Raw genomic sequence first — 72089 nt, 5'->3', positions numbered from 1 at the left:
TATTTATACACACACACACCAGAATGTTATTCAGTCTTTAAAAAGGAAGGTAGGAAATTCTGCAATATGTGACAACATGGATGAACCTTGAGGACATCAGATAAAGTGAAATAAGCCGTCACAGGACACATACTGCATGATTCTGCTTACATGAGGTATCTAAAACAGTTGAACTCATAGAAACAGGGAGTAGAATGGTGCTTGCCAGGGGTTAGGGGGAGAGGAAAATGAGTAGTTGCTATTCAACAGGTATAAAGTTTCAGTTATGCAAGAAGAAGAAGTTCTAGAGATCTGCTGTAACACTGTGCGTGTTGTTAACAAATACTCTGTCTTGCACTTAAACATTTTTTGAGAGTAGATCTCATGTTAAATGTCCTTACTACAGTTTAAACAATAATAATAAAATGAAATGAAAAATACAATGAAATTTCACACTATAGGATTATAAAAAAATTTTTTGCTGAGGAAGATTGGCCCTAAGCTAACACCTGTGCCAATCTTCCTCCATTTTGTACATGGGACACCGCCAAGCATGGCTTGACCAGCAGTGTGTAGATCCACACGAGGGATCTGAACACGCGAACCCCGGGCTGCCGAAGCAAAGCGTGTGAACTTAACCACTAAGCCACCGGGATGGCCCCTATAAGAAAATTTTTTTAAGCACAGAAAATAACAAGTGTTGGTAACAATGTGGAGATTTTAGACACCTTGTGTACACTGGTGGGAATATAAAATGATATGGCTGCCGTGGAAAGAGTTTGATGGTTCCTCAAAAAGTTAAACATAGAATTACCCCATGATTCAACAATTCCACTGCTGAGTATGTACTCAAAAGGATTAAAAGAAGGGACTCAGATACTTATACACCACTGTTCATTGTAGCATTATTCACAATAGCCAAAAGGTGGAACAACCCAAATGTCCATCAATAGATGAATGGATAAACAAAATGCGGTATACACATATATATATACAGTGGAATATTATACAGCCTTAAAGAGGAATGAAATTCTGATACACACTACAACATCAATGAACCTTGAAAATATTATGCTAAGTGAAATAAGCCAGACACAAAATGACAACTCCATTTACATGAGGTACCTAGAATAGGCCAATTCGTAGGGACGGAAAGTACATAGATGTTACTAGATGTTGGGAGGGGAGAATGAGGAGTCATTTTATAATGAGTATAGTTTCTGTTTGAGATGATAAAAAAAAAGTTCTGGAAACAGATAGTGGTGATGGATGCACAACACTGTGAGTGTACTTAAAGCCTTTGAACTGCATACTTGAAAATGGCTAAAAGGATAAATTGTGTATATATTTTATCACAATAAAAAACTTCTAAAAACACAGGACCACTGGATTACATTTGAAATTCACGTAGTTTTTTAGCGTATGTCCCATGCAACATTTGAGACATATTTCATGTACTAAAAAAATTATTTGTTGTTCTTTGGATATTCAAATACACCTCCGCATCCTGTATTTTATCTGGCAACCCTGACAAGGGATGCTCAAAGTCATAATTCAGGTAGGGACAAAGAAATGAAGAGGATTCCAGAGAAGTTTTAGGATTAAAACTGATAGGGCTTAGGAATGGTGACCAAATGGAATGACCATGTGCTGAAGAGGGAGGAAGTGAACAGCACTGAGGCTTCTGCTTTCTAACTCGGAGAGAGGCACCGTTAATGGAGACAAAGAGCCACCATGACCATTCGGTTCATTCATATGTTCAGCTACCTGTAAGCTTTGCCGACATTGTTGTAGGGGCTGTCCAGACCTCAGTGAGTACATAAGGACCTCACAGTCCATGGGGCCTATGGACAAGTAGGGAGACAGTGGCAATGGGTTATGACGAGTTCCATGATGGGGGGAGTACCTGCTGCCAGGAGCATAAGCCAGCCGGGATCAGATGGCAGCTCACTGGAATCTGGAATGGGGGAGGAGCATCCCCAGGAGCTCTTGGAAGAGAACTGGGGACAGTCCTGGCCTCCTGGACTGTCACTTGGAGTGGCCCTGCAGCCATGAGGAATCTTACTTTTTTATTGCCTTCCAAAGATTAGTGTCCTTCTAAGGAGGGACGTCACAGCTCCCAACCACAACAGAACTGCCAGCAGATTCAGATATAATCTTGCAAAGTGGAATGACTACCATCTGCCCTGCTGCCTTCCTGGAACAACGATTTTAAAGAGAAAATATGAAATAGATTGTTAGGGTCCTTCCCAGCCACAGGTTTCCCAGGATGCAACCTGCGGCAGCCAGTGGGGCCTGGAAAAGGGGCAGCTTCTAAATCGGGTTGATGACTTGGCTTCACTTCTGAACTCGATAAACTGGGCTCCCTGCTGCCTCGTATACCCTGTGCGTCCGTAAATTATCACTTCATTAGACACATCGTAGAACCACTAAAATTACATCTGCAAAACGCTCCATTAAAGGACTGGGGTTGGCTCAGGAGGAATGAGTCATCAAGATTAAAGAAAGTCGTTTCTAAAATCCCAGAATTTCTTGGGAAATTCCCTGAGGCTCCTCGGCAGGAAATTAAATTGCCCTGTTAGCCGGCTGGATTCCTTGTAACTTTCTGAGCCTAGAGACACAGCCTCTTCTCACCTCCTTTCGATCTTTGCACTCGGTGGGTAGAGTGAATTTCCTGTCCAGTTTGGTGGAGATTTAGAGATGTCTGGGAGGAAGTCAGCCAACGTCGAGGGTGGGGCAAGGTAACCTGAATATATGCTGCCTCTTCCTTTCAATCCCAGGGAGTGGAACCTTCCCTTACTATCATGTGGGAAGAGGAGGCGGGCCCAGGAACAGCAAGATGGATGAGCAAAAGGGGCTGCAGACCAGGGATTTTTAGGGCAGTGACACTATTCTATATGATGCTATAATGGTAGATATATGTCATTCTACTTTTGTCTAAACCCATAGAATGTACACCAAGAATGAACCGTAATGTAAACTCTGGACTTGAGTTAACAATAATGTATCAATATTGACTCATCACCTGTAACAAATGTATGACACTAATACAAGATGTTAATAATAGGAGAAACTGGGTGGGGAGGGAGGAGTATTTGGGAACTATACCGTACTTTCTGCTCAATTTTTCTGTAAACCTAAAACTGCTCAAGAAAACAAAGTCTACTAATTTTTTTAAAAAAGGGGAGGGGGGGTGCAGAGTCCTCCCAGGGTAGGAGTCGGGTAGAACAGGCAGGCCAGGATTGGATTAACTCATAAATGGGTGAGGTCCGAGCAAGCAGGACCATAAGCACTTAGAGGGGAGGGACTATGTTATTAATCTGTGTGTGTGCAGCACCTCAGAATGTTTGCTGTAGGAATCCAGGAACGAAACATTTATTCAAGGCAGTTATCAACAGGTAAGTGAATTAGAAACACCAAGGCATCTTTCTCAAAATACATAAGCCTATTTGTCCCTCTGCTTAGCCCATAAGATTTGGAATACACACCCTTGTGAGCACACACCCACACATGCACACGCAGCTGCCTCACCCCACCCATCCCCTGGGTCAAGAGCTACTGTTTTTTAGAGATCTCCTCACCGTTCACGCACGTAGTCATAGGTTAAATGTATTGCCTTTTGTTGCCTGAGGGACACCTAGCCTAAGAAAGAGCCAATCTTTGCCAAATTAATTTTGTACATAACAAAGCCCTGTGTACAAGCAGAGAATGGGGCTGCCCCCCAGCAGCACAAGAAAGAAATTCTCTGCTTCTCTTCCCACTGCTTCTCTCTACTTGGATGGAAGCCTTTCTTCAAGTACTTTCTGGACTTCCTTAAGGACTCCAGGAGGCCTCTGTCAAAACAGCTGAACCACTCTTACGCGCTCCTCACAGTACCCAAGTGTGATACATTTGCCTGATGATCTAGCTGGCACCTTACTCCTCGGGAGGAGGGGAGAGGGTAAGAAGCCAGCCTGGATTATAAGAGGAGGCTGGCAGTGGAAGAATGAGCATAGCTTCATGCGCTGGAAGGTCAGTCTAGAAGGGCATTGAAGGCCTGGGGTAAGCTTTGGATTGAAGGAATCACAGAAAAGTTGGCACTTAAGCTCACTTTTAAGGATAAATAGGAATTTGCATGCAGGCAGAGAAGGCAAGAAGGAATTAAAATCAGAGTTTGACTGTTTCAGAGATTGCTGAGAGTTGGCCAAAATCTGACAAGAGATAGGGAGTTTTAAGTTACTCATGCATAGTTATGCATAGTTACTCATATGCACTAGCTTTGGAGGAAGGCTTGGCCTCAGAGCTGAGCAGCTTCCCAGTGAGTTCCATCCCTGGACTCTCCGGGCATTTCTGACCCAGCGCCCACTCTAGGTAGGTCAACTTAGCCTTTCTTCCTTCTCTTGTTCGTTCCTCCCTCCTTTCTTCCTTTCTTCTTTCTTTTCTTCCTTTCATTCATTTTCTTTCTTTCTTTCATCTTTCTGTCATTCTTAGAAATAGCAAGAACATGTTCTAGCAGTCCAATTTCTTAGCTCGTCTAAGAGGGAAAGCAGGATGAGTTCACTCCATGGGAGCTCAGACAAGATTTCCCTACACCTGGAAACAGCACAGCGTGTCCCACGTAGAAGCCTGTGATACCAGCTGAGCAAAGTATTAACTTTATGAATTTCATAGTGCTTCCCAAACTTTAGTGTGCATACAAATAACCTAGGGATCTTGTTAAATTGCAGGTTCTGATTCAGTAAAGCTGGGCTGGGTCCTGAAATTCTGCATTTCTAACAAACTCTGAGATGTTGCTGATGCTGCTGATTGATAGGATCCACTGTTTGAGTAGCAAAGGATACACCACATCAGTGTACAGGGGAGCAAATTCTTCCCCTCACTGGTGGAGTGAATGAAAGAATATTCAGCTATTACCAGTCTGCCCATGGCTACTTCCTGGTACCAATTTCTGGGATCTGAAGGGACGTGTTGTGGTCTGACTGGTTCGTTAGGAACATATTCGTATACACTTCATCCCTACCCCCAGATACTAGGCATCATCTCACACTAGGTTTCAATAAGGGTCTTTCAACTGAACTATGCATGTACAAGGCAAGATGGGAAGACTGAATGGGAGAGCTGAGAAGTGGAGGGCAATCTGTGCACACACAGGCCAACTCAACCAGATTCTCAGCATCCCAATGTGGGAAAGACTGGCCAGCTGATTGCCTAACCTTTCTTCTTCTCCTCCAGGACCCACAGCAAGAATACATTTATCGATCTCCCTCAAAGTTCTGGCGAGTGAATTGTGGACAATAGTGTTATATGCCACTTCCAAGATTGGCCCATAAAACGGTCCCAAGTGTGATTGCTGACTCTCTGCTCTGCCATCAGAGTGTCCAAGAAAGGGCTCCAAGGCCCTGGAGAAAGGCAGAGTCACAAAAGAGAGGGACCATGGGCCCTGAATCATGTGGAAGGTTGCCCAGTGAACACCCAGTAGAACTTCAAGCACAAGAAAAATGAATCTGTATGGTTCTAAGACCTTGAAACTTGAGGACTTAAGCATGTATCAATCAGGTCCATTCAGTCAGGGAACAGAAACAACTCTACGTCTTTCAACAGAGGGAATTTGGTATAAGGAATTGGTTACACAAAAGATAAAAGAGCTTAGAAGCCAGACGTGAAACGGGGAGGCCACCCTGTGATTAGCAACAGCTGGATGCTGCTCCATCCCTAGGCTTGGCTGGACAGATGGAGAAGACGGCTTTGTCAGAACTGGATACTGGAACTGTCTGGCTGGAGCTGGAACCCCTGTGGGAGCTGCCTATCAGTGGTGCGATGAAAGTGAGAGGCAATCTTGCAGAAGGTAGGGCTCAGAGAAGACAGCCACGGCTGGAAGTGCCACCCAAGGCAGATTAGGAGAGGCAGAATTATCTTGGCTTCTGCTCAACTCTCCCAGTGCATCCTATTGGCCTCACCACCTATAATCCAATCGACTAGGGAGTTTGTGAAATGTAGTTCTCTATGATACCTAAAAGGGCAGGGGGAAGGCAGAGGACAGATCTGAGAGCAAATAATGAATAGGTCAGCTGTGTTACCATCCTTACTATATGTGGCATGCTTACAAATGGTCCCCATGGAGTGCCCCAGGGCTCAGTGGTGCCACAAAGATTGTTCAACCTTTGCTTGACTATTTCCTCAATGTGCCTTTGCCTGCCTTTGTCTTGTGTCCCTCCTGTGCCAAGAAAGACAAGCCTGTAGACTGCCCACACACGCTAAGTCTCCAGAGTACAGGCAAGAATGACAACTGGCCACAAGAAGATATAAAGAAAGCTTTAACCTAAGCTTCACCACTTAAGTCTGTTAGCCTCCGCAAGTTCTTTAAGCATCAGATGACCCACCAGTAGGATGGAAATTAATAAATACTCTCATCTTATTGTAAGAAAGAAATGGGATACTTTATATAAAGAGCTTGATACATACTCTATGCTCAGCATATAATAACTACTATTATTCATCATTCACACACCCACTTAATGCCTATCACGTGCCAAAGTCTATTATAGGGTAAATGCTACAAATAAAGTGGCGAGCAAAAGACCAAATCCCTATCCTCCTAAAGCTTGTATTTCAGTGAATGTTAATACCTTCTTCTGTCTCATGAAAAAAATGAGTTTAGATTTTTCTAGCAGGTACTTTTCAGCTCCAAAATTTATCATTTCTACGGAGAGGCACAGTTTCCCTCAGATAAAGCATAGCAATCAACATTTATAATTGTCTAACATTAGACATAAATTAATCTAGGAGTTTCCTATCAGTGGAGATGGACCACGTTAATGTAAACAGCACTTGCCAAGAAACTGTAGCCAAGATTTTTCATCCGATGAGAGGATTGCATCAGATGGCTTCAAAAATCCCTCCTAGATTTCTGATAAATATAAGCTAGACTTAAAGGTTTTTAGATCTGTCTTACCTTGTAAACATTTGTTAAATGAATGATTGGTAGTGCTTTGATTCTTGGGCCAATGATTCTGTTATTGGCGCCTGAGGCTTATGACCGCACTCATGCTGTGTACCTCCTGTGTGTAGTTGTTGTTCCATCTGTCTGTCATCCACACTCGATTCTGCCCTCCCTAAAGACTGGGGCTGCTTTTTAAATCTCTGCTAACCAGGACTGCACACAACCAAAAGCAAACACTAAGTGAACGTGTGTTGGAGGGAGACAGGGGCAATATACAAGCAAATGAATGAATTCTTTGATCTACAGTTTTATGATTTATGAACATATCAACTGCACATCTCTTGTCAGAGATTTTTTAAAAGTCAAGATATAAGTGATAAAGACTCATCAGCAGAATAGCAGAAGGGGTTCTAGGGTGCCTATTGGTCCCCGACCAATTGTTAACACTCCAGAGAGGACACTTTCTTTCTTAAACCAGTCAGATTAGAATAGAAACCTAAGTTCAGATCCCCTTGATAAGTGCTAAGAGGTGACCATTCAAACTTGCCAGAACTTATCCTCTAGGCCAGGGGTCAGCAAACTTCTTCCGTAAAAGGCCGGATAGTAACTATTTCCAGCTTTGCAGGCCAGATGTCCCTGTTGCAAGTCCTCGACCCTGCTGTGGAGCAAAAGCAGCCGCAGACAATACATAAGCAAACCCGTGTGACTGCGGCCCAATAAACTGTACTTACGGACACCACAATTTGAATTTCACATCATTTTCACGTCATCAAATATTATTGTCCTTTTGATTCTTAAGGGAGTGAAGCACAGGGGACTTGAAAGGCAGTGAAACTATTCTGTGTGATCCTGTAGTGGTGGCTGCACGTCATTATGCACTTGTTAAACTGTTAGAATGTGCGACAGAAAGAATGAACCCCAAAGCAAACTTTAGTGAAGAATAATGTATTCATATTGGTTTATTAATATTGCTGGATTTTAACAACTGTACCACACTAATACAATATGTGAATAGAGGAAACTGTGCCAGGGGCAAGGGAATGGGGGAGGTGGGTACAGGGAATTCTATGTACTATCTGTTCAATTATTCTGTAAATCCACAACTCCACTAAAAAAAGTGTAAAAAAATATATCTCACACATGAAGATTTCTTTTGAAACCAGTTAGTGAGGCCCCAAGTAGCACAGTCATTGAATTGGGCCCAACAGTGATGGGAACGGCCTGGCAGGTGGTGTTAGGGCCTCTCACTCACCCTTGTCTTCACTGCGACGAGAGTCAGGGGCACCTTCTGCAGGGACTTGAGATCAGAAATCCCCCGATTTTTACAGTACTGTGGAATAACTTTCTGTGTTCATTTCTGAGATTAATCCTTACACGAGGGAAAGGAAAAAAAACAGGAGTAGGTGGGGCTGGCCCTGTGGTTAAGTTCCCATGCTCCACTTTCCTGGCCCAGGGTTTTGCCTGTTCGGATCCTGGGGACGGACATGGCACCGCTCATCAGACCATGCTGAGGCGGTGTCCCACATGGCACAACCAGAAGGACCCACAACTAAAAATATACAACTATGTACTGGGGGAGCTTTGGGGAGAAGAAGGAGGAAAAAGAAAATTGGCAATAGATGTTAGCTCAGGTGCCAATCTTTAAAAAAAAATAAAACAGGAGTAGGAAGGGAAGAAGGGAAGAAAAAGAAGAGAATATCCAGATTAAGCTCTGCTCAGCCTGCTCTTCTGAATCTCTGCTCAACATTCTCTAACTCAGGGGCCCCGGGAAGCAGACAGACACTCGCTTCCTTGTCCCCTCCTTGTGATCAGACTAGACAATGACTAGAAGGTGAACAGGGACTTGTAAATTCAGACAAATATGAACAAACCATTGTGTTCTGAGAAGGATGAAAAGAATTCAAGACTTGAGTTGGAGTGGTTTCCTTAGTTAGTGTTTAATCGGCACTTACCATGTATCTGGCACTGTGCTGGGTGAGGATGAAAAGAAGAGTGAGCAGAATTGTGTGTCCCTGTCTTCAGGGAACTTATGATGTGAGATTTTTAGACACAAGGAGGCCATCTTTATTCTCTCTCTTGGAACAAAGAAAATTATTTGCTCCCTCTGCTCTTTAGTGCATCAAGATCCACACAATTCCTATGGAAACTCCCTCACCTCAAGCTCCTAGCTGTCTCTCCAGGACAAGCACCCACGCCTGAGCTCTCCAATAGAGCAGCCACTAGCCACATGAGGCCATTGGGCACTGAAAATACGGCTAGTACAATGGAGTAACTGAATGTTTCAATTTTATTTGGTTTTAATTAATTTCAACTTAATAGCTGATATTCAATTCAGTTGTTAGGAAATGTTTAAAGCATGTTTGAAACAACTTGAGTATGTGAATTGACTTTTTCAACTGTAACTTTTATAAAATCTCAATACAGATCAAGTGTTCCCCGTGAAAATTTTACATCCGAATTGAGATGTGCGCTAAGTATAAATGCACACTGGAAGTCAAACACTCAGTATGAACAAACCGTTAAATAGTTCATTAATAACTCAAAGATTGCTTACATGTTCAATTGTCATATTTTCAATATATCAGGACAAATAAAGTATATTATTTAAATTAATTTCACTTTTACCTTTTCAATGTGACTATAAGAAAATTTACAATTCCCTACGTGGCTTGTATTATATTTCTATTGGACAGCACTGCTCTAAAATGACCACAGTTTCCTAACTGGTCTTCAACCTCCAGTGGCTCTAAGCTTTGCTCCTTTATCCCTTTGTGCCAGAAAGTCCCTTCTCAAAGTCTACTTTTCACATGGCAATTTTCCATTTAATCCCTCCCTTTTACCTGTCATATCAAATTATAACCTCTGAATTTGTAGTCAAGACTCCCCAGGCATGTCTCGGCTCCATGCAGCCCACACCTCCCCACAGCCTATTCCTCTGTAATCTCATATTTATTTCCTATCATGCTGCCTATGTTCTAGCCAAACAAATGTTTTGCCAAGTCCATTTTAGTGTTTTATTCTTTTATTCCTTTCCCCAACATTTCTTTCTTCTAATTCCATCATTTCTCTTCTCTAATCCACAGCTTCCATCTTCTTCAAGGTATGTATCAAAATCTAACTCTTCCAGAAATGTTTTCCATAATAACATCAATGCTGACCCCTTTTCCTCAAATCCCAAATTACTTGGGCCTTTAGGTCCTGCATAGCATGATGCCCTTGTCAACGTGTCTGAGTGCTGGGCCATAGTTCTTGTGCAAGCCACCCTGTGTTCATGACTTGTGTCCCCAGCTAGCCAACAGGTTCCCGCAGAACAGCTGCAATGCCTGCTCAGTTTATATCCCCCAACACCTCCTGCAGTGATTAATAAATACTTACGAAAGAACAGCCGATACTATAATAAATCTTAATGAAAGAGGCGTATAGACAGAGAATAGGGTTTTCATGTGTTGATACTTCTTCCTACAGATGTGTCTTATGTGGTCTGAGACCACTTCTGGCATGTCACCTTTCATGTGATTTGTGGAAGAGACACACCTTCGTCAAAGGCTTCATTTGCCCAAAGCGTTTTACAATAAAGGCCCCTTGGTTTTAAAGCAGACATTTGTACAGGCAGAGCTGTTAGCCTTCTATCTAAAAGATTACTTACCATTTCTCCACATCAAGAGCAACCCTTTACCAGATAGCCTTAGTGCTCTCTCAAAATCATTAGTTCTCACTATTGGGACTGTTTGTAATTTGCTTTTTAGTCGACATATTGAGCAAATACAGTCTTAGAAGAAAAGTTCCCTACAAATTTTAGTCCAAAACCATTCTTCCCAACCTCTAATACACAGGCAGTGAAAAGAGGCTTAAAAAACGAGGACGAAATAAAAATATTTTCAGATAAAAGTTAGCTGAGAGCATTTGTCACCAGTACACCGGCATTACGAAGAACATGAAAGGGTGTTCTCAGGCTGAAGGAAATGCTACTAAATGGAAACTTGCTTCTACAGAAAGAGAAGAAGAACATGAGAAATTGTGGGGCGGCCGGCCCGGTGGCGCAGTGGTTAAGTTTGCACATTCCGCTTGGGCGGCCCGGGGTTTGCTGGTTCGGATCCCGGGTGTGGACACGGCACCGCTTGGCAAGCTATGCTGTGGTAGGCGTCCCACATATAAAGTAGAGGAAGTTGGGCATGGATGCTAGCTCAGAGCCAGTCTTCCTCAGCAAAAAGAGGAGGATTGGCAGCAGTTAGCTCAGGGCTAATCTTCCTCAAAAAAAAAAAAAAAATTGTAGGTAAATATAAAATACTATTTTTTTATTCTTGTAATTTCCTTAAAACTCAACTATTAAAAGTGACAATAATAACATTGTAAGGAGACATTTATAATATGTATATAACTAAAAATCATGACAGCAATACAACAAAGGATAGGCAGAGTAGGTAAATGGAACAACACAGTTGTAAAAACTATTATATTTGTGCAGTAGAAAGAGTCAGGTATGAAGTGGAAAGTTGGAATGTGAAGGGTAAGGTATAAAGAGAGAGGTCGAAAATGTGAAGGGGTACAGTGTTGACTTAAACAGCTTTTGATAAGTTCAGGATATATTGCCATGCCAGAACAGCCACAAAAAATGAAATGAAGTAAATCAAATTAGGTATAGCTAAGAAGCCAGTAAAGAAAATTAAATGGAATATTAAAAAATATTCAATTATCCCAAAAGAAGAAAGGAGCAACAGAAGAGCAAAAAACAGAAGAGACAAATAGATAACAAATAACAAGCTGGAAGACATTAAACTATCAATAATTACATTAAATGTTGGTGAAATAAGGGGCCGGCTCTGTGGCTGAGTGGTTAAGTTCTCGCGCTCTGCTTCGGCGGCCTGGGGTTCGCCAGTTCAGATCCTGGGCATGGACCTACACACCACTCATCAAGCAATACTGTGGCAGCATCCCACATAGAAGAACTGGAATGATTTACAACTAGCATATACAACTATGTACTGGGGCTTTAGGGAGGAAAAAAAAAGAGGAAGATTTACAACAGTGGTTAGCTCAGGGCTAATCTTCCTCACACGCACACACAAAATGTAAATGAAATAAACACCCCAATAAAAAGAGACCAACTGTTAGACAAGATTAAAAAAAAAAAACAAAGCACAACTCAACTGTATGAATTTTGTAAGAAACTCACTTTAAACATAAAGGCATAAGTAGGTTGAAAATAAAAGGATGGAAAAAATAGAACATGCAACCGGTGTGGCTGTCTTACTATCAGACAAAATAGACTGCAAGGCAAAAAGTTTTGCAAGAAATGAAGAGGGACGTTTCATAATGATACTAGGGTCAGTTCCTCAGGAAGACATACCAATTGTAAATTGCATAAATGTACATGCATGTAATAGAAGAGCTTCAAAATATAGAAAGTAAAAACTGACCAAACCTAATGGAGGAAATAGACAAATCCATAGTCATAGCTGGAGATTTCAGCATCCTTCCCTCAGTAACTATAGAACAAGCAGACAAGAATCAGCAGGAATACAGAAGATCTGAAAAACCCTAGTAACCCACTAGAATTAATTGAGAGCCACAGAACTCTTCACCCAACAACTGGGAGAGTACGCATTCTTTCCAAATGCACTCCAAATTCACCAAATTAGACACATTCTGGGCCATAACACTTCCCCATGGCTCTCAGACTCCTGCCCCGTCTAGTGAGAATCACTAGATTTTCTGCAGTAGCCATGGGCATCTGAGAAATTTCACTGACGTCTGGCAAGCATTGCCAGATCCACTGACAAAAAGAGTTCCAGCCACCAATCCATGCACGCATTCACCCAACCATTCATTCATCCAGTGCACGTGTATTGAGAGATAGGTGTGGACCCAGCACTTTGTTAGACACTCTGCAGGGGACAGAACAAAATGATTGCCTACTTCAGCTTTGAACAAGCAACAATCTAAACGAGAAAATTTTGAAAAATGCAGGGGAAAAACAGATGGTATGTATGCAAATAACATAGGAAATCAGAGTAAAGAAAATATCATTTCAGGTTAGGGTTAGGGGACATGAACTGTTGTATCAGAGAGGTCTGAGTTTGAATCCCAATTCCACCACTTGCTGGTGTCATCTTAGGCAATTTACTTAAGGTTTCTGAATCTTAGTCTCCTTGTCTGTATAAGAGATACAAGACCTCATTGGGTTGTCAAAATTACATGAAATAAACCCTGTAAAACATTTAGCACAGGCCCTGGCACAGAGTAAGCTCAATAAATGTTAGCTATTTTTTAAAATCCTAATTTCATCACTTACCAACTTGGAAAAATTAGAAAGGTATCTAACAGTACAATGGAGAGTTGTTCAGCAGTGTGACCCTAGAAAATTTACAACCAGTCTATAAATGAGTTTCCTCATCTGTGAAAGGGGGGAAATATCATATAGCTCAAGGTAGAAAGCACTTACTAAGTGCTCAATAAATAACTATCATCCCTGACCCTTGAGAGAGGAAGTAGGATCATGAGCTGTACCTTCAAGCAAGAATACAGTTTGACTTTGCGGAGTGGAGTGAAGAGAGCATACCAGTTTCTAAGATGTTTTGTATGAAAGTGTTCAGCAATGTTGAAAACTTAGTAAGCATTCATCATATTTTAGAGTATGTGTTTGTATGTGCACACGTGTATGTACAAGTTTTAAAGAAAACAAAAGAATACAGGAAACAGAAAGGCAAAAAAATGAGATAAACAGATTCCTAAAAATAAGTCCAATTTTACTCAAAAAGCCACACAAAATACAAACTATAATTAGGAATCAATTTGGAAAGAAAAAAAGCCACAGGTCCAATCACCAAATAAGTGCAACTTTTAGCAACTCTGAGATGCCACTTTTCTTAATATATCATTTGTTAGTCACGATTTCCTAATCCGTTTAGAGGATCCTGTTCTTATGTGCAAATACAGGGTCCCAGCCTCCCACAAAGCCTTACCCAGTATCTGGAGCTCCGCAGGTTGTGTCTCCTTCATGCTTACGAAGATGCCCCGTCCAGCTACTATATGAATCTTCTATTTGCCCATCTTCTGCCCTGGCTGTGCTCTGGTGCTGTTGGCTTCAGAGGCCCTGGTGCCTTAGAAGCTGCATGAAGGTACGTATCGCTACCTCCAGGGTTCACCAATGAGCCCCTCAGCTGGACACTGCCTCTGCCTCCAGGTGTCACGGCTGCTGACAAATTGAAATGCTTGAAGTGTACATTAGTTTGCTAGAGCTGCCATAACAAAGTACCATAGACTGGCTGGTTTGAACAACAGAAATTTATTTTCTCACGGTTCTGGAGCCTAGAAATCTAAATTCAAGGTGTTGGTGGCATTTCATCTGAGACCTCTCTGCTTAGCTTGGAGATGGCTGTCTTCTCACCATATCTTCACATGGTCTTCCCTCCGTGTGTGTCTGTGTCCTGATCTCCTCTTCTTCTAAGGGCACCAGTCATATTGGATTAGGACCCAGCCTAATGACATCATTTCAATTTAATTACTCTGTAAAGCCCCTGTCTCCAAATATATTCTGAGGTACTGGGGGGTTAAGACTTCAACATATGAATTTTGGGGCAACACAATTCAGTCCATAACAAAGGACAAAAGCAGACCCGTGTCCTGTGGAATCCTCAAGGAGCCCAAGGCAGGCAAATGCGAGGAGAATGTTTTGTCCTCCTTCAGTGTTATACTTGTCCACATGGGTACCAAAGGCAATACTTCTGACAAAGGGAGTATTTCAGTTTTTACTTAAACCTCTCACCCATACCTCTATATTAGACACAGATTCAAGTCCAGGCACAAGACCCCTCTGATACAAATTCAAATGGCTTTGTGAAACACCACAAGGATGTTTGGTGTATGTGAACCTAACTTTTATGGTTGAATTCCCAGAAGACGAATAGATCCTCCGAAAGCAAACCCTTAGAGCACTGTTTCTCTAAGTGGGTCCCACCAGCCACAGGGATTGGCCAACAGTCTATCAAGTTGGCTACGGATGGCTTGGTAATTTCAGGGGAAGGCAGTGGAATTTTTAATTTACATTATTTTGCAGATTTGAAAATGAAGGATTGATTATTATTGTCACAGAAATCTCATATCATTTCCAAAAACAGTTACATTTTTAAAGCTTGCTCATGCTCTACAAAACACTGTATTGGCCTATTCTCGCTAGCATTCAATTAATAAAAGGTGGTTTGTCTTAGCTAAAGTATTTTATATCATTTGCATGTTACCGCTCATGTTTCTTAAATTAGCATTTTTCCTTTAACTATGGTATTATGTTATGCCACCAATTTGAAATTGGATCAAGGCCTCAAATATGATTCATTCAAGTATAAAAGTCATGATTAAAATAGTAACAGCAATACTATATTTCAAAATAAAATCATAAACATAAAGAGCGAAAAGGATGCTAATGTAAATATAGTCTGTGAGTCTGTGCTGAGATAAGTGAATCTCTGAACATGATAATTTCCCATAGCAGGTGAAAAAGAAAGTTACCTATGTGAAATACCACCATTACTATCTGAAAATTTGATTTAATGATGGAGCAACCCCCTCATTTCTAGCAGCCAGTGCACTGGCTAGTACCCAGTGAATTTCTTAAGTACAAAGCCATTTGACACTTGTTTCATGTTCAAACAAAGCTCAGTGGCCTTGTTTTTAAAGAAATTGATTAATCTAGTAATTGGAGAAGAGAAAAAATCTACAGAGCCATGGCTCAAACTTATGCTGCTCACAATAAAAATAAATTAATAAATCAGATATTTCCAAAAGCTTCTAAAACCAGCCCCAAAGTTCAGAAAAACAATATGATACTTAAAGAGAAAATAGAGGAGCTAATGACAAAATTCCCGTATCAGGTGACATTATTGGTATCAGATGACATCAACAGCATTCACTGTGGAAGAGGATGGTGAGCCCATGTGCATACTAGCAGAAACTTTGCTTAAAAATTGGATGAAATATATCAATGTAAAGAGATAAGCAGTTTCTGAAATGGAAAGTACCCATTTCAGAAAGATGTGCTTGCCAATTTTCTATGTATCACTGAAAATCAGTGTTATAGGAGTAAACTATTTTATTAATTAACAATCAACGTGTGAGCTCTGTTTTTCATTTGAAAGATATTTGAAATCATTGTTGACAAAGAGGTCCCGTTAGGTATGAACTTGAGCAAGTCACTCGGTCTCTTTACTTCCATTTCCTCACCTGTGAGCTGAGTGTTGGGCTCCATGACCACTAAGGTTCTTTTCAAATCGCCCAAGTGGCTCTAGTTCTCTGGCCACTGAAGGTGGGCAGTCCTGGGCTAGAAGAAGAGTGTGGGTCCATAAGCCCTTTGACTTCTTGCTGTTCAGAAAGGTAGCAGTGTATGATAGTTAGAATAATGGCTCCAGAGTGAGACAAATCCAGATTAGTCTCTCTATGCCTCACTTTCCTCATACATTAAGTGGGGACAATGTGATGAGATCACTTACCACAAAGTGTTGTTGTGAGTATCAAAAACAGTTACTTAGCAGAGTTCTTGACATGTAGAAAGCACCCACTGTAAGCTAGTATTACTGTTGTGAGTATTTATTATTATTATTATTATTACCTCCCTTCTAACTGAAGATCAGTTGGCAGTGAGGCCAGCTTGTGGGAAGAAATAAATTTAGGAGGGGAAGAAAAGCAAAACTCTAATTATTTATCACAGCATCTTAGAGAAGAAAACACGTCTGGTTGGAGCTTGTTCTCAAATGGGGAAACTGAGGCAATGAGCTATGAATTGCAGGCCAAAGGCTATCCAGTGAGTCAGTGATGGAACCTGGAACGAAGCCCAGAAATGGGTTTCCCGAGGATAGTTATACAGGATGTTCAAATCTCATGAAATCTTATGAGATTGCCTAACAAGAAAGTGTCCTACTTTCTCTACCCTAACTTCAGCTTGAAGGCCCTCATTCAAAGAAAGGCACGTGGCACATCCACTGACGGTAGAGGGTATGGGAACGTACAAAATTTTAAGAATATGAGGACTAGTGATGATAAACTCTCTGAAATAAGTTTCTCTTCTCAGAGCTCTCTCATAGAGTCTCAGAGCATTGATAAATAAGGTAATAAATACCTCCCCATCCAACTACAGGGACAGAGGTCGTGGAAAAGTGCTGTAGGATGACCCACCTGGCCACAAATGGAAAAGCTGCAACAATCACTGACCACATGCACACTCACTGAAGATAAAAGTGTGCTTTGTCCTCATCTTCACTTACCTCCAAGATACATAGGGCATGCTCACTAAATATTAATTAAATAAAATCCTTGCTGCCTCTTACCATTCTCCAACTAATACTCTAGATTTATGTTAACTGAATGCAGCTATACTCCTGCTATCAGAGACATTTAAGATCAAACTTGAAAATTTAACCTAGCATGTATAAACATTTACTGTTACTTAGCTCCCCCATATTTATTCCCTGATGAGACAATCACCCACTCTCATTCTCACTCATGCAGTCTGGATGGGGATGACTCCACACCCCCAGCTCAAAAGGAGAGTATGTGACCCAGGACTAGATAATCAGAGCACCACATTTTCCTGGTCTCAGTATTTGGCTCAGAACATGTGACTCATAAGGGGCCAGTGAAGGACTAGGAGACGTTTTCTGGAGCTGCCGAAAAAGAAGCAGAGATTTTGTTTCCAATGGACTTAAACCTTGGAGCATGCGGCCCCGCCCCACCAAAGGCCCGTGAATAAAGGCAGACAGGTAGGGCATAGAGCTGAGAGATGAGAGAAGCCGCCTCCTGGTGATGTTGCTGGCCCCTTGAATTCAGCAGTAGTCAAACCAGCCTAACACCCTTGACTATTTAGTTATGTGACCAATAAATTCTTCTCATAAAAACTAGCGAATTCAAACGATACAGAGAAGATTAGCATGGCCCCTGAGCAAGGATGACACACAAATTCGGGAAGCATTCCATATTTTTAAAGGAGCACATATGCATGGTGATGGATGGAAATTAGATTACTAGGGGTGAGCACAATGAAGTGTGTTCAGAAATTGATAAACAATAATGTACACCCAAAATTACACAATGTTATAAACCATTATAATCCCAATAAAATTACTTGGGGGAAAAAAGAAAACTAGCTAATTCAAGTTTATTTCTATATTTGTCACTTGAACTCAACCCCTGTATTAGTCTGCTAGGGCTGCCATAACAAAGCACCACAGACGAGGTGGCTTAAACAGCAGAAATTTATTTTCCCTCAGTTCTGGGGCCCAGAAGCCCAGGATCAAGGTGTTGGCAGGTTTGGTTTCTCCTGAGGCCTCTCTCCTGGGCTTGTAGATGGCGGCCTTCTCACTGTGTCCTCACATGGCCCTTTCCCTGTGGTTGCACCCCTGGTGTCTCTCTGTGTGTCCAAATTTCTTCTTCTTAAAAGGACACCAGATATATGAGATTAGGACCCACCCTAACGGCCTTATTTTAACTTAATCACTTCTTTAAAGGCCCTGTCTCCACATAAGTCACCTTCTGAGGTATTAGGGGGCTAGGGATTCAACATACGAATTTGGGAGGATATAATTCAGTCCATAACAACCAGTACAAGTTAAAAGGAGAGTTCAGAAAAACAAGGGGAAGACAATTATCAAAGAAACTATATGAAAGGACTCACCAGAGATTCAAGATAAACATTTCTAAATTGAAAGTACCCACCCACTCAATGAAACAGACCCTCACTAAACCCCATCGCTGTGAAATTTCAAAATGATAGGGAAAAACACAAGACTCTATGGGATTTTAGGGTGAAGAAAAGAGGTCACCCACAAAGGAATAACAATCAGACTGGCACCAGACTTCTCCTCAACAACACTGGGAGCTAGAAGACAGTTGAATAATGACTTCAAAGTTCTAGGGAAAAGATACTTCCAACCTTAAATTCTCTACCCAAACTATCACTTAAGTTGAGAGCAGAATAGAACCATTTTTAGGCATTCAAAACTCAGAATTTATTTTTAATATGCTTTTTTAGGGGAGCTATTTAGAATATTCCCCAGCAAAAGAAAAGAATAAATTAAGAACAAAGAAGATGTGGGCTCCAAAAACTAGAAACTATGAGGAAGTCCCAGAGTGATGACTGTTCCGCTTCTAGAAAGCAGTCAGCCAGAAGATGGGGGGCCCAAGGAGGGGGTATCTGGGGAAAACTGAGGGAGGGTATTTAATAGAACATCTATTTGGATCAAGTATTCAAGAGCAAATTAAAGAGAGAATAAAAGCAAACAATGCCAGAAAAAGAAAGGAATTAGAGACCATAGAGAAAACCCAAAGCTCTACAAAAGAGGAAATAAAATTGGAGTACAAAATCTGGCTCTGCGCGAAACAGTTAAGATGATCTTCAGTTCTTAGACTGAACTCACAGACAAAGCAGAGAACAGTTACCGTTTCAAAGCAGAACGTAAACATTATCAATCTTGACAACGTGAAAGTTCAAATGATAGAAGTTGGGAGGTGGAAGGCAGGAAGGAGAGCTGAAAGGAAGGGTACAAATGCAAATGTCCCCAACTGGCAAGGTCAAAAAATATCTATAGATGAACAAGAAATAGAGTGGTAAGTTCATGATGCAAAGTGTCAAAGGAAAATTGATAAAAGAAATGGAAAAGTGATAACGTTAAATTAAAAGACTGATGGAAGGGGGATGGAGGATTGTAAAATCATGATAGATCAATGGCAGACATTCAATAACTAATATCTAAAATTGATCAATCAAAAGACAGGAATATAAACATTTTATTTAGACATACGGGAAGAAACAGAAAAAAGATGCCAAGTGGCTGCCCTAGAGAAAAGGACAGGTGTTAGGAAAGGATGAGGCAAGGAACTGTGGCTTTTATTACCAGAGTTCTAAAGTATTTGATTTATTAAGCAAGGTCAGTTATTTTATAAATTTATTTAAAATTTTTTTAAATGATTTTAAAGTTTCCTCTAGGATGACTGCCAAATGACTTTTAGGCCCTGATTTCATGTATAGATCCTAATTCTCATGGGCAGCTGCCAGGTGCCAGCGCCAAGAAGTCCTCAGGCACAACCTCCAGTCTTTTCATCCATCTTGCTGTGACACCGTAAGCAATGACGCTTCCATGGTCTTCCATAGGTCAACGGCTTTTAATAGCATTTGGTGTTTATAGGGTGCCTTTCATCTGAGGACTGCTGTGCATGTTACAACATCATCTCAGCATGTTCAGGTGGAGAAGGTAGGAGGCAGGTGCTATTAACCCCATTATGCCCATGGGAAAACTGAGGCAAAGAACTCTCATAACCAACCTGCTGGGTTGGTTCTGTCACTCAGAATTAAGGGGATAACTTCTGAGGTTCAGGACCCTGTAAGGGATTCTGCGAGGGCCCCGGGAGGGAGTATCTGGGGGTATCTGGTGGGAGCGTATTTAGTAGGATGACTATTTGGATCAAGTATTCGGGAGTAAATGAAAGATGTAATAAGAGCAAACAGTGCCAGAAAAAGAAAGGAATTAGAGATCATAGAAAAAACCCAAAGCTCTACAAAAGGGGAAACAAAATTGTAGTATAAAACCGGGGCTCTACACTAAACAGTCAAGATGATCTTCAGTTCTTAGACTAAACCCATAGACAAAGCACAGAACAGTTATGGTTTCAGAACAGAATGCTTTTTAAAGTACTGAAGAGGATTCTTTCTGAAGACAGTTGTGAGTGGGCTTAATTATGGGCTTTATCTTTTCTGTCTTTTGGCTGAGTGATCCGAAGCCAAAGAAGGGTGGCCATGGGAGAAGGGAGTAAGTCACAGAGCGTGGATGAGGGTGGGGAGACAGGATAGAAAGACCTAGTTAATTGTGGGCAGTTATCCATTCACTATCAGAAAGTATTATAACACGCCTATTAGGTTTTCAGTTCTGTGCTTGATGCCAGGAAGAATTGAAGGAAGAATAGAATTGGTGCTCATTCATCAGTAGCTTAAAATTTACTTGGATTCATTCCCAGAGTGATGATGATGTGAAATATACACATTTCAAAATATGGAAGCAGTGCTGCACTGGGAGGTAGAAACAGAACAGTAAGTGAAATAAGATTTTAGGGGAAAGTAACATGAGCAAGGGCTTGAACAGTCATTCTTTTCAACCTGTATTTCTTCATTAAGCATCCACCATAGACCAGGCACTGTGTTAGGGGCTGAATATATAGTACTCGGTCCGTGTTCTCATGGGTTTATAATCTAGACTGTCGGAGGAGAAATAGCTGGCAGGGGGGCGTGTGGTGGGAAGGGGTGGTCAGGAAAGCCTCCCAGAGGAGGTAACATTTGTAAACTGAGATCTAAAGAAGGATTGCACACTGTGCCTGTGACATGGACAGAGAGCTTCTGGGCAGAAGGAGGGGACTGCCCAGACCAGGAGGGCAGTGGAAGAAGAGGCTTCAAGGAAAAATAAGGGCTTGGGCTCAAATTTGAAAATCCTTCCCTGGGGTCATCAAGCTTTCTTCTCCTCGGCCAGGACTCTTCCCTCCACTGACACTATTTTTGCCCAATTGAATTTAAAAAAAATATTCCTCTTCTGTTTCCAAATCTGTCATTCTCTTGCCTTCCCTATCTTTAACAGCGGCATCAAGGAAGTGTCTATTACTGAAAAAAATCTCCTGCCAAATGGTCTTTGAATTTTTCAGTATTTTCAGTATTTCTTATTAAGAATATTTTCCCGTTTGTGTGACTTCATTGCCCAGGAACTGATTCTATCACCACAAAGTTACATCTTGAATCTGATGAGGGACACCAGTGTCTGGCAAAGGACCTACCTGCAAATCAACAGATGGACTCCAGGTGGAATTCCAGCCAAGCCAGCCAATGGAGCTGTCGGATCACCCTGGGTGACCCCAGGGGAGCAAAATTCCAACTTCGGGTGTCACCAAGGAAGGAGCGTGCTGCACTCTCAGCCCCACTTGGTGCCCATGAAGGAGGCCAGGAGTCAGAGGGTTGGGACAGCAACTCAGCTTACTAGCTTGATAACTGAGGAGGAATACTCCCTGACCTCTCTGTGACTAGGACTCTGGACCAGATGGAAGGAAATCTCCTGGATTCATGCACATCAGCAACTACAACCTGCCTTCTCCACATGTCAAAAGAAATGGGTCCCCAGTCAATCTTTTTCTGGAACAAGAGCAATAGGCGGCACATGACAGAGAGTAACTCAGTGGTTCCTGTGTGCTGGGCCAGTCCTGAGCGCTGCTGACTTCCCCAGCTCTTCAACGCCCTCACTCTATGGCCTGTTCCACCCAGTCTTTGCCGTTCATTTAAGTGTAAAGAGCTAAACTCAGGAACACGCTCTCCTCATCACTCAAGACAAGGCTGACCAAGTGAAAACAAGCAGATCCTGTCTGGGCAGAGCTGGCTGAGTCCTGGGGCCCAGCCACCACGCTCCCTCAGACCCACGGAGCCCACGGAGGGCAGATGGGCCTGGGTTGGCTCGACTCCTCAGGATCACCTCCTATCTCCACTGCAAAGCACATCCTCACTCTCCTAGTGCCCCAGACACAGCCTGTTACACGTCTCTCTGCTCTCCTAGAAGCAGATGATTGATATTATTAGTAATAATAAGTTATTAACTAAGTTATTAGTAGTAAATATTTTATTAGTTATCAAAATCAGAATAAATACTTATCCTCATTACTAATAGTAGTAAATTTAACTGTTTGTTTTATAAGAACCTGTGTAAGGTTAATGGGTTTTCCATGAGTCCTCAGGAAATAGGCATGCAGCTTCCCAGGCACAATATTTTCTTAATTAGTAAAATTAAAAACTGAATAAGAGAATCTACACTCTGCTGCTCTTGTCGTACAGTTGTCCTTTCCTCAACAGGGTTTTATGCTCTCACAAGGTCCAGGCTCCCTCTAATGGTCATATTTGGTTACAAAGGAGTTCCTCTGGTTCGTCCAGAAATCTGGTCTGCTCTGTCCCCATGTGGGACATATAATAGCCATGAAGAGGATATGGCCTATCGGACTCTGTGGTGCCTTCTGATATTTGGGAGTATAAAGCCTACAAATTGGCGATGAAAGTAAACAAGCTGGCTGCTCACAGGGCAAAACCAGAGAGGAAGATCCCATCGTCCTTTAAAAAAAAGAAAAGACAGTTTATATATACTTAATTAAATAGGAAATTAAGAGTTTATTTAAGTTTATTAAAGGCAGATGATTTACACATGTGTAGTTTGTGCTGAAAAATCCCAAACAATAACTAATAAAAGCAAAATCACTATTTCCAAAGTTATTTTAAATATTGCCTCTCCGGCGTCCATTCTGAAGATGGTCAAACAGGACTGCTGTTTAACCATGAAGGATTTTACCTGTGCTTGATTCTTCCCCCTCCTGGAAACTCTCTCCAGAAACCCAGTGAAGTAACTGAAAAGGACAAGAGAATAGGAGAGGAGATTACAGAGCAGGAAGACGTCAACGTATTTTGGGAAGATGGAAAGCACACGTAAGTGCGGTCCCCAACTTAGTCAGAAGGGAGAAGCTGGCCTCTAGATGCTACAGAGGAGGACACCGACGGGAATCCGTCCCGTGGAGTCCAGCCCTGCCACCTGCAAAGGCTCGGGAACCAGAGGTATCTGGTTTGGGAGGTGGGGGCGGGGAGTAGAGCTGAAAACATCCTGAGGCTCCAGCATGCCCTAGGATCTCTGCATCCAGCCAGCAGGCAAGAGAAAAAGAAGATGGAGACTCACACATGAGAAATTATGCACCAGGCCTGGAGGTAGCACATGTTCCATCAGCCTATATTCCACTGGCCACAGGGTAATCACATGGCCACAACTACATGCACGAGAGGCAGAAAAGGTAATCTAGCTCTGTGTCCAGAAGGAAAAGGGCACAGGTTTCGGTGATCACATAGCAGCTTCTGCCACAGGCTAAAACTGTTCTGATTGATGGAGTACATTATGAAGTTCAAGGAGGGAACATACCACTTTCATTTCAGCTACACTTCTCAGTGCTCTGTCACCGGGCCCTCCCTGAATACTAGATGCTTTATAGCATAAACCGGAACTTCTCTGGGGGCTCGCTTTGTGCGTTTAATGATATTGCATGGTGTTTACTCCGTGTCAGGCATGGTTTTCAGTACTTTACACACATACGCTTATTTAGTTCTCACACCAACCCTGTGAGGTAGATACAATCATTATCATGCCCCATTTTACAGATGAGGAAACTGAGGCATAGAGAGGCTACCTTGTAACTGGCCCTGATCACTCAGCAACCCAGCGGCAGAGCTGAGATGAGAAATCAGCCAATCTGGTTCCAGAGTCTCTGCTCTTAACCTAAATTCCACTACCCCAAACTGACCCCATATAGCATCAATAGGAACATCCCTTAGGTTATGTCAAGTATAGGGAAAGGATATTTATGTGTTGCTCAGGAGCTGTCCTGGAATTCATGGCTCTACACAGTGCAGCAGCCATTGTCAGTTTGGATCTTAACCCGGAAGTTCCATCTCCTCCCCACAGCAACAGTGAATGTGATCCAGATACCAATCCCTCAGACTAGAGAGCTATGGAAAGCATCAGTACCAGCAGCTGTTCCTGGGGCCATGGCCAGGCTCCGGCATCGTGCAGGGCACACTGAGGGAAGCCCTCCACCTGGGCAATATCCTGGATACAGGCGATCGTAAACACTCCTCAGAGAGCCCACTAAGGGCTTAGTCATCACGCTCCCTAGTGTGATATGAGTAGGTAGCATTTTTTTGAGCATTTAATCCACGTCAGGCACTGTCACATAGTGTTTTGTGACCAGCACCTTTCTATTGATAAATAGGGTTTGCAGGTACTAGGAGCCTTTAGCCCCCACCCCAACCCAATGGGTTATGAGACAATCCTGCTATTATTATGACCCCAATTTAGAGATGAGGAAACCCAAACCCATACAGCTGGCAAGCAGCAGAGGAAGGTCATCCCCAAAGACTTCGTGCTATTGGGCAGCATCCAATGTGAGCAGCATGGAAAATGTAGGAGGGAGCTATAGGGCCTGGGAGAAGAGGAGCTCAGACTGGACCCCGATGAAACCATGTCTTTGGCTGTGCATTTGGGTCACTTCTTTAGTGAGATGGAACTGGAAATGTAGGAGAACTTTACATAGAACTCAGTTACAGCTATGCATAGTTGTGTTCGTGCTAATGATGATATCGGCTAGCCCTGTTATCTCTACAAGGTCCCTCCAAGTATTGTGATCACTGTCTGGACAGAGAGGACTGCACTATTGCAGTCAGGATTCTGGCGTCCAGAGGGGCAGACCGGATAAGCACATCCCTCATGATGTTTTAACACGTCGAACATTTGTGGACACCCCTCCTGTTTCATGTGCCGACATATATAATTACAAGTACCCATGAACATGTAAGTAAGTATGTGCACGATACTCGTATGTGAGTGAAACAAGCATTTACACACCTGGGTTAAAGTTCCACATCTTCTATCTATTCATTGTAAGACCTAGGGCAATTTTTAATTCTCTCTGATGCTCAGGTTTCTCCTCTTAAAAGAATACCTCTCTCACAGGGTTACTGTATCAAATGTATTTGAAACCTCTTTATAAATCAGAAAACTTGATTCAAGAATGTAAGTGATGGCATGTATATGTATCTATGTATAACGCACATACTGTAACAGCCCGGTTGAAATTCTTATCTTGTTACTTCTGTCCATGTTTTCACAAACTGCAAGTGAGATTTCTCCATCTCTCCTTGTCTGCTCCTGGAAGCACATTCCTTGGGGAATGATATGAAGGCGATGCTTTGGAGGATGTTTGCATTATTTTTGATGCTCAGGAACAATGTGCTTTTGTGAAAAGGCATTAAATAGTACAGATGATTGGCAGTATTAAAGAGGAAATCTTCCAGATGCCACCTCTATCAGACTGACCTGGGGATCAGATGAAGTCACATCTTTATCAAAAGTTATCCTCCCAGGCTTGAGGGCTACCTTCCATGGAGGGCAGCACGTCCACGCACTTTCTGTAGGTAACAAGCAGTGTGGGGGATGCCTGAGGGCCCAGAATGTACTCTGGTGGGAAAGCCCAGAGGGGAAGGTCATCTCAATGCCATAGGAAGAACATAAAAATGAGAACATTGACGTCTCTCTTGGTTCCACCCACTTTGGGCAGGTTGGATCTTCTCTGATCCTATTTTCCTATCTGCACAATGATGAAAAAACAATATCGTCCTGACAGCCCCCCTGGGGTTGTCAAGGGGACAGTCTGGGTACAGCATAGGAAAGCACTTTGCCCACCAATATAGGTTACAAATTAGGATACAGTTAGGCCTTGGGAGCCAGGTATCTGATTATAGAATCACTTAGTTCCACTTTCTCAGAGGTTTAGCAACACACTGGTGGTCACTGTGTAGGAAAAATAAAACTGGGTAGATTACTAATGGGAAATGTGTTCTCACGGACAGGAAGGGGTGGCAGCAAGGCCAGAAACAAAGAGAGCTTTCTCCCGCATCCACCATTGGTCGTGAACTGGGAAAGCCGAGCTAGACATGGAGCAGAGCCACCTGGTGCTCATTCCACGGGGTGATTGGGTAACCAGATTCTTGGCACTGTGGCCCCAAGTGGTTACACTTCATCCATCTCTTGGCGCATTAATATCACAGCTTCGGGGGAGGGAGGGACGGGTGAGAAGGGAGAGAGGCCCCTTTGACAATCCCTTTCCCTGGCTGGCCAAGAGACCAAGTCCAGCCAGAAACTAAAAGCACAGACAGGAGACCCCACTCCCCACCTATGTGAGCCCTGGATCTTGAGCAGGAGAGCTTCAAGATGATGATACGATGACAAGGTGATGCTCCAACCCCCAGTCAATAACGTGGGCCTTTCCTACACGTGTTCACACAGGGCTGGTGGGCCTGCCCTACCCGCCTACATCCAGAGCAACCACATCCCCCACACCATCTTCCATCTCAGCTCATTGGAAACACATCTGCCAGGGAGACTTTTCAGAGGTTATCAGGAGCGACCCAGAGAGAGGAGCTGAGTGCAGTAAGCACTGCGCCTTTGTGGCTCGGTGACTGGACCCTTCCCCTGGGGCCTCCTGGCAGGGAAGGCAGTGTTGGCTCTTATTGGGGGAATTTGAGCCACTTTGCCTAGCCTGGGGTGAGCAGGAGAGAGGTGTGGCCAGACAGGAAGAGGGGAGCCCTGTGCCTCTCAGAGTCCAGCCATTGCACTGAAGGGCCTCAGAGGCCTGGAAAGTCTCCAGACTTCAGCCTCTAAAGAAATAAGGGACTTCCTCGCCGAGGGGTCTTCACAAAAGAGTGATCCACGGTGGTTAGATGCCTGAACTGTCCTGTAAGGTGGGTGCCTGGGACTTATTGCTGTCTGACGTCTGTTGTGTTCACCTCGTGCCTCCTGAAGGGTGGAAGGATCCAGAGCCCTCGCAGAAACTTCTGGCAGGTGAGCTAGAAGTTTCTCTCGAACTGCAACACGGCCCGCAGGGCCCCTTCACTACTGCCGGCCGGGCTGGGCTGGAGTGCCTTGCCCAGGAGAGGCTGCCCAGTGTGCCTGGGCCCCAACGCCCACAGACCAGGTACTGGGTTGATGGGTATGTCTGTGTATTTCTGCTTAAGGATGGGAGGATTGGTGTTGAAAGCAAGTCCCCACAGCCTGGTGCTACCCAGCTGGCCTAAAATCCTCAGGGCAGCAACCACACTGCCCAGACCCAAACTTAGGGTATAATTGTCTGACAAGTATGAATATGAATATATGGGGAGCAGGCGGCAGATTATTTGATATGAAGTCTTTGATCAAGGAACTCAAGGGCTTGTGATTTTCCCACCTGTTGAGCAATCTGAGGCCAAAAGCTGTGGGAACTGGATAGACTCGGAAGACGAGCTGCCCCATTACAAGCTGTGTGACCTCAAACAAGTTCCTTAGCTTCTCTGGGCCTCAGAACGTCCAGCAGCAAATGAATAAAATGGGTGTAATAATCATGTCTCTATCACTAGACTATTGAAGAATCAAATTTAGATAATACTTGTGAACATGACTGCGACTAGTTTTGCTACTATTTCCAGCTACATAACTACATAACCTTGAACAAGTAATTTCAACTCTCTGGGGCTGTGCTTCCTCGGAAATGATGGGACTGGATTTCCAAGAGTCCTTGGCAGCTCTAACATCCTCTGCTGTGACCCAAGAGAATTATGAGCTTCTAACAGTTTTATGAAGGCCAAGCTTGGGTGCTACATGGTCCCCCTTTCTAAATATGGCCCCAGTCCCTACCCACTCTCCCTTCCTCTCAAGGAGCTCTGCAATTCTCCTGGAGGGCGAGCCCAACTGTGTCGATTGCAGCAAGAGCTGTGACATCGAGGTGTCAAGGTGCAACAGGGAGCTTTGGCTTTGGACCTTTTACAGGATATAGGAAGGCTCAACAGCCCTGGATTCTCAGTGCTCCCAGCTCCTGCTCATCTGCCCCAACTGGGAGTAACTAGAGGTGGAAATGAGCAGACCTATGTGAGTATCAGGTCTGTTACTCACTGGCTGGGAGGCCCTGGAATCTTGTTTCACTTCTGTAAGCCTGTTTCCTCCTGGAGCTATCACGCTATTCCCTCATGGGGACATTCTGAAGATTAAATGAAACAATGTCTATAATGTGCCTGGAGCAAGAAGCAGTAGTTGTATGTGTTGTTACTGCCCATCATCAAAGACTATTTCCTGTTAAGTGTTAAATTTTCATTATCACTACAGTCAGTGACCATAATGGGGAGCGATGCCAGCAGTTTCAGTCTCCTTCAGCCCGACAAAAGAGGCAGGGGCCGCGTCCCATTCAGGCATCAGCTTTCTGCAGCCCTGAATTTGGATATCAGATAGAAATAAGACCCCAAGCATTATCATCCTGCTTACGCCACTGTTCCTTAATAACTTTGACTTTTCTCTGGGCATAGAAAGCTAAGGCCGGACATTTCTCAGGTTTGTTCCCAAAGAGAGGTCCCTGACTCCACAAATTGCTCCAGGTTTCCCCCATGGGAAGGGGCAGTGGTGGCACCAGGCCTCTGTGTCTGGGGACTAGTGGAGTTAATGAGCTGCTATTTTTGAGCCCAGTAGCAATCTCAGCATGAATCTGAGTCGAGAATGGGCACAAAGGGGCATTAGGAGAGCACCACCTAACTGGAAACAGGACCACCTCCTCGCATCACAGGGGCACGTCCCATATGCTTCTCCTGCCTCCTTCACCCAGCAAATAAAATACTGAGTTTCCTCTAATCTATTTATGCTCAGGAGCAGCAAGGGCAGAGAGAAAAATAAGATGCAAAACCTTTCCCTCTTTCCATGTGCCTCCATCCTGGCTTCTCAGAAATCTCCAGGCTCAATAAACTCAATTGACAAAGATAGTGAAAAAGGAAATTTTCCACAGAAAAAAAATGAGAGGCCAAGATGATTCCAGTCCCCTTGGTTCTTTACTTTCCAGATACCACACACCGAGAGCCTTGTTTGAGAATGTATTATGTATTATCTTACTTTTATCCTCTCAACAATGCCACAAGGTGAGTGTTCTTGTCAGATCCATTTTACAGAGGAGGAAATTGAGGTGAGAGGATTAAATAACTTGCCCAAGGTCACACAGCTGCTAAGTGGCGGGGCCCGGGTTGGACCCGAGACCTAGTTCATAATCACTAGGGGAATTCCTCTGGGAGCCGATGAAAGCCAGAACAGGGTAACAGCAATTTCCTAAACATTACCTCAGTTCCCTCAGCCCTTTAAAGAAACCCTATTGAACATCTACTATGAGCCAGATGCTTTCACATTGATCATACTTTCTTTAGTCCATATGCCACCCTCATCTACAAGGTCAATATTTTCTCTGCTTTGCAGAGGAAACTGAGGCTCAGAGAAGTCAAGTGGCTCCCCAGGTCACACTGCTACCAGCTTGCTCTTGGGGCTCTGAGGCCCGAGCACTCTCTCCCGACGCTGCAGTGGCTGGAGCAGGCAGCTTCCTGGTATTGGTTGTTTTCTCTCTCCCTTCCAGGGAGGATTCAGCATGTGCTCTGAGACGGGCTCCAGGTGCACGGGCATGCTGCTCTTGGCCTTGGCCACTGCAGCCATCATTGCCAACCTCCTGCTGTACTTTCCCAATGGCCAGGTGCTGGAGCCGGCCAAGATCACAGACTTGGTGTGGTTTTTCCACGGCTTTCTTGGAGCTGGACTCTTGGTAAGAATGAGGCTACCTTACCTCCTTCAACTGAAGGGCATCCCTAAGCACCCTTCAAGTCACAGAGCAGTCAATTCATCTTGGGGCCACCTTCCCTGGGCTCCTAGAGCATGGCTGGCTCCTCCTCCTCCACACCCCACAACATGTGGGCCATAAACACCCTCCACATTGGCGCTCGGCACATCATGCTGCAAGTGTCTGTTTATATGCCTGGCTCCCCCATCAGGCTGTGAGCTCCTCAAGAACAGAACCCAAATCTCATCGACCTTTGCCCTCTAAGTGACTACCTAGCAAAGTGTCAGCTTAGACTAAGCTTAATACGTTGCTGCTAATTGCATGAAAGATACACATAATAAAAAGCACAAAAACTGAGTATTTGTCAGGCTCATCAGGCTTCAAGATGAACATCTTGAAAAACAAATTGTGTAGCTCCATCCAAGCTTCCCTAGGCAAAATTACAGGGTTGGCAAACTTTTTCTGAGAAGGTCAAATAGTAAACATTTCCAACTTTGTGGGCCATGTGATCTCTTGTTTCAATACTCAATTTTAATGTCATAAGACAAAAGCAGCCATAGAGAATATGGAAATAAATGGGCACAGCTATGTTCCAATAAAACTTTATTCATAAAAACAGACATCCTGCTGGATTTAGCCCACAGGTTGTAGTCTGTTACCCCCTGAGGTAGACACTGAGTGTTTTCCTTCCTTTCCACCTTTGTTTTCATTTGGCTCCTCCTCTCCCGGGTATCCAGTGCTCCCTTATGAAAAAATCTTTTGTTTATGTGATGCCAGGCACTGCGTAGGTGCTCAGCTAACGGACGGATGAATGCACGGGGCATAAAGGACCCTTAGAAAAAGGTGATCACCTCCCTTCCTGTTTCTTCTCCCCACCCCGTAGTAGATGCAGTGATGTCTCACGTTGCACCCAATGACAACCGCCCCTCCCATCATGGCAGAGGCTGGGTCTTCCTGTGCAAAAGCACATCTAGATCAGCAACACCTCGGCAAAGGTCGTCCGTCTCAGCTCAGAGCCCTTCCTGAGAGGCGGCACAGACCTGGGAGTCTAACAGACCCTGCTCAAGTCATGAGTCTGCCCCTGACCTGCCATGCCACCTGCCTGAGCTTCAGCAAAAGAAGAATCACACCATCTTACGAGGAGGTGGAGCACATTAAATGAGATAACATTTATACCGCGCCCCACACACAGCTGGCAGCCAGTAAAACGCAATCTGTCCTCTTTCCTGGCTCAGATTACCAGCTCTTCCAGCTTCTCTACCTCCGCAGATCCAGCCAAGCACCTACCCAGCTCATTTCTGCCGGATGGGTCTGCATTTCTCAGCTCCACCGCCAAGGAAATTCCCTAACTTATCCTCCCTCTCCTCATCTGCAGAACATACAGGAACATCAGCACCCAACTTCTCTTAAGATGTGCATGAGTAAATACAGCAGCTATTGAAAGGAATCAAGCAGCTTGAGGAAATTTAGTTTCCTAATAGCAGGCTCTCAGACATTTATTGAAAGAGAGTGACCCAGAGGGAAAACATTCCACGGTCTGAGGAGAGCAGAGTGGAGCCTGGCTCAGGCAGGGACCAGACACCCTGTCTCCAGAGCATCCCTTGATACCAGCCGGCTCATCCAACCCTCGCTCCAGCTTTCCAACAAAACCTCCAGGATCTCCCAGAAAGATGGTTACATTTGTATCTTCACAGCGAAATGGAGTTAAAATAAACAGGACCAAACCAGTCCCTGAGGCAGGATAAAGCAAAAACAGATGAGCAGGTCCTCTTTCTCCTCTTTCTTTCCTTTCTGTTTCATTCATTCTTTGTTCAGCCAGTCTTCAGTGTCCACTCTACACCTTTACACATGCCTGGCTCTAGGGTAAACTGAGGCAGTGGCTGTGGGATTGGGAGAGGAGAGTGCATTGGAGTCCTATGAATGGGGGTAGTGGGGCAGCAAACAGCAGTTCAGCTTGGCTCTGGCATTTTGGCCCAGGCACCTAGGGAGATGGAGGGGCATTCTCTGAGGCAGGGACCTCTGGGGGAGCTGGGAGGGAGGCAGAGGTTGAACTCCATGCCACATCCCCCTGAGGGATCGGAGGATGGTTGAGCAAGGACTAGAGACCAGGAGACAGATGAGATTGAGAGGACGGGGAACCCCAGGAGTAGTGGATTTGTCCAGGGCTCATGAACAGAATGAGAGGAGAAAGGAACCCAGGTCAAAACCCAGGTGACAGTGCAAATTGAGAGGTATGCAGAAAGGGGGAAGCCTGAGAAGGAGACTGAGAAAAAAACAACTGGAGAGAGATAGGCAAAGCAGAAAAGAGGAAAGTGAGAAAAGCTGAGGAGGGAGAAAGTTCCAAGAAGGCGTGAGGAGTGGCCGTGTCAGTTACAGCAGCAGGGACACGAAGCATCTGATGCACAGGCAGGGGCCCGGGGGTTCTTGGCAAGAGCAGTCCCAGCGGGGAGACAGGGCTCCAGACTGCAGAGGGCTGAGGAATGAGTGCAGGTGAGGAACTGGGCTCCAAAAGGAGGAGGAAAGGACAGTAGGCCGAGCCGCCGCCCTGGTGCAAGAAAGGCCAGCACAAGACGTCAAATGCCGCAAGGGACATTTGCAGGCAGTAACAGGCACAACCACTCATTTAGCATCAGCTCCATGCAGAACACTGTTTAAGGATCTCTAGGGGATAAAACCAGAATTCACAGTCCTGCCCTTTAATAGTAATTGTAACGGGCATTTGCATGAAGGTTGAGAGTGTATTAAATGCTTACACATATGATTTCATTTGCTTCGTGTAACAACTTTGTGAGGGGGAATTGTTATCTCCATCTCACGGGTGAGGAAATGAGGCCCAGGCAGGTTCAGTCATTTGACCACAGCCACACAGCTAGCACGGAGCAGATTAGGACTTAAACACCTGTCTGAGTCCAAAGCCTGTTCTCTCTCCATCTCTCCACCGTCTGATGCCGCATGTGCACACTCAGTGCAGGCCACGGGGAAAGACGGAAGCAGGAAGCTGAGCCAGCAGAGGCCTGCCCCACACCATGTCCTGGCGAAACAAGACGTGCAGGAGCCTGAGAGGGCTGCTGCAGACAGTGCTGCTGTTCAGATGAAACAGAAAACCAGGGCCACGTGAGTCATGGCCTCCCCTCCCTCCCCACCAGGTTGACGGCCACTTGGGAGCTGAGTTCCTCCAGCGCTCGCAGCCACGGTGGGTAAAGACATGTCCAGCAGCACATCATCTCCTCAGTCAGGGGGTCCCCTGCAGCCTCCCCCTATTATTGCTGGAAAGCAGCCCCGTGACATCGGCAAGCTTGTTGTCTCAGCAAAGTCAGTGCCAAGAATAAAAGCTCTCTATTTTCATGGAGCCACAGGCCAACCCAGAAGTCCGGTCTGGCTTCTATGTTTAAAACTGGGCATCTGGGACAAGCATACCATCTGGGACTGAGAAACAGAGCTGCAATTTCTTTTCATATGTAACTAATGACTATTTTCCGGCAATATCGTTTGCAGACTCAGCAAGACCATTAGGAGGGACAGCTTAAGACTAGTTAACGGTGTGGTTTGAGATCACGCAGGTGCCTGATTGGGGATAGAGGGACTGAAATAGGTGGGAGTCTGCCGGACTCAGCAGAGACGGTTCCTATGCTCCTTCAGACCAAGGAGATGGATGGACAGACACACAATAATTCAGCCCCGTGGGGTGAGTCCCTGCTCCAGTGGAGGCCTGGGGTCAGCAAAAGAGGAAACAATTAACTCTACCTTTGGGAACCAAGAGGGGCATCTCGGAGAAGAAGGTGTCTGAGCTGTACTGTACAGAATTAGTAGGCACTCACCAGGCGGAGAAGGGAGGAGGGCGCTCCGGGCAGAGGAAGCAGTCTGTGCAAAGGCGTAGGAGCAGCGCAGAGCCAGAGGCGTTCACGGAAACTCTGCAGCCTGGTGTGGCTGGAGCCAGAGCTGCTTCAGTGAAGAAGTGATAGGAAATGGTGTTCAAATACCAGCAGGGGCAAAATTCCGTATAACTTTGTATACCATGCTGATGAGACAGTTCTGACCTTTGAGTGGTTCCCCTGCCAAATATTTATTGAGCACCTATTATGTGCTAGCATTGTTCTAGGCGTTAGGGACACAGCAGCGAAAAAAAACAGCAAAATTTCTGCTCTCCTAGGGCTTACATTCCAGTGGGGAAGAGGAAGACCACAAACAGCCAACTGTGTAATATAACATCAAATGGTGAGTGTTAGAAAGAAGATAGAGAAGAGGAATAGATAGACAGCAAAGTACCATCTGAGGAGGTGGTGTTCCAGCAGCCACTTTAATCGAAGTGAAGAATAGGCCATGTTGATATCTGGGGGAAGAGCATTCCAAGCAGAAGGAACAGCACATTCGAAGGCCCTGAGCTGGAAACGTGCTTGATAGTTCCAGGACCAGCAAGAAAACCGCTGTAGCTGGAGCCAGGTAAAAGAGGTTTGGCAGAGAGTCTGGGAAATGAGGTTAGAGAGAGAAATAAGTAGCCACTGGAATTTTTTAAGCAGGAGAGAAGTGCAACCAGGTGCCATCAAGTTACAACAATCCTGTCCACTGCATTCTGACCCCCACCTGGGAGCCTGGCTTGCTCTAAGTACCAAGCTCTGCTCCCCGCAAGGTGCTTGTAGAGACTCTCAGCACCCACTCTTCTAGGGCGGTTCCAACAGCTCTCATTTGTCAGCCACAAACTTGTACCCACACCACACAAAGTCTCCACCTGGTCCTCCCATTTGACTCAAGGCAGCTTTGGGGCACCAAGGACCCAACACAAGAACAGAAGAATCAGTAATTCCTGGTGCCAGAAGGCTCCATCAGAACTAGAAAAAGAAACTCAAAAGAGAGAGCATTGCACTGTCTTCGGGATACAAGTGTACAGGGACCTGAGGCCCAAAGTTGCCCAGAGTCATCCCTCCAGGGAAGCCAGGGGTCCTGGACCATCTCTTCCCACCTGGGAGGTTCTTGTCAGCTCTGATTCCCAGCACTTAGTTGCCTACAGATGACTTTGAGAATCTGAGATTTTTGTGAAAATACTTGATTTAAAGAAATATGTTTCACCGAATAAGTGGGAAGTACACAGGCCCATTATACTAGTCAAGCTTTTCTAGAAAACTTTAATATGCTTTATTCATGCAATAAAACAGTTCAGACACACAGTCATTTTGTAATTTGCATGAGGTCTGCAGGAAGCATCAGCAGTTCTGATCTTTGAATAGTCTTCTCCCATGGGGTTAAGAATTCAGCTGTGTGGCCTAATTCATATCAGTGATTGGAGGAAAGAAAATAAGGAGACCAGGACAGGAAAGGGAAGGAGAGAGCTGGCAGGCTCTTAATAACTGTCTTCCTCTCCTCTCTCACTTCCTCTGCCCCTAGAGCAAGAAAAGGCTCCCACAGCAAACTTCCCAATTGAAAGACAAAAATCCTACTCTGTTGAAGACATCTCGGAACTGAATTCTTGAACTGGAAAGAATCTTAGATGTCAATATTGTAATTCCCTTACTTTATAGATTTAAAATAGAAGCCCAAGCTAGATCCAGGTCATCGAGCTAGTGTATGGCACAGCAACATTTGAATGCAGATCTCTGGGGTCTCATCTCTTGACGCTTAAAAGATGCCCAAGACAGAGGACAGTGGCAGCTCAGAGAGGTAGTGCCTTTGTGCGGTGAGTTCTGGCCATGGTCTGATGGGCAGCATTGCAGATCAGGAACTCTGTTTTGTCTGGGCACAAAGTCCCCTCTCAGGGACCCTGAACCACAGTAACCAAACTCACCAAAGCTTGACTGGTAAATCAAAATGTCAGTGTATTTATCTCAAGAAGAAACACTCCTCCAGGGAAAAGAGAAAAAAAAAGCAGGACCTCCTCTCCCCTGACTCCATGGGAAGTGGCATGCAGAGTGGTGGGAGCCAAAGAGAGCTGGGTTTGAAACCAGGCTCTCCCGCAGGCCAGCTGCGAGATCTTAGGCAATGCGCTTTGTCTCTCTAAGTCTCAGCTTCTCCCTCTGTAAAATGGGGCTATCAATAGTAGCCCCCCACTATGGTTATGATGAGCACTGTGTGAGATGGCATAGAAAGGAGCCAGTCCCTAGCCTAGCTCCCGGCTGGTGCTTGTACAATGGCAGCTCTGAGAGGACTGGAGCAAGGGGGTGCTAAATCATCCTTGTACCTAGTGTTAGGGCATTGTGGTGGTCAGATGCACTCATTTCCACTAGAGAGAGAGCTGATCACAAGGAAAGCTCAGCACACTCTTCCCCAGCACAGTGGACACACTGCCAAGTCCTAAAACTATGGTTCTCCTTCTACTAGATGCCTTGTAACTGCCCTAGCCCTCATCAAGGCTCCACCAAGTTTGCAAACCAGCTGGGAGTTGACTCAAGTTTGTTTTGTGCAGAGTCGGTTTGTTTTGCTTTCGAGTGAATTGGATACCTTTAGGAGGGGTGTGCCCCCTCCAGTTCCCCACAGTCCCCACCGCTCCCTATTGTATTACACCAGGACACTTTTTCTTGCTTAAAAGTACCTGCCTAGCCTCCAGAGGCATGTGGGTTTGCACCTCCCACCTCAGACTATCAGGTGAAAGAAGACATTGGGTAGATAACAATCATCTTTAGCAGGGACCACATACCAATCATGCATTCCCCGGGGTAAGTCTTGGTCATCTTGGTGACAACTGGGGATTTCCCAGATGCTTGCATCAGCAAATGTATTTACTGACCATGGCTCAGGTGAGGTGATTTTTTTCATAAAGTTAGATTCATCCACCATGTATTTATTTCTTGTTCCTGGACCATGGCCCTATCCTGGCAGTGTTCTTTCTCCTAGCCCACACTGCCAGAAGAATCATGGGAGAATGTCATCACAAACGTGACCGCCATATTATGGGGTCCTGAATCTGTGTGGGGCTCTGTGTAAAGAACTGCTGACCCAGAGCTCAGTGCGTAGTGGGGAGAAGGAGAATGCAGTGCTCAGAGCAAAAGGACAGACTGGCAGGCAGGAAGGAAGAATTCATTTTGCCTGGTGGAGGTCACTGAAAACTACAAAGAGGAGGTGTTGGTTTCCCACAGCTGCTGTAACAAATTACCACAAACTTGGTGACTTAAAACATCAGAAATTTATTCTCTCATAGTTCCGGAGCCAGAAGCTCTAAGTAAACGTGTTGGCAAGGCCCCACGTTCTAGGTTCTAGGAGAAAATCCATTCCCTGCCTCTTCCAGCTTCTGGTGGCTGTTGGCATCCCTTGTCTATGAACACATCACTCCAGTCTCTGCCTCCATCTTCAGTGTCTGCCTCTGCCTTCTCTGTGTATCTGTCTCTCAAAACTCCTTCTGCCTCGCTCTTATAAGGACACATGTGATTGCATTTAGGGCCCATCCAGATAATCTAGGATAAACTCCTCCTATTAAGACCCCAACTTAAGCGGCCGGTCCGGTGGTGCAGCGGTTAAGTGTGCACGTTCAGCTTCGGCAGCCCAGGGTTCGCCAGTTCAGATCCCAGGTGAAGACATGGCACCGCTTGGCAAGCCATGCTGTGGTAGACGTCCCACATGTAAAGTAGAGGAAGATGGGCACAGGTGTTAGCTCAGGGCCAGTCTTCCTCAGGGGAAAAAAAAAATCCCAATTCAAGCATATCTTTTGTCTTATAAGGTAATATTCACCACTCTTGGGACTAGAAAGGGAATATATCTTTGGGGGGCATTTGTTCAGCCTACCACAGGAGATAACATTTGAACTGGCCTTTTGAGGGTGAAGAGGAGTTTACCTGATGGCAAAGGATGAAGGGCTTATTCCAAGGCACAGAGGCAGAAAAGTCCTGGGTCTACGCCAGGAGCCATAGACTGGTGTGTCAGGAGGTCTCAATGATGGAGGAGAGGCGAGGCTCTGGTGGCGGAGCAAGACCAAGGCATGAGGGGCTCATGTACAATGTCCAGGGCCTGCATTGTATCCTACAGGCCATGAGGAATCATTAGACATAAATAATAGTTAAATAGTTAGAGACACAATCAAAACTTTATTCCCAAAAGGTAACATTCCTTTTATTACAAGAGCATTTTCTTTGCCACAGGTGATGGTGCCAGCGCTAATGTTGCTGAGAGGAGATGGAGAGGGCTGCTGTGCTTACAGATGTGGGGTAGGTACTGAAGGGTCTATAGAATGTTTAAGCTGCCACCCACCCTCACCCCCAAAGGGTGTATTCCTAGGCTGTGTGCTTTCTCTCTTCGAAGGATAGACTATTGACCAATATCTAGTACTTCTAATACCCTCCTTCTAGAGTGCAGTGATATTATGCAAGGTTCTAGCCAACAGAGACGCGGTTGCTGAATGAGATCGCAGGAAAAATGAACCTGGTGAGCGTGCAAAGAAAGCCATTTGCTGTGGACACAAAGCCTACCAGCTTTGGTAGACCAGCCAGCTGGGGTTTGGCTGTTTGTGTTTCTACCTGCCTGTCTGTCAGTGGGAAGGTCAAGGACGCTCTCATCCTTTGGCTTTCCTATTTCCCCAGCAGCCAGTGAGGTAACACATAGAACTGGTATGCAAGCAATAAAGGACAATGGAAATTGTATTCTCAGAAACACTGTCACAGATATTCTCTTACAGTGGCCCGGTGAAGTACAGAAGGCTGACACTCTATAAGTTCATCCCTTATGTATTTATTTTTTGTTCCTGATCTTGTCCCCAATCACAGCAAGCTGTCCACTACTCTTACATTTCTAGTTCATACACCATCTCACTTCTCTTGTCTGCTCCAAAATTTGCCTTTCCCAACCCTTACAGCTTCCAATCAGACTCTCCACAGAGACCTCAGCCCCCAAGTCACCTGAGGACCATCTCCAAGGTGCTCCCTGAGTCATTCATTCCATTCAGCTCCAGCCATCCCCCTCTCTCCTTACCTGTGGTGAGAAAGGCACAAAATGGATGTGTCAGGAATAAAAACTCATGCTTTGAGAGAAACAAGTCCCTCAGCTTTGCCCCGGTTCAATAATGCGCTAATATGCCAGAAGGTCACCTTTCCTTGACACTTGCCTCGCTGTCACACTCACTCACCCACCCATCCAGTCAACACATATTTATGGAGTTTGTACACAGCGCAAGGCCCTGTGTTGGTTTCTGACTCAGGCATTAGAAAAACGATTATTCATTTACTCACCCAACCATACAACAAACATTTACTGAACACCCACCACCAGGATGGCAAATAGGTCTCATTTAGAGCACAAACACCCACTGATCAGTCACACAGCTTTAAGAAGGACTCTGAGATTTCACCCAGGCTTGAAGGGGAAGAGTGCTGGGGTCAATTACTGATGTCTGCCATGAGTGCAGGTAAGGAGACTGGCAGCACACTTACTTTATGTGCCAGGCAGTGTGTAGGCACTGGAAGTTTAGTGGTGAATAAGTCACATTTCCAGCTCACAGCTTTTTAGTGGAGAATTTCACTCTTCAAAATTGCAACTGGGGCAGATGAATGGGCAGAGGGCTTCTGAGCACTAGTACCTCATTTTCTGTACATTTGAGAAGCAAAACCAGGACAACTACCCAGGCCAGCATGTACAAGAGAAGATTCAGACCCTCTTCACTTTGCCAGAAAACTCAGGGGATGCATCTTTAAAAACCTGACTTCCCACCACCTCCCTCTGCATTGCTGAATTTCTGGCTCTGTTCCATTGCAGATGCTGTTCCCTGTGCTTCTGGCCACACAGGGCACTGCTGGGGCTCTGTACTGTGTGGTCATTTCTTCTCTGGGTTTGCTCAGTGGCCCCTTCTGTGATACAGGCAATGGAAACTACACCTACCCTTTCAGGAACAACACCCTGGAGTGAGTAGCATTCACGGTCTTGGGTCAGTGTCCAACATCTAATGATACAGCTGATGACCATGAAGAGCGTGTGCTCTCAGTATTGACTATCGAGCAATGGGGCCAGGTACTTCCCTTCATACCTAGGGTCTTGTTCCTCTCTCCATACCTGCTCCCAAATCAACAATCTCTAGGAGGTGATTGGCCAAGGCAAGGAGTGCCCATGACTTAAGCAGTCCACCCAAGATATTCAATACAATACCTTGACTTCATTAGCCCCAATTATTAAACTCAATTGAGTATGTGCTGAGGGACTGCTTAGTACTGGTGTGATAAGACACAATCCATCTATTTTCAAGGAGCTCACAATCTAATTGGGGAGACTTAATTACCAAACATGAAGTTGCATAAATATCCTGAATGGCTGGGCCCTATGATGCATGTTTGTTTTCCTAAAGGAATACGGAAAGAAACCCAGCATCCATTGATTGAGAAAGACCCTGCTTCTCTTCCCATTTCCTGTTCTCTCCCTGGCAGATCTCACCCATCCCCAAAGCTTTCAGAACTGTCTGTCTATCTATGTAAATAATCCCCAAATATCACTCTCTAGCCTAGATCTTTCTTCTGAATTCTTGACCCAAACATCTAATTACCTTCTTGAAACTTCATCTTGAACATCGCATACCATTCAATATTAATATGTCCAAAACCCGTGATGTCCCCCATATATCTCCTCTCTCAGTCATCCCCATCCCAATAGATGGCACCTAAAACCTGTGTCATCTTTGATTCTTCTTCTTTCTCACTTCCCACATTCAATCCACCACCAAATCCTGTCAATTCTACCTCGACAACATATCTTGAACCTGACCACTGCTCTTCACCTAGTCTTTCATCACCCCATTCCAAATCTCCAATGCCCCAGCTGGCCCCGTGGCCGAGTGGTTAAGTTCCTGCGCTCTGCTGCAGGCGGCCCAGTGTTTCATCGGTTCGAATCCTGGGCACGGACATGGCACAGCTCATCAAACCACGCTGAGGCAGCATCCCAAATCTCCAACGCCCCTTTGCCTCTGCTCCTCCAACAGCCCTCCAACAAGCATCCCACTTCCATTTTGCCCTTCAATCCTTTTGCCATAGGTTAGCCAAAGGGGTTTTTGTAAAATGTGAAAGTACTGATAAGGCCAAGAAATCTTTGCATTTAAGGAACCTGCAGTCTCACTGGGAACCCAGACACGGATATGGCTATGGGTGAAGGTAGAGATAGAGGCAGAGATATCAAATAATATATGGCCCTATGAAATACAGCCTGAAAACCTATTCCATTTTCTCCTTGCCCAGCTGGTACACTGACTCCAAATTTCCCTTACGGTTTTTGCCTACACGCTGTTTCTTCTTACATTTCACTGCTCTCCTCTCTGCTGCTGCCTTCTTCAAGGCCAGGTGACTCCAGATTTCCCTGTGAAGCCTTCTCCAGCTGCTCGACACCTCTAGACTTCCTCTTTCTACAATAATAATTATGATGTAACTCAAATATATAGCAGGCACTGTGCTAATATCTTATGTAACCGTCCTAACCACTCTATGGCATTGATGCTATTTGTAACCCCATTGGACATATAAGAAATCTGCTGTACAGAAATATTTAGGAAACTTATGTAGAACTTCTTAGTGAGAGAAATGGAATTAGGGTCTGAGTCTGCGAGACTTTGGAATCCAAGCTCTTAACCATCCTTATTGCCTCTGAAACCTTTACAGCAGTAAAAATCTCATGTCACACAATTTCCCTCTTCTTCATATGCTCCCTTGTGCAGCAATGTCTGTATCCCTAGTGCCTTGCTGAGATGTTGGGCTATTAGAGCAAAAGATGGTGTGTTCAACGCTCCCACCAATGGGCAATAAGGAATCTGCTGTCTTTATGAAGACGAGAGCAGTAAGACCCTTGCGCTTTGTCGTCTCCTGCATTAGGCTAGTGCTTCTCACATGCTTACAAGTAGCAGCTCCCTTCCTTTACGGTCTCTCAAAACCAGGCTAATTTTCTCCTCTGTCCTGGCAGGGACAGCTACTTATTCAACCAGCCCGCCTGGGCCGCCTGCCAAGAGCCTGAGCAGATCGTCCTCTGGAACGTAGTCTTGTTCTCCATCCTCCTGGGAATCGGCGTGGTGGAAGCTGTGCTTTGCCTTAGCCAAGTCATCAGTGGACTCTGTGACATCTTCTGTGGCACCTGTGTCCGAAAAGGACAGGTCAGTGCTTCTAGAATCCGGGAATTTTCAAGTCACTTCCCCCTGACCTGTTCCTCACATCTCCCTCCTACCCCAACCCCCCACTCCCAGAGTAATCCAGTCACTAGGAAACGCCTTTTGAAACGTAGAACTTCATTCATCACTTTGGGCTTAATTTTCTTCCAGGTGAACATAACCGGCTTATGACCAGCCTTAGAAATCACAGCTAATTGAGAGACGAAGGAGAGTTGCCCAGGTTCAGAAGGACTGGAGCTCCGAGAGGCTGAGAAAAAAGCTCCCAACTTTCTTACCAGGGTAGATTTTTATAAAGGGACCACAGTTTTGATCTTTGCTAGAATCAAGATTGCTGTTTCCCTGAACTGATCTCTAAGAATGATGTAAGGCATCATAGGGCTGTACAAAAATAAAATTTTTTTAAATAATAATATGATAATAGATGCTTAAATGTATTCAGTTGTTACTGTATCGCAGGCCCCGTCCTAAGCACTGTATCTACATTATCTTAGTTCATCTTATAAAGCAAGTAGCATTATAAAGCCCTCTTACAGATGAGGAAATTCAGGCTCAGAGAGGCTCAGTTCCTTGTCCAAAGTCAGCGAATCTGAGTCTTGAACTTGAGCCTGGTTCCAACACATATTCTTCACCACTCTCCAGCGGGTCTCAAAATTTATCGCTTAGACGCTGGTTCCAAGGATTGTAATAAGTGCTGTTGATTTACAAAAAAAAGCAGTGGGGGAGGCTCCGTGGTCAAATTAATTTGAGATACACTGGATTAAAGAAAGTTTAATAGGTTTCTTTACTGCAGGACTTGTCAGAACCTTTACAAAGCCAATGTGCATTGCTAATCTCCAGGAAGAGAACAGCGAATGCACAATTCCCCAGTCTTATTTGATGACCAAACCCTTTTGTCCTGGAACAATTTTTATAGATTTAATATTCCATGGAAGATCCTTTGAGAAATACTGTGTGACTCAGTGATAAAGAAGAAACTACCTCACTCAACCCATGAGAATCCAAGAGACTTTTCCAAACCACCAGAGAAGCAGAAAAATATGGGATGAAATAGGGTAAGGATTTCTCACCTGTGTTAAAAAAAAAAACAAAAAAGTTTTGCTGTAATAGCTGGAATTAGAAGTTTTCTTTTCAGGCTTCTTTACTGTTATTGCAACAAACATTTTTGAGAACTCAATCTACTGTACAAGCTACGGCAGTTCCCAGAGAGGCATCCAGGAGGGTCCCCGCCTCAGGAAGCTTGCAAACTAACGGATCCCATACACCTGACTGCTTCCATAGATGATATCCAGGGCCTCTGCTGCCCCATATGGCGCCTGTGTACAAATTAGAAAAAAAAGCAGAGGATACAGCTTGGCAAACAGAGCAAATGTTTAAAAGGCACCTTCTCTTCCAGGTTGATGCAGCCTGTCTGTATTGGGTTGAATGATGTCCCCCCAAAATTCACATTTAATAGAAACCTCAGAATGTGACCTTATTTGGAAATAGGGTCTTTGAAGATGTAGTTAGTTAAGACGAGGTCATACTGGATTCGGGTGGACCCTAAATCCAACGCGACCCATGTCATCATAAGAAGAGAAGAAATACGTGCACGAAGAACAAGGTCATGTGAAGGTGGAGGCAGAGATTGGAGTTATGCTGCCACAAACCAAAGAATGCCAAAGATGGCCAACAGCCACCAGAAGGGAGGACAGGATCATGGAACAGACTCTCTCTCGGAGCCTCTAGCGCCCAGCGGACACCTTGATTTAGACTTGTAGCCTCCAGACCTGTGAGGGAGTAAATCGTTGTTGTTTTAAGACACCCAGTTGGTGGTAGCTGGTTACAGCAGCCCTAGGAAGCTCATGCACAGTCCCCGACCAGGGCGCAGGCAAGCAGGGCGCAGGCTGCAGCTCAGCCCCATCACTCATCTGGACACGCTCCCTTGTGCATGAACAACCTACTCAGCTGAACAGCGCCGCCCTGCTGGTGTCACGAACACCCAACTGCCCTGCTCAGCCAGACTGTTTCTTCAGCTTCCCTCTAGCTCTTCCACTGACACGCACTCAGACACACAATTCCCAGATGAGAGATGTATGAGCCGGACACTGCACTAGGACCCGAGATTGTTCCTCAGCCTTGACAGCCCTGAGGTTGTCATCCCCGGTGAGGAAACTGGGCTTAGGGAGGGGACGTCTCTAGGAGAGTCGGTCCACCAGATAGAATGGCTCTGTGTGGCCCCAATCCTGTTTCCTGGGAGGGGAAAAAAAAATCCAAAGCAAAAAGTTTTATTAGCTTTTCCCCATTATAATACCCTGTGTGTAAAGTGATGAATTTGAAGCAAGGGAGGAGAAAGGTTTTCTGCGTCTAGCAAAAGTCCCTCTTGTGGTTGTTCCTTTGGTGAGTAAAAGGAACTCGCTGTTAAAGACACCAAATTACAAACATTTGGCGGCGAATAAAGTGGGCGGAGGCGGCGCTGAGCTGCCCTGGGGCGGGGCCCCAGCTCGTAAAGGCGGCAGGGCTAAGCGAACGCGCTCCATCAAGGGCTTTGGAGACCGGGAAGAGCGCCACCAACGTTTGAAACGTGGGGCCGACCATAAAATGATTCATATGGATACAGATGGATAGTCACCAAAATGCAGATGTGTCTGTATAGGCGTGGGTTATTATACAGACATCTATTTCCTAGCTCTGTTTGCTGAGAGCTAGAAGCAATGAGACCCTAGTAGCAATGGGCACACCCAGTGCTCATTTTTATTATTTATTAAAAACTAATTTGTTTTAAATTTACAATTTTATGAAATTTATTGTTATTTAAAAAGAAAAGAAAAACAGGAAAATGGCTTTCCTTGACTAAAAGCCTTTTAGCCTCCGAACCTAGCCAAGCAGCAGTCTAGCTAACCCCCAAATCACCCATATTGGAGACAAACTCAGCTGGCTATTCCTGTGTCTGAGTATCATTGCCTCTCTGTAGTGAGCAGTGGCCTTATCCACAGATTTGGCCTTTTCCTCCAAGGCAGTATGCTGAGAGGGGGTCTAAAGAAATAACATTTGTCAGAGACAAGTGCCATGCCACCTGACCCCTGATAAAAAGGCACTTCAGCCTTAAAGCGACCAAGAACATGGGTTCAGGAATCCAACAGCAGAGTCTGATGGGTTCCTTTGTACTGGGTGTTTTCTTGCCCTACTACACGCTGTCACATGCCCCCGTACCCTTTTACCCTCCATACAAACAATACTCTGAGAATAATTGATTTGTTGCATGCCTCTGGTTTGAACTAGGTTCCCCCTCCACTCCCTGAATGTATATCCGTCCCTGCACCCATCTTGCTGTCCACATGCATGTCGGGATCCCTCGACCCGGCTGTGATGCAAGATTACCTTATTCATCTGTCTCCCCAGTGCCCAGAGCATAATAGGCTGTCACCAAATGTTTAGCGAATGAATGAGTGAATGTTCCAAATCTGCAAAGGGGCTCAGGAATTGTAATTATACAAAGCAGTTTATACAGACTGAATGCACGGCTCTTCAAAAACTCAGCTTCCTTCTTTTTCTCTTCCTCTCTTTCATTACCCTGGCCCAGACATGGAAGTTCCCAAAAGGAAATAAAGCCAATTCTGAGCAGAGTTTCATTTTGCAACTGTAGTCAAAATGTACTCTGCTCCTCACCACCACCCATCAGCTGGGATTTAAATGAAGTTCTCAGTATGGGCCACGCTGTTCCAGATGCAGCATTGTGATATTATGATTTATAATAAGAAATAGATGTTTTGGTCTTCCTCCATTTCTGGCACAGCCTTCCTGAAACCCTTGGAATTTCCTAAGTGATAAGAGAGATAAAGGTGTTTTTTTATTATTAATCACAAGCCCCTTTCAAACCACACCTGAGTTTGCATTAATGAGGTGACTTTTGGAAAGCTCCCAGGATGGGGGCTGGTTGCCAGGGGAACCAACCAGGATTAGAGGATTGGAACTTTGAGCCCCCGCTCACACCTCCACCTCCAGGGAGGGAAGAGGGGCTGGAGGTTGAGTTCAGTCACCAATGGCCAATGATTTAATCAATCATGCCTATGCATTGAGGCCTCCATAAAGACCCTAAAGGACAGGGTTCACAGAGCTTCCGGTTGGTAAACACAAGGAGGTGCTGGGAGAGCGGTGCGCCCAGCGAGGGCTTGGAAGCTCTGCACCTCTTCCCCGTACCTTGCCCTGCGCATCTCTTCCGTCTAGCTGTTCCTGAGTTACATTCTTTTATAATAAACTGGTAATAGTAAGTAAACCGGCTTCCTGAGTTCTGTGAGCTGATCTTGCAAATTAATGCAACCGGAGAAGGGGTCGTGGGCACCTCTGACTCATAGCAGGTAGTCAGAAGCACAGGTAACAAGGGGAGGGGCAGTCTTGTGGGCCGGAGCCCTTAACCTGTGGGATCTGATGCTATCTCCAGGTAGTGTCAGAATTGAGTTAAATTGTAGGATGCACAGCTGGTGTCACAGAATTGCCTGGTGTGGGAAAAACGCCCACTCATTTGGTAACCAGTGGACAGAAGCGTTCAGAGTATTGTATGTAGCAGGGTAAGGAAAACAATGAGTGTTTTTTCCTTTACAAGCATAACACAGAAACGTCCTATAATGACAGTGTCTGGGATCTTTGCATAGGCTGAATCATTTCCAAAGCTCTTTTCCAACATGATTGTACCTGGCCCTCAGACAGTCACATTGTCCAGGGACAGATGGTTATCACCATTTCACCCAGGAGGAAACTGAGGCTCAGAGGTGGCTGCCCAAGATGAAGCAGATACGAGCCTTGAAGCTGAACTTTTGACTCCAAGTTCAAGGGTTCCTTCCCTGCTTATAGCCTCGTTGAAGAGATAAGAGCAGTACAGAGGAAAGAACCAGAGGGCATCGTGCTGCTGGCGGGAGCAGTAAGGGAGGCCTCGGGAGGAGAAGAGTTCAGCCAGACAAGTGGAAAGGAGAGGCCACTCCAGGCTGAGGGAAGAGCAGGTGCAAAGGGAGGAAGCAGGGCTTCTCAGGGCCTCTGAGAGGCACACGAAGGAGGCCAGGTGACTGGGACAGTGCACAACGTTATGCACACCTGGGAGTAGAGAAGCTCTTCTATTTGCGAACTTACGATATATGAACTTTCACACAAAAACAAAGCCGAACTCTGGAGCCAAAGTGCCCTTGCCCAGCACTTGGTATGAGCAGTCATTTGCCCTTGGACATTTTGTTGGGGCACATTGCTATGCTCAGATAGTTTTAAGAATTTACGAAGATTATTAAGAGAAGCATCCTTACAATTGAAAGAAAAGTAGGGATTTACAAAAGGAGGTTAAAAATGATAAGAGAGGCCAGCCACGTGGCATAGCAGTTAAGTTCTCACGCTCTACTTTGGTGGCCCACGGTTTTGCTGGTTGGAATCCTGGATGTAGACATAGCACCGCTCATCATGCCATTCTGAGAAGTACCCACAACTAGAAGGACCCACAAATAAAATATACAACTATTTACTGGGGGGCCTTGGGGAGAAGAAGGAAAAATGAAAAAACAAATAAAAAATCCTTAAAAAAATGTTAAGAAAAGGATAATGTTGCCCATTCTAATGGCTGAGGCCTTTGACCACAGGAATGCTTCTCAAAATCAAAGAAAATCCTGCCAGGTGTGAGCAGCATACAACTGCAAATGTGTAGCCCCCGGCCAGATAGGAGGAGGATGAATGAAATGGGAAGCCTTAGAATGTGCAGCTTGAAGATCAGCATGAACTCCGAACATGCATTAGACTGACATAATTAGAAGTTGGCTTGGAATTATTTATTCAGTCATTCCATAAATATTTGTTGAGCGTCCACTATGTGCCAAGAACTTATCTAGATACTGAGGATAGACTAGTGAACAAAATAAAGTCCCTCCCCACATGGAGCTTTTTGTTAGTAAGGAGAAGTGGATGATAAACAGTATATTTATTGGGTGCTGATAAGTGTTGAGAAAAACAAATCAAGGAAACTGGGTTGGGAGTAATGGTGTGGACAGGCAAAGAAATGTTGGTGACTCTATCCAGGGGTCAGGAAGACCTCTCAGATAAGGCGTCTTTGATCAGAGACCTAAAGGAAGTGAAGAAGTGATTCTTTGAGATCTACAGGTTTAAACACAGTGAAAATGCTGCCAATGACACTTTTTGAAATTTTTATATTGTAACTATTTAATTTTTGCTTAAATTTTTAAACCTTTTTATTTAACATGGGGGGTGGTAGACTGCAAGACACAGAGAGTTCAGTAGGTTCAAGGCCCCTGTGAACGTCGTCACATCAAAGAGACTTGCAAGCCAGTCGTGTGGACACCAGAGCTGCCGGAGTTTTCTCAGATACGTACGGTGATTCTCAAGGAGCAAGGCTTCCTGCTTGCTCTGCTTGTGCGTCATCCAACTGCCAGTGGAGCAGAAACAAGTCTGCTGTGGCGAAAGAAGCGTGTTAACCCAGCCATCATTAACAGATGATGAGTGCGTCCCAATTTAAAGCTTAAAATTAACTAACATTTCTATCAGGTAGAAATAATCTGGGAAATACAAACTTCAACACTTTTTGTCGCCTTGGTCTTCAAAATCTACCTCAATGATGAGTGGAGAATGTTGGGACTTCCTTTCTTTCTCATTTAGTCCTTCCCAGAAACCAAAGGCATCTGCTTTCCCTGACAGAGGCTGCTGATAAAAGTCTGAATGCTAGCATTTTCTGGACCTTCTGCTGAGCCACATGTGCCCTACACTTAGCCCCTAGGAGCATCCTTCCAATTTGGAGTGAGTGTTTTTCACACATCATGCTGACACCAGCCTGCCCCGGTCACTCTCATAATTCAAACCCAGGCCTTGTGTGACCAGGCAGAGACAAAGCAAGCAAAGCTCAGAGGAAACACAGACCTGCCCAGCCGCCAGCCCGGAGGGCCTGACTCACATCCTCTGTGCCCGGCGAAGTCGGGTTGGCCTCTGGTGACCCTCCCCCAAGCCAATCGAGAGCCCTAAGTTAGAGTGTTCTGGGAGGAAAATGGGAACTTATCCCTTAATTACTTAATATCCTAAAAGACTCTAGAGTCCCTCCCCCTCTGCTGTGGAACACGAGGTCTGGGGCCCATACCTGGGTTTCTAGCTCAGCTTCACCACTGACTGTGTGACCCTGGGCAAACTGCCTCAGTTTCCCCACCTCACAGGAAGATTGTTAGGATAAAATGAGATAAAACGGGAACCTACTATGTGCCTGGAGCATAGTGAGCTCTGAATCAATGTTAGCAAGTGGTATTATTTCTACCCCCCGTTATCTCTTGCCTGGACTATTGCAGTGGTCTCTTCACTGTTTCCTGCCTCCAGTCTCCACTTAAATCCATCCCACACATTATTGCCAAAGTTACCTTTCAACACACAAATCTGATTCTAAAACCCTCCAGTGATTCCTCTGCCAGAATATACCCAGACTCATGTACCTGACACATCAAACCCTTGATCATCTGACCTCTCTGCACCGGTGCCCTGCTGTGCTTAGCCTAGAATATCCTTTCTTACCTTGACCACATGCAAAACTCCTATTCATCCCTGAAGATTCAACCTAAGTATCATTTCCCCTGACCTCCTCCTGCCACTCCAAGCATAGGCAAGCATCTTTTTTTTGCTTCCTACAGAACATCCAGTGTTGTCTTTTATGATGACACTTACTGCATTGTGCTGTTCTCGTTGGCCTGGCATTCTTCCCCTCTGACCTAGTGAGGCCAGCTTCAAGGACTACAGAGAATGGCAAGCCAGACTCAATAGGGGAGCTTTTACTCTGGTTTCCCAGCATTTCAGCCAGCTGGCAATGCAGAAAATACACACAGTGCAATGCTATTCTCTGCTCTGTGACGTTAAGGACTTCAGGCTTTATTCTGAAGACAGAATAGTTGTAAGAAGAGAGAGTGAAGTGATCAGTTTTGCGCACACTAGCTGGAGAGTCCAGAGCTGATTATAAGGAACAAGATCAGAGGCAGGAGATGAGTTAGATGATTCAAGGAGACCCCTCAGATTTCTTTCTCTATATGGCTCCCTCCTTCTCTGCATTACTCTGCTTTGCGAATTTTAGCTGCCTCAGCCTCCCCAAACTCCAGTCTCCCCTCAGATCAGGCAGGCTACCATGTTCTCCTTGGATTCTCCATCCCAGCACTACAGTCTGGAAAGTACTTCCAAGCAGCAAGCTGGAGTGATCACAGGGCTCGCCATGTTTGTTTCTAGTTCTTGATGTAAGTTTTAAAAGTCCAGTTTGGCTCTTATGTGGAGAGTAGAATGAAAGATGGCAAGAGTGGACACATGAGACCAAGCAGAAGACCACTAAAGTCACCTGGGTAAGGGTAGGGTGGAGCAATGGAGGAAGTGAGAAGTTAGATTCAGGATATATTTTGAAGGCGGAACCCACAGGGTTTGCAGATTAATTATATGTTGAAGCGAAAGAAAGAGAAAAATCAAGGATAATTCCAAGGCTTTTTGACATGAACAGCAGCTAGGTGAATTGTGGTACCATTTACAGAGATGGAGAACGTTGAGGGAGAAGCTGGCCTAGGAATTGGAAGAAAGATGAAAAGTTTGGTTTCAGGCATGTCAAGTCTGAGTTTCCACTGGCATGCCTGGGGAGATGACACATAGATTGTTGGTCATCTGTGTCTGGAAAGTAGGGTAAAAGTCGAGACTGAAGATATAAATCCGGAATATAGAATGAACTTAAAGTCAGGGCTAGGTGAGATCACCCAGAAAGTGAGTGTAGCTAAAGGACAGGTTCAAAGCCTGAGGCTGGGGGATGCCAACATTCAGAAGGCAAGAAGCCGGCAAAGCAAACTTATATATCCTCCACATAATCATCATGTCATTTCTCAGTGGCATCTAAGATGTGAGGTTTCCAGAAAAAATACGGGGCATATGTCACAATACAGCCCTGAAGAGCCAAATCCTATGCAAAATTAACCCCAGAAGGTACCACTCCCCGGCACTCTGACATGGCCCACACGTATCTGAGACCCATGTGATTTGGAACCAGTCCACGCAGGGACAAGGTGAGTTTATAGTCAAAGTACATCATGATGTAGTGATGAATGCGCAGGTGACAAAAGCATCAACAGACATGAGCTCCAGTCCACACTGTGGCTTTAATTAACCAAACTCAAGCAAATATCAACCTCTCTGGACCTTAGTATCTTCACCTACAAAATGAGGAGATTGAGCTAAGTGGTCCTTAAAGTTTCTTCCAGCTTTTTATTTTAAAAATCCTAGAGAAAAATTTCTAAAGACAAGGAAAGAGATATTTGTAATTCTATCCTCCACTGAAAGATCACCCCCTGGCCCTCTCCAAGTGTCTAGAACAAACAGTGCCTCTTCATATATCTAACTGCTCCTTGCACCCCGTGCCTCCCTTCCAGAAAGGTGGTTGCCCAGAGAGTACCCACCAACCCCTACAAAAGGACTGACTTTTCTGTAGACCTCTCAGGGTTTCCTAAGACTCAGGGTATCTGTCAGAGGGCAGTCCACACCACACCAACCATCACACTAGTTATCTGAACAGAGACAATTTAATATAAAGAATGGTTAGCTAGGTTTGGGGAGAACTGAAAAGGCAAAAAGAGAACTTTAGGGTATCATATGTCTTAGGGGGCAATACAGAGATGCAGTAGCAAGTCAGGATGCAGTTCCCATCCCTGGGGCTAGGGAAACAAAGGGAAGAGGTTGGAATGATTAAGACCTAGAAGCTTGGAGGAGAGGTGAGATGGGGATGGGATCCAGATCTCTGAGGAGGAGGCAGGGGCCAACTGGAGCTCATGGCCCAGGTCACACAGGGAGGAGTGTTGCCATGATGCTGATTCTGCAACTGTTGGGAAAACTGCAAATTGGTTTCACCTGCTGCTACTGGCACACACTGGCCCAGCTTAGGTGATGAAGCAGCATTGCTGTGGTGATGCTGAGAGGCACCAGAAGCAAACACATAGAGCCATGTCTGTCCCTTTTTCCTCCTCCAGCCTTCCTGTAGTGCCCCCTACTGGCGCTACCAGGGAACAGCTGGCCAAAAAGAAAGGTGATTTGCAGAGTTCCCAGCCCCAGAGCCCAGCATAGAAGAGTAGACTTGAAGCTGGGAGACAAGAGTTTAATAACTCATACACTCGGTCATTTTGAAATGACAAGAAACTATACTGGGTTTGTAATCTGTAATACATAATGCATTATTTTTTTTTAATTCTCTTTTGAGCAATCTAGAGCTTCCCCTATTTATTTTTTGTGGTATCTGAGCTCCTAAACTTAAAAGTATGCTTTTAAGGCCAGTAAATAAATGCTCCCCACAATACCCAGAAGGTATCTACTTTTTTTTTTTTTTTTTTTTGGTGCCTGGGCTAACAACTGTTGCCAATCTTCATTTTTTTTTTTTTCTGCTTTATCTCCCCAAACCCCCCTGTACACAGTTGTATATCTTAGTTGCAGGTCCTTCTAGTTGTGGGATTGAAGGTATCTACTTATCACATTCCATTCCACACCCAGTTATTCTGTCACCCAGTCAACCAATGTTTGACAGCCTGTCTGCCACCTGTTATTCTAGGCACTGGGTTCTTACCTATGTGATTTGAGAGTCACCTAAAATGGAGTTCCTCTGAGTTAGATAATGAAGGAAAGAGTATTTTCTCCAGAAAACATAATTAAAACATAGACATGTACTGGCACCTCAGTTAGTCCTCTAAGCGTTGCCCAACATTTCACAAATCCCTTACTCCACGTGGCCCCTTTCCATCCACATTCATCGTCCCATTGATCCCCAAAACAGCTTGTGGAAACAGATAGTGATATTAATATACCCATGTCACTAAGTGAAGAAAGTGAGGTGCAGAGAGGCGGTCAGTTCACCGTGGCTTTGTAAGTAGCCAGGCCATTATTGACACACAAGTCTTCTCATTTAAAATCAAGGGCTCTGCCCACCATACAAGGATGTCATTTGCATGAATCAGTTTATCATATTGGCTGGTGGTGTAGGTCTTCCGGGAAAAATTCAGAGACTATTCCATGACTTCCCAAGTGGGCAGGGATCACTTGTAGCCCCACATCTTTACACCCAACCAGTCGGGCCACCTCACTTGACTGAACACAGCATCTCATCTGAAATCTTGAGGAAACGCTGGGCAGCCTGACAACCCAAGAGGCAAACTAAGGACAATGGAGAGCTCACCAAGGTTCATGACAAAGAAAAATCTGAGAACTGCCAGAAATGGAGGCCTGAGACACGCAGGATTCTTTATCAACAATGACATTGCTCATCCAGAGGAAACAGTTAAAGAAAAAATTAGGATTACTCTAACCCAAGACCTACCTTAGGTGTGTAAGTGCCGTGGCTTCTGAGAGGTGCAAGGAAGCCCTTCAGGCGTTGCCTCAGAGGTACAGACCCATTCCCAGGCCTGGTTTCTTGAGAAGACAACTTTGTCCCAAACGCCTAGCTCAGTTTCACAAGAGAATTTTCACTGTAGCAGTGAATTCTGATTTCTTGAGAGCTGGGAATTTTATTGCTGCTCTGCATTTGGTTTTTATTGCACACCCCAAGACCAACATGCACACACGGTCCTAGTGCCAGGAACTCCCATGCATTGACCATTATATACTCTGATTGGCATAAAGAAGAATAAAAAGAAGAATGTTCCATTCATGTCCCTTCACCACCTCCATCCCTCCACCACTCCCCACATAAACATGTATAGCATCTCATAACTGCATACCCAATTAACAGAAGAGGGGCTCGGCTGAATGTAGACAACCAGAGCCAGTCTGGAAAGCCAGATGACCCCCATCTTCAATAATGAAAACAGACATTTACAGAGCTCCCATTATACGCAGGGGACACTGAGTTAGGCAGTGAGGATACAAAATGGTGTAACGCAGCTTTGATGTTCACAGATCATTTAATTGCCCTCCATCCCCAATAGCAGACAAACAGATCAATGAGAACTACCAAAGCTCCTTGAAAAATGGGGCACAGTCTTTCATCTCAGGAATTTCAAAGACCCTTTGCAAACATTCATTAGGCCCAACCCCATTCCATAGGCAGTGGGTGGAAACCCAACATTAGCCATAAGCTGAACTCTTCCTCTATCTCTTTCAGCTCAACCTCATACAATCACCTCTCTCCAGTAGGGTCTGATGAGCTATTTTCCTTTACTCGCTTATTGCTTCTTTTATTCAGCCCTCAGAGAGCTGGTCAAAGGCAGTCTGTTCGAGGAAGCAGCTGTGTTGCTGCAGATGGCCTTCTCTCTTTCCACGGAGCATGGGATGATCACTAGGAGAATAAATACAGCAAGAGAGAGTGACAGGGATCGAGCCGGGTCTCTGACTTCTATCTTTGGTATTTGGTCATCTCCCAAAGCTAAAGAAATCTCAATCTCACCACACCCCATCTAGTCTATTTATCATAGTCAATAGATTATTTTGAGTGCTACTGTGTTCTCAGTGCTTTACACATTATCCGAGTAAGAGGTCACCTCTGGAGTCAGAAAGATGCAGACGTTGATCCTTCTTTGTCACAAAATAGCTAAGTGACCTTGAACAAGATTAATTACCCTTGGAACCTCAGTTTCCTCATCTATAAAATGGAAATGGTAATAATAGTATCAGTCTCATAGAGTTGTTGTGAGAATTAGGTGAGGAAACTCATGTGAAGCACTTAACATATGCCCAGCACGGATTAAGTGCTTAATAAATATTAGCCAATGTTAAAGTTCACCACAACCCCGTGAAGCAAGTATTAGATATCATTAGTCTCTTTTATAGATGAGGAAATGAAGATTCAGAGATAAAGTCATTTACCAAGGTCACCGACTGTAAGCGATAGAGCCCAGATTTGGTGGAGATGTGACTGACCCAGATCCCATGCTGGTAATCACGACAGTGTGTGGAATGAGTCACAGTGCCACAACCAAGGGGCTTGTGGTCACCATCCCATCATCCCCATGCCCTTGTCATCCTGGCAGAGGAGTGCAAGGAGCACTCTGGACAGAGAAGAGATGGGGAAGCAAAAGATTGGAACATTTGATTGACCCAAATGTGAAGCTCAAACCCACATATATAGATCTTCCTCAACTTTCAATGAGGTTACCTCCTGATAAACTCATCCTCAGTTGAAAACATAAGTCAGAAAAGCATTTAATACACCTAACTTACCAAATGCCATCGCTTAGCCTAGCCTACCTGAAATGTGCTCAGAACACTCACATTAGCCTATAGTGGGCAAAATCATCTAACATAAAGCCTATTTTATAATAAAGTGTTGAATATCTCATGTAATTTATTGAGTACTGTACTGAAAGTGAAAAACAAAATGGTTGTCTGGGGACAGAATGGTTGTAAGTGTATCAGTTGTTTACCCTCACAATCGCAGGGCTGACCAGGAGCTGTGGCTCACTCCCGCTGCCCAGCATCACAAGAGAGTATTGAACAGCAAGTCACTAGCCTGGGAAAAGATCACAATTCAAAATTCAAAGTGCAGTTTCTACTGAATGCATATGGCTTTCACAACATCATAAAGTCAAAAAATCGTAAGTCAGGGACTATCTGTATAGGTATCAAAGCAACTCAAGCAAAGAAGATCCTCAATTTGAGATGCTATAATCATCACTTTTATTAAAATGACATCGAGGCTCAGAGGGGTTAGGTGACCCGCATTACGCCACGTAGTTAGTAAGTAACAGAGCCAGGACTGAAACTCAGGCTTCCCAGCTCTTGACTTCTCCATGACATGGCCGTGCCAGTTTCGTGGCTACAGCCCCTTAGCCACCATGTGCTGTTGACTCTTTTTTGGGTCTATAGCTGCAGAACATTCTTGCCTCAACTGAAGGAGAAAAGGAAGCGAATCAACGTTTACGAGCACCTCCTGTGTGTCCAGGCTCCTTGCTAAGTGTCTTACGTACATTCATTTAATCATCACAACAACTCAGAGAGGCAAGTTTAACCTTACAGGGAAGAAAACAGAAGTTGAGTCTCTAATTTAGGTAAATCTACCAAGGTCACCACCTTAGAAGAGGCGGGGAACTTGAAACTTCAGCTTTGCTGACCCCACTTCCCACGTCACACTGCCCCTGGGAAAGGCTTGGGGAGAGCCTGTTTATTCATGGGCATGAAAAGTTCTGAACATTCTGTAGCCATTTGGACTTTTAATTCAAGAACCTTCATGCAGGATCAGTTCAGACTGTTGAGGGGAGAAGTGTATTCAAAACACCGTTTTATGGCCAGACATGAAGCTATCTTCAAAGATGCCACCTAAAACAAGCCTCTTGGACACGCCAAGAGGAGTGAAGAGACAACACAGCTGGGGTGACAGTTTACGGCCTCAAGGCCCATAAATTCCATGGAAGACTCCAGATTTGTATCCTCCTGCCTTTATCTAGCAGATAACAATAATACACAATAATGGTGCTTAGCACAGAAAGCCGTAGACTCAGAGGACTCAGCTTGATTTAATTCCAAACCTAAAGCTATTTTTCTTCTATGATTACATCCATTAGTTTGCTCCAAGATGATTTACTATTTTTCCCTCACTGCCAGTACACTATGGACTCTGTGCTGTAATTAGGGCACTTAATATGCCACCGGCTACTGGCCATAATCAATTTTCATCCCTCAGTTTTCAGAGTCTTTTCTCTTGAATTTTTTGTAGTGTTTAAAAAGCAAAGAAAACAAAAAAGCAGGACCCAGTAGGAAAATTGAGAGTCTGAGGTGGAGGAATGTCTATTTTGAGCCAGACTTTTCCCCAGATTGTAGCCATTGTTAGGGTCCACACTTCAGAATGGTGCTGTAGCTGGGCTTGAGATCTGGATGGCTGCGCTATAATGACCAACAGAAGCCGTGTTTTCTAGGCTGAAAGTTTGACATGTGGTCAGATGCCAGACTACAAATTATTTGAAAATAGGATGGTCATAGATCCGGTACATCAGCTCACTAATCTCTCAGGCAATTCACCAACATGCTTCTCCCATACACTGGAAGTAAACAGCAGCAGCCTCCCACTGCCTGTCCTGAGCTGTCTTTGTGGCTGATCTCATGAAGCTCTGAGGTCCCCTGAGGAATCCAGTTCAATGGTGTTTAGCATACAGGTTAGCATTTGCCATTGAGTGGTGTTTAAGATCAGAGATGTGACCCAGCACCACCACAGGAAGTTTGCTTTGAGGAAGAGAAAGGGCCTGTGAGATGCAGCTGCAGGCAGCAGTTGAAAGAGCACTGGCCGACTCTAGAAACATGTACAAAGTATTGCACACCATAGTCAAGTGGGATTTACCCCAGGGGTGCAGGATTGGTTTCACTTCTAAAAATCAATTGATGTAATATACCATATTAATAAAATAAAGAGAAAAAACCCACATGATCACTTCAATAGAGAAAAAGTATTTGACAAAATCCAACACCCTTTCATTATAATAGTGTTCGACACAGCTAGAAATAGAAGGGAACTTCCTCAACCTGATAAAGAGCATGTACAAAACCCCACAGTTAACATCACACTTAATGGTGAAAGACTGAAGGCTTTCCCCCCAAGGTCAGGAACAGGACAAGGGTGTCCACTCTCTCCACTTCTATTCTACATTGTACTAGAGGTTATAGCTGGGCAATTAGGCAAGAAAAAGAAATAAAAGACTTCTAGATTAGAAAGGAAGAAGTCAAACTATCGCTGTTAACAAATGACATGGTCTTGTATATAGAAAATCCTAAGGAATCCGCTAATAGACTACTGGAACTAATAAGTGAATTCATCAAGGTTGCAGAGTACAAGATCAATAAGCAAAAACTAATTGTATTTCTAAACATTAGCAATGAACAATCAAAAATAAAATTAAGAAAGCAATTTCATTTACATTAGCATCAAAAAGAATAAAATACTTAAGAATGAACTTAATAGAAGTGCAAGAGTTGTACACTGAAAACTACAAACGTCATGAAATTAAAGGCCGAGACAAATGGAAAGGGGTTCCACGTTTAGGGATTGGAAGATCTAATATTGCTAAAATGGCAATACTACCAAATGAATTTACAGATCCAACACAATTCTTATCAAAATCTCAGCTGCATTTTTTTGCAGAACTACGCTAGCTAGCCCTAAAATTCATATGGAAACTCAGAATAACCAAAGAATCTTGAAAAAGAACAAAGTTGGAGGACTCACATTTCCCAATTTCAAAACTTACTACAAAGTAATAATTAGTAAGACGCTGTGGTACTGCCACAAAGATAGACATATGGATGAATGGAATAGAACTGAGAATTCAGAAATAAACTCTTACATTTATTGATGCAAAATAACCAATAACCATTCGATAGATAAGAGAAATAAGGTGAGTTTTTCTTGAGCCAGAGGGAGAATTATAACCTGGGAAGCACTTAGGAAGCATTCTGGAGAAACGTGGTTTTCAATATAGAATTATATCTTTTTAGAACAAAGAACATATATTAAACATGCCCAGGATACATTTCATTGAAGTTCCAAAGAGGTTTTTAGTTACAAATTAGCAGATCAACATGACTCTACTGCGATGAATGGGACTAATCTAGGCATTACCAATAGGACGTAGAAGGAGAAGTATGCATTTTATCTGAAGAGAGTGCGTTGCTCACTTTAACGGTTAAACAGATGCACAATGTATGTTTGATAGGCCATAAGTCAGGCTTCCTTAGTTCAAGCCTAATCAGTTTGAACCTGAATAATCACCCCATATACCTCAATATGTGAAAATATCTTGTCACATTTATGGTCAACTGATTTTCAACAAGGGTGCCAAGACAATTCAGTGGGGAAAAAATATTCCTTCCAATAAATGGTGCTGGGACAACTGGATGGCCATATGCAAAAGAATGAAGCTGGACCCCTCCCTCACACAATATACAAAAATTAATCCAAAATGGATCATAGACCTAAATGTAAGAGCTAAAACTAAAACTTTTAGAAAAAACATAGAAGCAAATTTTTATAAGCTTGGGTTAGGTGATGGTTTCCTAGATATGACACCAAAAGCATAAGCAACAAAAGAAAAAATAGATAAATTGTACTTCATCAAAATTAACAAGTTTTGTGCTTCAAAGGACACTGTCACAAAAATGAAAAGACAACCCACTGAATGAAAGAAAATATTTGCAAATCATGTAACTGACAAGGGACTTGTGTCCAGAGTATGTAAAGAATCCTTACAACACAACAATAAAAAGATAAATAATGTAATTTTAAAATGTGAAAATGATTTCAATAGACATTTCTCCAAAAATGGCACACAAATGACCAATCAGTATATTAAAAATGCTCAACATCGTTAGCTATTAGGGAACTGCAAAACAAAAGCACAATGAGATACCACTTCGCATCCTCAGGATGGCTAAAATCAAAATGACAGATAGTAACAATTGTTATCAAGAATGTGGAGAAATTGGAACCCTCATACACTGCTGGTGGGAAACTTTCAAAAACAGTTTGGCAGTTCCTCAAAATGTTAAACATAGCAATTCCACTCCTAGGTATGGACCCAAGAGAAATGAAAACATGTCCACACGGAAACTTGTACGCAAATGTTTATAGCAGCATTATTCTTAATAGCCAAAAGGTGGAAACAATTCAGATGTTCATCAATTGATGAATAAACTTTTAAAATGATATATCCATAGAATTAAATACTATTACTCAGCAATAAAAGGGAATGAAGTACTGGTACATGCTATAACATGGACGAGCCTTGAAAACATTAAGTGAAAGAAGCCAGTCAGAAGAGACCACATTTGTATGATCCCATTTATATAGAAGGTCCAGAATAGGCAAATCTGTGGAGACAGAAAGTAGGTTAGTGGTTGTCAGAGGCCAGGGGGTAGGATAAGGAATGGGGATGGGCTACCAATGGGCACAGGGTTTCTTTCTATTTGGAGTGATAAAAATATTCACCAATTAATTAGTAGTGATGGTTGTATAATATTGTGAGTGCACAATATACAATATTGTGATTGTACACTTTAAAGATAAATTTTGGGGCCGGCCCAGTGGCACAGCGGTTAAGTGCGCACGTTCTATTTCGGTGGCCTAGGGTTTGCCGGTTGGATCCTGGGTGTGGACATGGCACCGCCTGGCAAGCCATGCTGTGGTAGGCATCCCACATATAAAGTGGAGGAAGATGGGTGTGGATGTTAACTCAGGGCCAGTCTTCCTCAGCAAAAAGAGGAGGATTGGCGGCAGACGTTAGCTCAGGGCTAATCTTCCTCAAAAAAAAAAAAGATAAATTTTATGCTATATAGTAATGCTGTTTTTGAAAAAAAAAAAAGATACAAGGAAAAAGCACTGGACTAGGAATCAGATCTGAGTTCAAATCCCAGCCCTGCACTTATGACCTTGGGCAGTGACCATTCCAAGCCTCTGGAAGATGAAGGTGACACTAGCCCCTTTGTAGGGGGATTGTACGCCCAAGGCCTGGCTCAGGGAGCTTGCTCGGTGCATCTCGTTTTCTCCCTTCCATCCTCTGCCATCTAGACTCACTCTTTACTCCCAGATAACAGGAGGAAAATAGCATCCCATCTCTCTGGCGCATGGAGGATCTTCATAACCATTCTCCTGGGTCTGGCACTTCCTAGTGTCCATTCCAAACTAAAGGATAAAAGAGAGAGAAAATTAATTAGAAGACAAATTCATAGAGATGAAAAGCAGAATGGTGGTTACCAGGGCCTGGGGAGCGGACGTGGTGGGGAGTTACTGTTTAATGAGTATGGAGCTTCAGTTTGGGGTGATGAAAAAGTTCTGAAGATAGACGGTGGTGATGGTTGCACAACAACGTGAATGTACATAATGCCGCTGCATTGTACACTTAAAATGGTAAATTTTATGGTATGTATATTTTACCACTATAAAAAATCATGAATTAAAAATATATCGCTAACTAAAGTACATCATTAATTTAAAATAATTTTATTCAACTCAGTCCTACCTAATAAGATAATATGGTCGAGCTAATAACAGGGTCTTAGGAAGAAATACAGTGATGAGAAACAAGCCTCTGGATTCCAAGATAACAAGCTGGGGGAGGGGCAAGTGCCGAGCTGGTTCTGCTCTGATGGACAGCACTACGAAAGGAACTGAACTCCCTGTCACAGACTGCTGCTGTAGTGGGCATCATCCTGTCCTGCTGGGATGTCATGCATCTTCAATCCCAATACTATTTCTCCAGCTTTCCTGGGAGATGAAATATGGTAACCCATCCAAGAAAATCACTGTCCAGAGGAGGCCATTAACACCAGAAACCACATCCAGTCCAAAGGTAAGCATGAGAAGGCCCATCAGAGCCTTCTATTTAAGGACCAGGGTGGGCAAGCAGAACCTGGCTAATTGACAACATCTATATATTTTCCCCTTTGTCCATACACCAATAAATGCACTTCTCAGCCTTTTTAAGCTGGAAGAGATCATTGGGGTTAAACTTGTAAATGGGCCGGGGGAAATTGAAACATGCTGCTTGAGAATTGCTAGAGCTAGTCAATGGAAGTCCTTGTGCACCATACCTCTTTGCACGTTAGAGCTCCATGGATGTCTCTGGAGTTTCCCTCATTCTTGGGGCACCAAAATGATATTTGCACCTTCTTACAGAGCTACAAGGAGCTGCCTTATTTATTTTCGGTGCATTTCTCTAGGATGTTCTCAAGGCAGTCTACTATACATTCATTTATTCCTCAAATATTTACGGCATGCCTACTGGGTATCAGGGTCTACACTAAGCTCTGGGGCTGCAGTGGTGAACAAGCCAACCAATGTCCTTGCCCTTGCGTTGTTTACAGTCCCAGGGGGTCAAAATCTCTAATGCTCAGAATCCCTGCCTCAAAGCTCTTGTTCTCCAGTGGATCCTCAGGATTCATGCAAGACTTTAGGGTATGGCGGTGTAGATGTGGGATGTGGAGAAAATGAGACCTGAGTCCAAACCCCAGCACTCCCACTCCCCACCTGCGCTACCTTGAACAAATGCCTTCACCTCCCTGAGCCTTAGTCGCTCATCTGTGAAGTAGGGATGGTAATCTCATGGTAATTGTCAATACATGGTAACTATTACTCTTAATAAGAATTATGTGAATCCCTTACATGTGAATCTCTTTAAAAAGAAGTGAGACCTTGTAGAAGACACAGGCCTAGGTGTCAGGAAGTCCCAACTTTGCTCTCTATCCACATCTTCAGATATGTCACAATCTTACTACCTCAGTCTTACCAGACATAAAATGGGAATGACATCCACTGCCTCCTAGGGCTATTGTGAGGATATATTAATTACTTCTTGTGGAGCACTTTGAAGCTGAAAGTCCCGAGTAAGTATTCCAAAATAGAAAATAAAAAGATGCATCGTATGTTAGAAGAAAAAAATAAATTAGTACATGCCCCTCTGTCACCAGGAATGTGAACCCCACAGCACCAGCTTCCCTTCTTTGACTCATGCTGAGTGCTATCAGTTTAAATAATACCACAACAGATGACACACTGCCACCCACCACTCACCTCCAGCCCAGGGAGGGAATAAACATTTCAACCAACCATGTTGACAAAATGTGCTTTTAAATTTTTGATGATAATAAGAGATTTTATGTGTATTCCTAACACGCCAGTGGTCCCATCCCATTGAGTATTGTATTAAGTCAGGGTTCTCCAGAGAAACGGAATCAATAAGATGCATAGAGAGAGAGAGAGAATTGGCTCATTTGACTGAGGAAACTTGGGAAGTCCAAAATCTGCGGGGTAGGCTAACAGACTGGAGACCCAAAGAAGAGTTACAGTTCAAGAGCAAAGCCCATCTGCTGGCAGAATTCCCTCTTCTTCCAAGGAGATCAGTCATTTTCAACTACGGGCTTCAAGTGATTGCATGAGGCCCACCTACATTATGGAGAGTAATTTGCTTTACTCAAAGTCAACTGATTTAATGTTAATCTCATCTAAAAAAGACTTTCGACAAACAAACACATAGCAACAGAGATTGGATTGGTGGTTACCATAGGGGAAGGGGGAAGGGCAAAAGTGGCGATTAGGCTCACATGTATGGTGATGGACTACAATTAGTTTCTGGGTGGTGAACATGATATAATCTACACAGAATTCAAAGTATATTACGATGTACATCTGAAAGCTATATAATGCTATAATCCAATGTTACTGCAATTAAAAAAAGAAAATAAATAAAAATAAATAAAAAAGAATTTCATGTGGGTATCTAGAATAATATCTGAAAAAATATCCAGGTATCATACCTACCCAAGTTAATGCATGAAATTAAACATCACAAGTGTGTTTCTCAGCTTTGTTACCAGCACTTGCCCTAGATGATCACCATTTTCCTCTCTAGGTCCACCTCTGGGTCTCTGGGGTGCTTGCTGCTACCTCAGCCACCAATGCTTGTGTTTCATGCCTTTGTGAGTTTCTGCCCTCTCTTCTCTTTTCACCCGCCCACAGACTGCTGTGTATGGAGAAGAGCCTGCTCTGGCCTGGCCTCCTGATTATCTCCCTCCCCAGGGGAGATAGGGTGAACTGAAGACCAGATCAGTTTCCTCCACTAATTCTTCCAAAACAGTGGTTCTCATGGGGTGGCCCCATGGCGCAGTGGTTAAGTGCGTACATTCCGCTTCAGCGGCCTGAAGTTCGCCAGTTCGGATCCTGGGTGTGAACATGGCACTGCTTGTCAAGCCATGCTGTGGTAGGCATCTCACATATAAAGTAGAGGGAGATGGTCACGGATGTTAGCTCAGGGCCAGTCTTCCTCAGCAAAAAAAGGAGGAGGATTGGCAGGAGATATTAGTTCAGGGCTAATCTTCCTCAAAAAAAACCAAAAACCAAAAACCAAAACAGTGGTTCTCATAGTGTGGCCCCCAGACCAGCAGTACCTGCATCACCTGGAAACTTATTAGAAAAGCAAGCTCAGGGGCCCCACCCCAGCCCTACTGAGTTGGACACTACAGGGTGGGGCCCAGCAATCTTGTTTTAATAAGGCTTTCAGGTGATTCAGATACATACTTAAGTTTGGAGACCACTGGCTTAAGAGCAGAACAAGTCCAACAGGTGCTGCAGGAGACCAGCTCCCGGGACCCTAGTTTTCTTTTCTACACACACCTCGAACCATCTAGTGAATGTCTTCCATCTGTGAGATTTCAGGGTTGCCTTCTCAGCAAACCAGAGTTTTCCACAGTGTGAATCCCACTTACTATATACCGTGTACTCTTCTAAAGCACTTTAATGTCATTCATTTGATTTCATTTAAAATGATGTTTTTTCTGGGGCCGGTCCCATGGCCGAGTGGTTAAGTTCACACACTCCACTTCAGCGGCCCAGGATTTCATTGGTTCAGATCCGGGGCATGGACACGGCACCGCTCATCAAGCCATGCTGAGGTGGCATCCCACATGCCACAACTAGAAGGACTCAGAACTAAAAACATACAGCTATGTACCAGGGGACTTTGGGGAGGAAAAGGAAAAATAAAAAATAAAAACAAATCTTAAAAAAATGTTTTTTCTAAGTTTGTAGCATTTATCCTTCTGAAGACAATATGGCTTAGAACTGCACTAAGACGTGTGGAACATCCCCCATCAACTCCTTTCAACCTCACAACAATCCCATAAACCAAGCACCATTATTATTGTCTGCATTTCACAGATCAGGAAACTGAGACGCAAGGAACCGAAGTCATTTGCAGGGAAGCTGGCTCCGGAGTCACATCCCAAACTGCCCTATGGCCCAGGTGACATCCTTCTCTTAACTTACGAGCTGCTTGCAAACCTTGGTCCTGAAGGCAGACCAGGCCCTACAGTGGACTGAGGTGTCCTGCAGTGTCCACATCTAGCCCCAGGACTCTGTTGGCTTGTGGCTTGCTGGGTGCATTTGCTGCCAGAGCATTTCCCCAGGGCCTGTGAGCCCTCAGAGGTATGTGGCCAGCATCATTAAACCAAGTAATTTGATCAAACTCTTTCAGCGACTCCCACCCATAAGGACCAAAGTGGTGAAGGGGATTGTGGATTGCTAAAAAGAGTTTGCACTGTGGCCCCACTTTCTAACTTTGTGGGGCCTGAGTAGCTTAATACTAAAGCTTATGCTCACATGTTTATTAGTATTTAGTACAAAGCAGAAATTATGTTCTCAGAACTTAAAAAAGTACGGTGAACCTTATATTACAAAGCATTGCCAAGGACTGTTCCCACTGAGCAAATATTCTGGTTAATATGAAGCTGCCATATGTTCCATACACGGATGGTTAATTTAGGCAAATTCTAGAATCATAGAGCATACACTTTGGAGATTTGAAAGTGATCTTCTCGTTTAAGTCAACACACCTGCCCCGTGCCTGGATCCTCTGGCCACAGTCCTGTCAATTATTCACTCAGACATTAATGGATGGGAATCCATCCCCAAGGCCCGTGCATTCCACATCAGGCAGCCAGAGGGCTAGAAAGACCTTTCTTCCTATGAACGAAGAGCTATCTCACTGCAGCCTCATAGTTTTACCCCCAGGTTTAATCAGTCTTTCACTTCACCTTCAGATACTTTAAGACAGTGGTCACATCTCCCCGAGCCTTCCTTCCCTCGAGCTCTCAGCTCCAACTCCTTTTATTAGCTGAGCGTCACCTCCAAACTCACTCCAAGTTTGTCTATGCCCCTTTTAAAGTGTGGTATCCAGAACTGAGCCCTGTACTCCATGGCACATTCCGAGGGAAAAAAAGAGGAACAAAGTGATCCCCTCCCAGTTAAGGATCCAGATGCCAATAAGGCCAATGCCACCTTGATGTGTCTTCATAGGTACAGATACAGAGTCCACTTCTGAATACATGCATATAAATAAATTCTAGACACTTACGAGTCTGTTAAGTGATAAAAAGAATTTTTAAATTCTCACAATTTTTTGCACAATTTAAAAACACATGGCTGATCTCAAGCCCTCCCGAGCTCCTCTGTGCCTTCCACTCCAGTTAGTGTCATAAACGCTGAAGCAGTTGGTTGGAAGATTCTGGAATCAGAGGGTCTAAGGGTCACTACAGGAGCTGCCCTAGGTCGTCCTATTTGAGTCTGAGGATGTACCTCTCCACTGGGTTACTGGGTTGGGAGAAAGGACCTGCCCCACTTCATGATAGTCATGACTGTGCATAGATTAGACAGCAACAAGACTCAGCTTCTCCTGGAAACCTGCCCTGTGGTCAGACATTCTGGGCATTTGCCCAACTGCTTCAGAAAAGCAGATTCAGCCTCTTCAGGCCACCGAGGGGAAGGGAAGGGAAATGCGTTGAGCACCTATCATGTGGCAGGCACTATGATGTTTCAAATGCCTTCTCTCTCTTGGTCCGCTCACCACCTTGTGAGGGACATGTGTTGTCCACAGGGAGCATGGAGTTGTTGTGTAACCTGCCCAAGGCCATGCAGTTAATTAGAACCAGCGGGAATGAGAATTCTAGCCTGGCTGCCCAGGCTGACATGTCCCTTTGACAGGCCCACCAGGTGGGTCATCGCTCTTGACCGCAGTCTGCACTAAACATTGTGCTCTGTGAGATGGGGCTGGAGGGGCCTGCGTGGAAACTACAAAGGAGCTTCCTTCCCAGGAGCAGGAGTTCCGACTCCTGGGAACCCCAGGACCCAACAGGATCCTAGCACTGCCCTCTAATAAGCCACTTTGGTTCCCACCTTGGGAAATCGGGCCCTCACTGGCTCACAGATGTCTGGGTTTCTCTGTGGTCTGGGAAAAGCTTGGGTTGCTGCCGGGTTAATCTGTGCATTTTAATTAACAAGGAAGAGGTTTATTTCTTTCCTTCCTTCACACTTGGTAAAATGTTTTGGACTAAGCAGATAATTCATGATACATGAAACTGCCACTTTTCAAGTCGGGTCATTTTGGGGGAAATGTCAAAAGAAGGTGGATAAGAGAGAGATTCAAATCACTTTTAAGACGTCGGTAGATTTCCAAAGCATTAAAGGTTTCTTGTGTGGCCAGCCTGGAGGCTGTACCGTCTCTTGTCTGAATGGGGAGCTGAGACGCAGTTAAATGACTTGAATTAAGAGGGCCGTCTCCCAGTGTGTTCGAAGAAGAAAAATACCATTAATCATAATAACAATGTGCACTTAAATAGGGTCTTTCATCTGTGCCTTTCAAAGTATTTTAACACCATTAATTATACCTCCCAACAGACCTCTGAGGTAGGTAAAAATTATTACACCCATTTTACAGGTGAATAAAGGGCTACCAGCGGAGGAGGAGTGAATTATCTGGGGCCACACATAAGCCAGGGGTAGAACAAGCAATTCCTGACCCCCAGGTCAGGGCTAGGGCCACCCTGTCATTGTTGGCTCTTCTCTCTAAAGGTCTAGGCTCTGGGAGAGAGTGGAAGATGCTATTGTGATGCTACCTCTAAGGGCCAATGGAATTGATCACTCTTAGCCCAGGCTCATAACAAAAGAAAAATGGCCTATTTATGGAAAGCATAAAGGCAGAAGAGTCTCACGCTTTTGGCATTGTCCCTTAGGATAGATGTGGCTAGTGATCAATAGATGTTTGGGACACTGCTTAGGCTATGAATCAGCTCCCTGGGCCCTAACCAAGATGCTCCTTTCAATAGAGTCACAGAGTCGGGCCTCAAAGCAAATCTGAACAACAGATATTCTGCACAGCACCTTGTCCTTATGTCCAGGGCTCCATCTTCTCAGACTGTCTCCACTTTGCCTGTTGCCTTTCATTCCCCATTGCCCATCCCACTGGAGCACATAGCAGGGGTATCTAAGCTAGTCTTGGAGACTTGGAGAGAGCCCAAAAAAGGAGCATGAAAATGCCAGCAAAGGGATGGGAAAGGAAGTATTTTAGCCAGAGGTAACAGCAACATGAGGTCCAGGTGAGAGAGAGCATGAGTGGGAGGGATGCAAGGAATTCTGGATGGATGATAACCAACACGTGTGAAGCAGGAGTGAGCAGTAAGAGCCAAAATAAGGAATTTTACGGAAGGGCATCATTAGAGAGTGGTGACCTGTGGAAAAACACAATCAAGTCTGTACTTTTGGAATAGTTGGTATTTTGGAAGCCTGAGAGGAGGCCCACCTGTGGGTGGAGAGATGCTAAGCTCAGCTGGGACATATTAACTTTGAGGTGCCTGCAGAGCACCCAAGCACATATGTCCAGTGGGCTTTGGGTACAAGGGTCCAGAGGTCAGAGCCTGGACTAGAGATGGAGATTTGGGGTACTTAGAGGCACCATATTTGATGTTTCTAAGATCTTAACAAATGGTTTTATAGTCACACACCTGGCTTCTTCAGGTTTACCTGGCAGTGTCCTGAATTTGATCTTTCCTTGGTAGCCGTTTCTGAATTTTAGCACCATTTGCCATCTGGAAAGGCTGAGAATATTCAAAACAATCAAGTCCTGGCTTCTTTTTGCTTAACAGTCCTTCCCTCGATTTATCCCTCTTTTCTCACATTTTATAATAAGCGGTAGGGAGGCGTCAGAAGGCACCTTCAACTCTTTACTTGGAGATTCCGTGAAGTAGATCACCCACTTCATTAAGCATATTTTCTACTTTCCACGTTGCTGCAGGTGATAGTGTTGATTTCTGTCACTACATAACAAGGATCTCCCTTCTTCAGGTTTCCAATAAGATTTTCCTTACTTTCCTTTAAGCCCTCACTAGTAGCCTCCTCAAAGTCCAAAATTCTATGAGCCATATACACCAAAAGATTCCACTAACATTCTCTTCAAAACTCATAGCCTGCTTCCAAAGCCACTCCCACATTTTAGGTTTTTGTTATGACAGCACCCCACCTCCAAGAACCAAAATCTGTATTCGTTATCTACTGCTTTAAGAACAAATTACTCCAAAACTTAGCAACTTAAAACAAAAAAACATTTATCTCACACAGTTTCTGACTGTCAGGAACCTGGAAGCATTTTAGCTGGGTGGTTCTGGCTCAGGGTCTCTCACAAGATGTTAGTCAAACTGACAGCCAGGGCTGCAGTCATCTCTAGGATTGGCTGGGGCTGAAGATTCTACTTCCAAGCTCACTCTAATGGTCTCGACATGCCTCAGTTCCTCCCTGGCTATTGACTGGAAGCTTCAGTTCATTGCCACATGGGCCTCTCCAGAGGGTAGCTCACAACATGGCAGCTGGCTTCACCAAGAGTGAGAGATTAAAGAGAGAGATTGGGAAGGCACTCAAAACAGAAACCCAAGTCTTTTGCAACTTAATCTTAGCAGTGACATATCATCACTTTTGCCATATGCTATTGGTCTCACACACCAAAGGGTGTGCATACCAGTAGCCATGGATCATTGGAGCCATCTTGGAAGCTTGGGAAAAGTGGATCGTCCAGTTTTGTCTCCCTTCTTACCCCTTTGTTAGTTCCTAGCTCCACAAACACTGAGCATTCCCTCTCCTGGGGCAAGCACTGTGCTGGGTTCTGGGTACAAGGAACACCAGACCCTGCCCTCCCACAGCCGTGCACCTTGTCTAGTCAGTGGAGATGAAATAGAAACACAAGTAAGGAGAAGAAAGAGGGAATTCACATCCACACTTAACATCTGTTCTGGACCAGGCACTTTGCGAGGCACATCAAAGCATTTCATGTCCACACTAAACTTACAAAGTAAACACTAATGTCCAGTTTTATAGATAAGAAAACTAAGACTCAGAAAGTCTGAGAATATTACCCAAATTCTCATGACTAGTTAATGCCAGGAATGAGATCTGAATTCAAGCTTCCAGGTTATGGAGGGAGGCATTACGAGCCAACATAGAAATACGAAACAGCTGAACTGTCAGGAAAGAGCTCAACCCTCCAATTCCACCAACTACAAACTGAAGAAGATTTGGAGGAGGTGTGCTGATGCTCCATCCCAGGCCTCTTTGCCCATATCCATTGTTCCTCCCTCACCTTCTGCTCCGGGGATTAACATCACAAGACTCAAGGTCAGAAACTTTCCAAGAAGAACTGAAAGAAGAATAAAATGATGGAAGGTTATTTGGGCTTTCTTTTTAAACTTTCAGTACAGAAAATTTTAAATATATACAAAGTAGAGAGAAATTCTCATGTACTCATCACCTAGCCTCAACAGTTCTCAATGGTTTGCTTGTTTCATCTTTCCACTATGGGGCCTTTTAAAGCTGAGCTTTGGAGTCAGAGCGATGGGAAGTCTTGATTTCAGAGTGCCTTTTTGGTCCTGGAGAGCTACAGAGGGCAGGAAGTTGGCTTCTTGGGGCTTGCTCTGGGATCTAGGCTTAAAGGAGAGAGCCAGAGGCTCAGATTTCCTCCATTCCAGCTAATTTAAGCAGAAAGGGATCTGTTACAGGATGATTTACAGAATTTCTTCGAGGCATGGAATCAAGCCTGGCTGCTACAAATTTACAACAAGGCAGCCAAGAGATACACAAAACCACACCATGGGAGTATTCTAGTAGAAACTCTGCTGCTACTGCTGCTTGCCACTTGGCATCTGTGGAGCCAGGGACCAGAGAATAGACACTCCACCACAGAATCCAAGAAGATGCAATCTCTCTGCATGGGCACCACCTGACATTCTGCCACCTTACATTCCTCACTTCTGTCATCCAAGTCTCAGAATGTACATCTAGGTCACATGAAGAACTCTAACTGGAAGGAACTCTGGGAGTTATTATTAGCAGGATCATTGCTACTACACTGAGAATCTGAGTGTGTCTGAGAGGTATATGATGATGAGAAAGTTCAACAGGCTCATGTCCCAAAGATTATGGGTATCTGAGGCTTTGCAGTACTTAGAATAGAGTACTTGAGAGCCCTAAAGTCAAGAGACCCTGGAATGAAACATAGAAGGTGATAGAAAATATTGGGAAACTGGAAAATGCAACAGTTTAAAACAGAAAGAGAACTCCTTAGACGGTTATACACTCTTAGGATGGCCCATATGTAGAGAAAAGACTATAAACCCAGAATTTCCTTAATCCTTCCCAATTTCAACTATTCTCTCCCATAGTCAACATGTGTACACATACTCTGTCAGACGTTGTGTCTCAGTTGTTTTAGTACTGTTTTGATGCCCCCATTTTCCATATGGGATCCCTGCCACAACTGTGTCTTTTGGAGACTTTCTTCTGTGGTCTTTTCAGAGAATGAATCTCCAATCTTCCACCTCACTTTGTGAGTGTAGTTGAGGATCTGGGGTCTATCTCCTACTTAAACAGACTTCCAGCCAATCTTCTGAGGCTTAGCCCCAGGTTTACTGCCTCTTTCCAGAAGGACTTGGTGCCAACAATGTCTGAATCTGCAGAGGGTCCTATGGTATAAAGGGATCCTTGGCTTTTCCCTAGAATTCCTTATCTGCTAGTCCAGAATTGGCCCAATTCTTTTCCATCTTCCAAAGTCTTGTTTTTATCATCTCTTTTCTCCTCCTATTAGTCCTTAAGAGTTTGTGCCCTCTTTTAAAAGTCCTCTTACCATCCTTAGTTTAGAGAGGTGTCAAGAGGGAGCAGATATGAATGGGTGTGCTCAACCTGCCTCCTTTCATCAGAAGCCCCAGCTTCAGATTTTGATCCCCATTAAATAAACTTCGATCACATTTGTTTGAGCATACTTTTCCTTAAACCTGTCCCGGAATCTTTCATATTCTAGACCTGGGTCTGAAAGCAGAATGGATAGTGTTCATCATCTAGGAAATGTGAAAAATGGTACTCGTCTCCACCACTTTCCATGAGGGTTTTAGGTATTTTAAAAGCCGAGGTGTTACCCAAAAGGAGGACTTGTCTTTAACTGCACACATTTTGGAAAGATCTTTCTTAGCCTAAGTATCTGCCCTATCCATGTTTAATCACATTGTTTATCACTCAAATGAATGGGTTGAGTGAGCAGTTAAGAGTGAGGGTCGGTGATCTTTCTATGGGAAATCATTTAATGCAGAGACTCCCAAACACCCACCTACGGAAGTCTCCACCAATCCATAACAAAATGAACAAAACAGGGACACTGTATT

At 44.3% G+C, this 72089-nt stretch overlaps 1 protein-coding gene, 1 long non-coding RNA gene and 1 pseudogene across 2 annotated transcripts; 2 read left to right on the top strand and 1 right to left on the bottom strand.

Moving 5' to 3' along the window:
- Window positions 1–17766: 17766 nt before the first annotated feature.
- On the top strand, window positions 17767–17866 carry LOC124225911 (uncharacterized; annotated as a pseudogene).
- Window positions 17867–29917: 12051 nt separating this feature from the next.
- On the top strand, window positions 29918–42375 carry LOC124225107 (transmembrane 4 L6 family member 1-like). The gene is made up of 5 exons (XM_046637545.1): window positions 29918–30088; window positions 38164–38229; window positions 39770–39915; window positions 41948–42134; window positions 42300–42375. The coding sequence occupies exons 1-5, from the start codon at window positions 29918–29920 to the stop codon at window positions 42318–42320; spliced, it is 591 nt and encodes a 196-aa protein (XP_046493501.1). The 3' UTR covers window positions 42321–42375.
- Window positions 37593–39616, bottom strand: LOC124225109 (uncharacterized). Its single transcript, XR_006884992.1, has 3 exons — window positions 38990–39616; window positions 37861–38044; window positions 37593–37627 (listed from the first exon to the last, which is right to left on the bottom strand). It is a non-coding gene; the product is annotated as an uncharacterized LOC124225109 (long non-coding RNA).
- Window positions 42376–72089: the final 29714 nt, after the last annotated feature.

The sequence above is a fragment of the Equus quagga genome, chromosome 14, assembly GCF_021613505.1.
Source record: "Equus quagga isolate Etosha38 chromosome 14, UCLA_HA_Equagga_1.0, whole genome shotgun sequence".
Lineage (NCBI taxonomy): Eukaryota > Metazoa > Chordata > Mammalia > Perissodactyla > Equidae > Equus > Equus quagga.
This window is presented reverse-complemented; position numbering and strand designations above follow the sequence as displayed.

What these genes read in the sequence shown, in the direction of transcription:
- LOC124225107 (XM_046637545.1), top strand. Translation starts at nt 29,918, where the DNA reads ATGTGCTCTGAGACGGGCTCCAGGTGCACGGGCATGCTGCTCTTGGCC. An exon ending in GCTGTGCTTACAGATGTGGG is followed by an intron (nt 38,230 to 39,769) that starts GTAGGTACTGAA and finishes GTTCCATTGCAG; the next exon opens with ATGCTGTTCCCTGTGCTTCT. An exon ending in CCTGTGTCCGAAAAGGACAG is followed by an intron (nt 42,135 to 42,299) that starts GTCAGTGCTTCT and finishes ATTTTCTTCCAG; the next exon opens with GTGAACATAACCGGCTTATG.